Genomic DNA, 72,089 nt, shown 5'->3' with positions numbered 1-72,089 from the left:
CATTCAAGAAGGAACGTGAACTGAAATATTAGACAGTACAATAGTAAGAGGAGATTAGTGTTATATAAACAAATTAAATGTTTTATTAAATTGTTAAAAGTCTTATATAAATTTGAGGAAAAGAAGATTATACGATCGCATAGAAAGGAGAAAATAAATGTATGACTATTGTAAGATGGCTATTGGGTAAAATTTCGCAGAAGAAATTTATTTTAAGGGGGGGAGAATTGTAACACCCCTAAGTTCAGTAGTGCGTTCTACTGTTCCGGTGACCAGTGTTGTCCGGACAGCTAGGATGCCTAGAACTACATTTCGTTATGAGTGAGGAGACATTAAATAATGAAATACAAGAAAAGAAAATACAAGAAAAATAAAGGAAAAATAATAGCAAAGAAATGCAACCAAGTTAAGCGAGCCGAGAACCTTAGCGATGGGTGACCGCACCGGGAAGTCACGACGTGGACAGTTGACTAGCCCTGGACTGCGGGGAACCCTGGAAAATATTTTGAGGACTTAAAGAGACCCCTATTGAAGTATAAATATCATTAGAAATATCAAAGACAAATTAATTAATTAGTACAAAGAAAAGTGAGAAATCGAAAAACGGACAAAACCCAGTGTTACCGAAAAATCGGGAATGTAACCCGAAAGGGGCATTATGGTCATTTGACATCTCGAATTGTCTTTTGACCTAAATTTCCATTAAAAATAAATAATATTACACTTGGAAAATATAATGAAAAATTAAATTGGTGGCACCTAAAGTAAATAGCAAAAATGAAGGGTTTAATGTGGAATAAATGGGAGTTAAACTTATTATATGATTTAAATTGTGTGAGTGGACCACTAGGGATTAAATTAAACACTAAATGGCAGGTGTAAGTCCATAATACAAGCTGAAATATTCATCTTCTCCATTTCCCTCAACCTTTCCGAAATGAAGAAAGATAAAACCTCCATTGCCTTTTGCATGAAGCTCCATTAATCTCCTCATTTCACTTCCAATCATCTAGGTTTCTTCATTAAAAATTGTCCCCACATCACAAGGAAGAGCTTGATACCAATATTAAGAAGTCTTAGTGAAGATTAAACAAGTCTCAACAATAGGTAAGTTTAAGATTTTGAATATTGCTTTGTTAAACTTTGTATACATGTTATGGGTGGGTGCTTTGTGAAGGAATTTTTAAGTTTTGAGAAGTTCTTGATATATCCAGTTTGGACAGCCATGGAGTTGTATAATTGATGATTTATTCTTACATTTATTTGATGGGAAATTATGTTGAGTAGGGTGATTAATGTCCTAGTAAGTTAATTCCATGTATATATGTGGTGATTGTGCAATTGGGATGGAAGTTGACGAATTGTGGGACACTTTGGCATTGTGGAACATTTTGGCAGCCTTGGGACTCTTTAAGGAGTGTTTTAATTCATGAAGATATTGGGTGAATTGTGATATTGAGGATTGATGAATATGTATGTAAATGGGTTGTGTAAAGTGTATGTAAGAATTAGAAATGTTTATGTGTATATGTGGTTGTATTTGGTCTTTGTGAATTAGAGTTTTATTTGGTGTATTGAGGATGTTTGTATTCTGCCCAAAATGATTTTTATGTGAAGTGGTAAATGGTTTTGGTAATGTACCAAAACAGAATGGGGTTGAGAGGTGAATTTGTAGCAAGGTAAATGTGTAATGAATAGATGTTTAAGCAATGTAATTAAGGGCAGTGTGCATTTTAACCTATAAAACTAAATGTGTAACTCCAATTGGTATGAGACCAATTGGAGGTAATACTAGGCATAAAATGTGCCAACTTTCATTGAGAAAGCATACCAAAATTCTGCTTGCAAGGTAGCATGAAAAATGACCAATTCGGATTAACTGCAAATGAGGCCTGAAAATTGACTAATTGGGCAGCAGTTAGTGTTTAGGCCATAACACACTCAAAACAAGTCCAATTGACCTGAAATTTTAACCATTAATAGTTAAGACCCATACCTACAAGTCTTATGAGACACCAAAGCCCAGAAATGACCATAAGCAAGTCAAATAGCTTGCACAAGTTTGGGTCCAAAAACTGGCCGAACCAAAGTTGACCAAATTTGACCTAAAATGACCTAATTTGATGCCATTTTACCAGCAATAGTAAAATGACCATAACTTGGTCTACATAACTCAGAATGACCTGAAATTTTGCCCTGCGTTCCATAAGACATAGATCTACAAGTTTGTAGTTTTGACCGAAACCCAAAAACCGAGGGAACTAGGTCGTCCGGCTAGGTCAAACTAGTATACCGGAATCCAGCAAGTTGCAATAAAATGCACTAAACAAGGAAATGAAATTGGTAACGTGTACCAACCTAAAACACTATCGAATGTGACATATTAGTGACACTAAAACCTAATTTACCTAGAACGCATCGAGGGTCGGTATATTAGGTGATTAAGCAAATAATAGCTTTTAGTGAATTAATTATCAAGCATTATCGTTAGAGACAGTTTAAATGAGTACTGAAACACTTCAAATTGTGTTTCTTAGTTAGCAAAGACTCAGGGAGGGGAAGGAAACACTGAGTCAGAGCCAAGAGACAGTTATTAGAGGTTTGTGCACAATAATTAATTCTTTTGAATTATTCAATTGGAATAAATTATGATTATTTGTATTGTTTTAAATTGTGTTTGTGCACAATAATTAATTCTTTTGAATTTTTCAATTGAAATAAATTATGATTATTTCTATATTATTATCTTAAATTGTGTTAGTGCACAACGGCTATTTCTTTTGAATTTTTCAATTGAAATGAATTATGACTATTGTACATTATTGTTTTAAATTATGTTTGTGCACAATAAGTATTTCTTTTGAAATTTCCAATTGAAGTAAATTATAATTATTTGTATGTTATTGTTTTAAATTGTGTCCGTGCACAATACTTTCATATTCACTGCTTTTACTAGCAAATTTATTTGGAGAAATGAGTTATAACTAATTTTTTATTGTTTTGGTTTTGGGAATATTATTTGGAAATTATTGTGTTGCCAACTTTGCAAATGGAAGTTTTGAGATAAAATGTGAATTGTGGTTTATATGAAATTTTGTGATTTGAAATTTTTTTGATTCACACTTGGCATGATACTGTTACTATGTTCCTCCTCCATTTATGGGGTGAGTGTGATTATTCCTCCCTCTTTGACTTATCAGTCTGGGGTGAGTGTGATTATGTTCCTCCCTCTTTGACTTCCCAGTCTGAGGTGAGTGTGGATGAGTACTCATTATTCAGCTAGCTTCCTCCCTCATTGATTTCGATTATTGGGGTGAGTGTGTCTTGTCGTGGTGTACAACACGGCATGTGTGGAAAAATTGTGTCATGGCCTAAATTGTATTATCGATTGACAACATTGCATTATTCAGTTATTTGATCAAATTGTGTTATTGATTGGCAAAACTGTTTTACTCAGTTATTTGATCAAATTTGTGTTAGATGAATTTTGTAAAGTGTGAAATGGAATTGTGAATCATTTGATTTGTGAACTACCAATAAAAGATTTATATATCGCATTTCAAATTGTTATTGTGCACCACTGAGTAAATTTTACTCAGCGATAGCTTTTCGTTGTCGCCGCAGTAGATCGATCGTGACAGGGCAGCAGACTAGGCTGCTAGTACTACATTGAGAGATCATCGGGTATATTGAGTATACCACATTTTGCATTTTGTACTGTAATATATGTTCACTGTATGTATATATTGTTCTTGGTTTTGAGCAGTTGTAAAATAAAATTGTACATTAAGGTTGTAAAATAAATTATGAATTATTTTGACTTGTAAAAATTGTATTATATTTCTTGTATCTCAGTCTTTGAAAAATTACTATGGATTTGAGTTGAGAAATATGTTGTGTTGAGAAACATGTTGGAGTTGAGATTTGGAAATATATATTGAAGTGCTTTTTACAGGCTTTTCTGAAGAACTGTTTTATCCAAAATACAGATGGCACTCTGCCAAAATTTTTACAGAAATTCCAAATAGTTCAAATGTGTTAGTTCTATCACTTCAGTTCAAAAAGGTTTTTCACACCTGTAAATAGTGCTCACCACTGTAAAAGAAGTAAGAAAAGTTTTTAAAACCCCTTGTAGTGTATTTAATGGGTTATCAGTAGACGGAGTTGGTAATTCATTAGGTATACTACGGGATCATGTTATGCCTTACAGAGGGGTAGGGTGTGACAAAAATATTATCAATGAACACTACTACAAATTGATCCAAATATGGCTTGAAGATAGTGTTCATCAGGCCCATAAAAGCAGCTAGAGCATTAGTCAACTTGAATGGCATCACTAAGAACTCATAATAGCCATACTGAGTCCTAAAGGCAGTTTTAGAAATACTCTGCTCCTGCACCCTCAACTGATAGTAGCCCGATCTCAAGTCAATCTTGGAGAATACAGTTGCATCCTTTAACTGATCAAATAGATCATCAATCCGTGGCAGAGGATATCCGTTCTTTGTGGTCACCTTATTCAACTGTCTGTAGTCTATGCATAGACAGAGAGTACCATCCTTCTTCTTCACAAATAATACTGGAGCTCCCCAAGGTGACATGTTAGGGCAGATGAAACCCTTATCTAGCAATTCCTAAAATTGCACTTCCAACTCTTTCAACTCAGTAGGTGCCATCCTATAAGGAGTGATGGAGATTGGCTCCACACCAGGCATAGTCTCAATTTCAAACTGCACCTCTCTTTCTGGAGGCAATCTCGATAGCTCTTCTAGAAAGACATCTAGAAAATCCCATACTGTAGGAATATCCTTAAGATTTGGACTCCCCACTTAGGTGTTTATCACATGAGCTAGATAAGCTTCACATCCTTTTCTAATCATCTTCCTAGCAAGTGCAGCTGAAATGATGATGGATGGCAATAACTGCCTCTCCCCTTGTATCACTACGTCTGCATACTCGCGAAGACCAAAAGTGACCGTCTTTAGTCTACAGTCAATCATGGCGTGGTGCCTGGCTAACCAATCCATTCCTAAGATGATATCATAATCTTGGAAGGGCATTTCAATTAAGTCTGACAGAAATGTATGTTCTTGGATCACCAAAGGACAATCTTCATACAATTTGTTCACCCTAACCTCTTATCCTAAAGGACTAGTCACTAACATATCATAATCCAATTTCACACAAGGAATAGCAACAGAGCATGCAATACTAGCACTAGCATAAGAATGTGTAGAACCAGGGTCAAATAGCATATATACATCTCTACTAAAGATGAAGAAAGTACCAGCCACAACATCTGATGTCTGAGCTTCATCCCTCTGGCACATGGTGTACACCTTGGCTGGTGCACCACTCTACTCTGGTTGGCTCATTGTGCCCTGGCTACAAGAAGTGTTACCTCTACCCCAGCCTCAGCCTCTACTAACTATCTGTTGTCTTCTAGAAGCAGAACCTTGAACAGACCCTTCAGTAGTGGTAGGTGGCCCAGATTTACAAGCACTAGTGTAATCTCTAGCAAAATGCCCACTTCCACCATAGTTGTAACATGCTCCTATGGCCTTATAACATACTCCTCCATGAGTCCTACCACAAGTTTCATAGGTACAAACAAGAAAGGAACCCCTAGATGTCTGCTGACTGAATCTAAGTGGCCTCTACCCTGAGAATCTTCCCCTACCAGATACTCTGTTACTTGGTCCTCCAAAACTCTTCCTCTTACTCGAACTGCTGCCAGAAGCTTGACCAAAAGTCTTCCCACTCTTGTTTTTTTTCTTCTGTTCCCTTTCTAACGGCCCCTTCTAACTCAATCCTTTTCTAATTCCAGGGCTTGGGATATCAGTTATGAGAAGTTCTCATGTCGGAACCAAACCACTTGCATTCATAAGCTAGGCCTCAATCTGGCTTCAAAGCACTTGCATCTATCTTTGCTAGTGGTGAGTAAACTCCCAGCATAGTGACTTAGGTGAGAGAACTCTCTCTCATACTCTACCACAGCCCTATCTGTAACACCCTCATTTTCGTAGTTCATACGTCCTACTGTTCCGATGGCTGATGTCTACCCTGGAAAGTCGAAATGTCTAGAACTACACTATAATGATAGTGAGGAAGTATAAAATAATAAAATATATGATGAGAAAAATTAAGGAAAAATAAAAGAGATAAAATGTGACTAAGTTAAACGAGCCAAACCTGTAGCGATGAGTGACTGCACTGGAAAGTTACGACGAGGACCATTGACTAGCCCTAGACCGCGGGGAACTCAAGAAAATATTTTCAGGACATAATTAAAAGTCTACTGAGGTGTAATTGACATTGGAAATGTCAAAGAAAAATTAATAACTTAGTATAAAAGAAAAATGAAAATTAAAGAAATCGGCAGTACAAGGAGTAAATCGGTGTTATCGAAAAAGTCTGAATTTGACCCGAAGAGGGGCATTTTGGTCAATTGACACTTAGAGCTGACTTTTGACCTAAATGTCCATAAAAAATAAATAGTATTAAAATTTTAAAATGCCATGAAAAATTAGAAGTCATATATATAGAATAATTAAGGAAAATTAAAGGGGTGTAATTAGAATTAATTAAAGTTAATTATTATAATGTTTAAAGTTAATTAGTGGAGCACTAAGTACGTTTTAATGGGATATGAAAAGGGCCATTAAGGACAGATTTCACCACTTAAAAAGTCATCTTCAACCTTTTTTTTTTTTCTTCAAGCTGAATTGGTTTTCTTCTCCCTAAATCCTCCATGGCCGGCCACATGCAAGAGCTTCATCCACCCATCTTCAAGCCATGATTCCTCAAACTTCCTTCACTAAAGTTGATCTACACATCATGGGCAGCATGTAGGAAGCAAAAAAAGAAGTTTTGGTGAGGTTTAGTAAGCTCCAAATAAAGGTTAGTGCTTAATCTTTCCATTTACCTTCACTAATCCTTGTGTTGAGCATTGGGTAAGTTGAATTGCTAAAAAAAATTGAGGAAATGATGAGTATTGGTGAACCTTAGTTTTGGCAGCCATGAAAATGCATGGTTAGTGACTTATTGTTATATGTATTTGATGGGAATTAAGGTTGATTAACTCAAATAGAAGTGGTAGTAGGTTAATCTCCAAGTGTGTACATGTTAGTGCTTGAATTAAGGGTTTGAAAATGGGACTTTGATAGCTTGGTAAACTGCCATGTTTGGTAGCCTATAATGTTATGAAATTGTATGTGAGTATATGTAATTTATTGATGAGATGTCATAATATTAAATTGTGGGCAGCATGTGTAGTTGATATTGAGGTATGAGTATATGGAAGTGCATGTGTAATATTGATATTGAGGCATGTTGAATTTTGGTGGAAGTGAATGTTGAACTTGAATGGTGTATTGGATGCATTGAGCACTTGAGTGTTCTACCCAAAATGCTTGCTAGAATTGTGTACAATATATATAGAAGTGCCATGATTAAATTTTGAAGTATTGGGAGGAGGAGGATTGTCAAAATTGAAAGTGTAATGTTCAAATGCAGGTTGTATATTTTGGCAGCACAAAAATTAGGTCATAAGTACAAAACTGTGAACCCAATTGGTATGAGGCCAATGGGGGGGTTAAACTAGATACCAAATAGGCCAACTTTCATGTAGAAATGTTGCCAAAATTCTAACTAGAAACTGACCTTAAAAATGACCAAATCCAGAATGGCAACCTTGCAAACCCAGATTTTTGACCATATGAACAGTAGTCATTAGGATGACCATAACTCACTCAAAACAGGTCTAATTAATCTGAAATTTTTACCATGGATAGCTTAGACATAGAGCTACAATTCTTATGAAGACACCAAAGCCCAAAAATGAACAAAACCAAGTCAAATAGCTTGCACAAGTTCGGATACCAAAACTGCCGGAACTAAAAGTGACCTAAAATTGACCAAATTTTGCACTAAAGGTGCAATCTGTCTAGCTTTAGTAAATTGACCATATCTTGGTCTATACAACTCATAATGACCTGAAATTTTGCCCAGAGTGCAATAAGACATAGAGATACAATTCTTATGAGGACACCAAAGCCCATAAATGACCAAACAAAGTCAAATAGCTTGCACAAGTTCGGGTGCCAAAACTGCCAGAACTAAAAGTGACCTAAAATTGACCAAATTTTGCACTAAAGGTGCAATCTGTCCAGCTTTAGTAAATTGACCATATCTTGGTCTATATAACTCAGAATGACCTGAAATTTTGCCCATAGTGCAATAAGACATAGAGCTACAATTCTTATGAAGACACCAAAGCCCAGAAATGACCAGAACCAAGTTAAAAATAGCTTGCACAAGTTCGGGCACCAAAATTGCCAGATCTAAAAGTGACCTAAAATTGACCAAATTTGTTACTAAAGGTGCAATCTATCCAGCTTTAGTAAATTGACCATATCTTGGTCTATACAACTCAGAATGACCTGAAATTTTTCCCAAGGTGTAATAAGACATAGCACTACAATTTTGCATCTTTGACTAGAAGCTAAAAATCAAGAGAAATAGGACTTTAAGCTAGATCAATCTAGCACACAAAAATTGAGAATTGGACATTTATATACAATGATGCTTGAAGCAATTTGGCAATGAATGCCAACTTGTAAAAATGGTAAATTGCGCTATATTGGCAGCATATTGAATTACGAATTGTGACATGTTGATACTAGAATCAACTTATGCTTGATGTATGAAAAGGTCAACATTTTCATTGACCAGTGAATTGTTTAATGACCAGTAAACCCTAAAAATAAATATTTAATCTTGTACTATGCCTTAATTTGCCTAGTTGACTAGTTTGGATAGGTTGGCATGCCAATAGGATTCTGACAGCTATTCTGTAAATGACTTTACGTCATATTGTGTTTTATGGCTTATTATGCCATACTATGATTTTAATAGCCTATGGCTATACATATTGTGTTATTATACTCGACTTAATGCCTGATCGATTAAATGGCTTTTTAGCCACACTGTTTGCACACCGAGAGATACTTTGTGACCGATGGTGTGACGGCCCGAGGTACTAGGTACCCAATGCTAGTATATCCATTTATCCATTCTGGTCAGTGCATAGGCTACATGGGCAGTCAATTAAAACATTATTCAATTCAGGCAACTAAGTTAAGTTAAGTATAATGAAATTTCAGCATAATTAAATTAAGTATTGAATTAATGAGTAAAAGAGATTAGCAAAAGAAACATAACAAAAATATAAATTGCAGAATCGTAGAGATTTAAAATACAATACAGTTAGAATAATTTATATACTGAGTAGTATTACTGAAAAGTTATAATCTAAACACTTCCAAAGAGGAATAAACTAGTATATAAGATCGTTGATATTATAAATACCATACTAAATTAAATTGATTCCTGAGTATCCAAATTATGATTTATTTATTTCTTTATTTGTATATATTATTTCTTGTTATAGTATTACACCACTAAGAAATGCTTAGCGCGATGGAATTGCTTCGTCGCATAAGTACTGAAGGTAAAACCAGTAGACTGTCGACTGAGATTTTTAGAGTCCAGATCTGCAGAAGTGTCAGAAGAGTTCAAGATTGTCACCTCCTCAGCAATGCATGTAGATAGGGCTCATTTTAAGCATGTTTTATAATCTGTACATTATAATTACTGTTATTATTATAATGTGAATTAGTAACTGCAATTTCATTTGTATATCCTGTACTTGATAAATTTATGTACTTAATTGGCAAATTATATAAGTTAATGAAATATAAGAATTCTGATATTTGAATTGATTATCTAATCATAATGATTCTGAATGAGATTGAATTTGAGAAATTTTGAGATTGAATATGAGTTTGAGAAACTGATGAGAATGCTTTGAGATAATCTGAGTTATGAATTTGAGCATGTATTCAAATTGTTTTTGGCAGGTTCAGAAGAACTGTTAGTCCATATTACAGTCGACACTCTGTCAAGTTATTGCTAAAATTTTTGAATTTTCTAAATTAGTTAGATTTTAATAAACAGTAAAAATAGCCTAAACCTCAGAAAAACTTTTGGAACAAATAAATCAAGAACTATAATGAAATCAGATAAGATTAGGTGCTCCATCACTTCGTGTGACATGCCTTGCTTGGCTACATTGTAGACGGGTGAGGGGTGTTACATTTAGTGGTATCAGAGCACAGTTTAGGCGTTCCTAGGCACAGATAAGTTGAAAAAACTAGTGTGCATATATGCATTGCATTCATAAGAGTTGAGGTGACACTATACAGATCTGTTTACTTTTGATTATTCAAAGTTAAGATATGGACTCAGAGTCGCAGAGGGCATTAGAAAAAGAAGTAGAAAATCTAGTTTATGAGGTTATAACGTAGTGACTATATAATGTTCTCGATGTTTGTATTGTAAGCTGTAAATTATAGAACTGACATGAGATTATTGTGTATAGCTACGTTCTTCCTTGTGGTATAATAAACTAAGAATATTTGTAAGTAATCTATAATTTGATACAATTACAGTTGAATATAGTACTATTACGGGAAATAAATGTGAAAATTCTAGTCAATATTTAAAATTTCAAAACTAGCCTATCGAAAGACTGCACTTGTAAGGTAGCTAGAGTCAGTGACTCGGTTACATTAATGTGAACTACCTGTACCATAGTAATTGCTATAAGCTTAGAGATATCAGTACGACTTATCATCCTTAGATGGATGGACAGTCGAAATGAGTAATTTAGGTAAATTCTGAAACTCATTGAGTTCCTGTAAATAATGAAATGAAATGATAATAATAACCTGTAATATGTGATAAGCCCTCGAGAATATACTGAAAACTTGTGTCATTGAATCCAAAGGGAGATGGGACAGATACCTCCAACTAATAGAATTTGTATATAATAATAAGTGTCAAGCTAGCATACAAACGGCACCCTATGAAATACTATAAGGGAAAATGTAACACCCTTATTTGCATAGCCTGGTATATGTTACTGTTCCAGTGACGGGTATTGGTCTGGAAAATTAAGAGGATTAGAATATGTTTAAGACACCTAGAAAAGCCCTGATCGAAAATAAATAGTGATTACCAGATAGAAAAGTAAAAATAGGAAAAACAGAATATAAAAGTTTAAATGAGTAGAGTCACGATGGGTGACCTTCAGGAAGTATTTGCGAGTCGATTTAAACTCAAATTTCGAATCGAAAAATGTGACGCTGCGGTCCTTAGGACTATTGCGAACATAATGGAAAAGAGAAAATCACAGAAAAGAATTGTTAAGTAAGTCAAATAATTAGGTTAGGGATCCAGAAGAATTATTGAATTATATGCAAACCAGGTCGAACCGGTGAGGGGCAATTTGGTCAATTCACCCCTAGAGCTGACTCCAGACCTAACTGTCTAATAAAATTTGACAAATGAAAATTTTGAAATATGGAATTAAATTAAAGAAGTATGGGAAAAACAAAAGGAAAAGAAAATTAAATTAAAAAGACTTATGACATCATCATGGTGATGCAAGCATGACCTCATTAATATTATAATTTTAAAATATGAAAAAGTGAGGATAAATATTATAAAAATAAGACAAAAAATTAAAAAGAAAAAGTGCTCTTCTTCTTCTAGTTTCAGCCACTCTCTCTTTCTCTCTAATTCTCTCACAATTCCACCATTTTTAACCCTTAAAAGCTTCATTTCTGCTCCCTTCCTCACCATAAAAACCCTAACCACCAACATTAATGTAACACCCTCATTGTAGCAATTCCGTACATTTTACTATTCCGATGACCAGTGTCGGTCCGGACAGCTAGAACGTCTGGAAAAATAATTAGACTGGAGTGAGGAGTCATAAATAACTCAAATATTAATAAGTAAAATTTAGGAAAAATTTTAGAAATAAAATACAACCAAGTTAAATGAGCCGATGCCCTAACGATGGGTAACCTAGTGAGAAGTTGCGGTTTTAGCAACTAGGAGCCCTATACCCAGGGGAAAAATTATAAAATAATTTTTGAGACTCCAAAGAAGGGTCATTGAGGTTCTTATGGCATTAGAATGCCAACAAAATGCTTAGAAAAATTTTTCAATTGGTACAGACAATTTTGGCCCGTTAAGCCAAACGGAGAGCATTTTGGTCATTTCGTGTTCAGAGATGAGTTTTGCCCGACTTGTCCAGTTAAGCAAATAATTATTATGATCTAAAATATGAATAAATATTGCTAAAAATTAAATTGGAAATGAGTAGAGAAGAGAAGAAAAGAAAATGAAAGAAAATGCTAAATATGACATCATATGATGTCATTTAAATTTCCTCCACCAATCACAATTTGTTAAACTCATTAAAAGAGATAAAAGAGACCAAAAAAATTGAAAAACCAATCTGCATCTTCAACATTTGGGTAGCCAAAAACGTTGAGAGAGAGAGAGAGAGAAGAGATTCCACCATTTTCAAGCTTAAAAGCTTGAATTTCCTTTCCATTTGTTCACCAAAATTGCCAAGTCCCTTCACAAAAATGTGATCTTTCACCTAGAAAAAGCTATTGGCAGTCAAATAAGAAGAGATTAGGGAGGTTTAATCAAGGTTAAGTGAAGCTCAAAAATTTTAGTCACTAAACAATTTCTTTTCTTTCTTTAATCTTGTAAGCATGCTAAATAAAGTAGAAATTGTGTGAAATTAAAAGAAAAACTTGAGTAAATGAAATCTCTAAATTTGGCATCCATGAGAAAGTTTAAGGATTGTTGGTTTTTGATGAAATTAAGTGGCTTAATTATGTTATTGATGAGTATAGATGATGGATAAAGTGATTTGGTATGAGTTTGGTGTGTGTATGCCATGAATTGGAAATTGGAGTTAGGGTTTGAGTATGAAATTGAGACTTTGATCATGTGATGATGAAAATAGGTTTTAATGGTCAATTAGTGACCATTTAGTTCTATTTATATCAAAAATAAAGTGTGTTGAGTAGTGGAATTTAGGTTTGGTGTGGCTGCCCATGGTGACCTACAAAATTGGACATGAGTCCAGCAGGTTTGGGCAGCAATAACTTGAATTATAGAGGTCTAATTGGTGCAAGGACAATTGGACATGAAACTAGACACATAATGGCACAACTTTGGTGAAGAAACCATGCCCACAAAACCAAACCAAGTGGACCAAAAGCTTGCCCTAATCCGGGTGACCTGCAGTCTGTTTCTGCAGAATGATCAAATGAATAGTGTTTAGTCATTTGGCCATAACTCAGTGTAGAATTGTCCAATTGACCTGAAATTTTACCACCAACAAGCTGAGATATATACAAACAACTTTCATGAAGGAACCTAACCCAAATTATGACCAGAACATATTCAAAAGTGAGTTGCAGTCACTGTTCATTGCACTATAGATATGGTCAGTCCATAAATTTTGGACAGAATTCCAATCCGGCCAGTTGTGGTTTTTGGACCATAACTTGAGCTACAAAACTCCAAATGGAGTGATTAAAAAAAAAAATGCAACTAGACAAAATAAGGAACAACTTTCATGTTGATCAGTTTGTCAAATTCCCACTGCAAAATTGACCAATGGAACAGTAAAAACAAGGCATGAAAACTAAAAATTCTACCCAATTAACATTAAGCTTGGAAATGGTATTGGCAACCAATACCAACAAAATTTTGAATGCAAAATGTGGTATCTTGGAGAACTTAGGTTTAATAAATTTATTATGTATTAAAAAGTCAATAATTTGAGTGAATAGTAATGTGAATAGTAATACAAAGACACAAAGTATAATAACTAAATTGGTAGAGGAAATTAAGGTATAAAATTTGGAATCCATGAAACAGTCATGGATTACTTGGAATAGAAATAGTAATTCACCTAAATGACTTAATGAACATTTAAGTTATGTGAGTATATAGTTAAGATTTATTCCCATTACTAGTAGGACTAATAAAACATAAGTAACACCACTTGAATATGAAATGACAATAACCTAGATGGATTGTTGAGTATAAATGGGATGAGGTTTACATTAGGATTTATGCTTCCATTACAAATAAGATAATAACACCTTGTATGAGTTATGAATTCATATAAATATTGTAATGAATAAATGAATCACATGAAAATATGAATTGAACGTTAGTTTTCTTTATAAGAGAAAGGAAGAATATTTTGAGTACAATGGTACATGAACACCATTGTTGTGAATTGTGATCAATATGAATGATGTAAGGAATATATGAATATTATGATGAATGTATAAATTATGGAATTTGTCATGAAATAATGAAGTCATAAAACACAATATATTAATATTTAATGATATTATGTGCCCTAATAGTGAGTGCACCAGGACTAGCAAGAAAATGTGGCCATTGTAACAAGTGGCATAAAGGTGAATGTAGCGGATTGACTGGAGCCTGTTATAGATGTGGGGCCATAGACCATCGTCTGAAAGATTGTCCTAAGAGGAATTTACCACGGACCCAGACAGAGATCGTGGAAAGACCAAGTATAACAGTAACACCACTTCCAAATGTTACCCAAGCCGGAGAGGAGCAAGAAGCCCCAGATGTGAATTTGAGGTAAAGTATTTCCTTTATGATATGCCTAAGTGTATAATGATAGATTCGAAAAGACTAAATAATACCATATATATAAAAGAAGTAGACAGAGAGAGTAATAGAAAGGTAAAAGAATTATCTTAGATACCTACACCCAGTAAATTTCGAGGACGAAATTTAAATTAGAGGGGAAGAATGGTATCATAAATGTAACACCCCTCACCCGACTATAGTGTAGCCGAGCAAGGCGTGCTACAATCGGTGCCAGAGCACCCTAACTTATCTTTATTTTTTTTAATAATTTTGAATTTGTTTAATTCAATATCAATTATTTTTTGATGGAGAAACCAACGGAGTTTCCCCTATTTTATTATCGTTTGGTATATTTCAATATTCACCTGTTTGAAATTCAATAATATTTTCAAAATAAAATCTTATCCATGCTAATCATAATTATCTCATCAATCATTCTCATAATTTTCTCATATTTCAAATCTCATCCATACATTTCAATTTCATAATCATTTCCATACATTTCCATTCATACTCAATTCATATGTAAACATTCTCAAATTACATAAGCAAAATTTTCAAATTTCCTTAATTTACATAATTTACAAAATAATTACAAAATTTCATAATTTACATAATATATAAATTAATTACATATGAAAAAGCTAATTTATTAATTTACATCGCATTCCTATTAATTACCTGTTCATAATATACATTACAATACAATATCTAAGCATTTTATACAAATTATAAAATATGATCTATATGGGCCCTATCTACATGCATTGCTGAGGAGGTGACAACCTTGAATACTTCAGACACTTCTGCAGATCAGAACTCCCAAAATTCCCAGTCAATCGTCCATTGGGTTCTAGCTTTAGTACCTGCGTGAAGGAAACAATTCCATCGCGCTAAGCATTGCTGCTTAGTGGTGCAATAATATAACAAAAAAATAATATACAAATAAAGATAGAAATAAAATTCAGATAATTAAGATTTATTTATACTTCACATGCGGTTTCCAAAATTTAATATGTTTTATCCTAATTTAGTCTTCTTTGGAAGTGTTTATTTCGCCAATGTACAGTAATAATGTGCAAAGAAAAATGATCTAAAAATAATAAATTTATGCTTATATTATTATATAAGTCACATTTGCAATATTTATTTATGTTATAATTTTCTTTGCTAATCTTTTAGCATTTTCTCAATACTTGCTAGGTTGTCTCAGATTTTCTCATAATAAGTAAATTTTAATATCGATCCAGTTCATTTCGATTCTTTCTAATAAATAACTATTTTAATTTATTTTAGGTCATCTTACTCATTTATTTTATTTAATTTCTAATATTTTGAATTGCCAATATTCTTAACTTATTTCAATAAATTTCACTGCCCAAGTAACCTATGTGGTGACTAAATCGGATAACGGGTCGTTGGCACTGGACACTGCGGTGCCTCGGGCCGTCATACCATGGGACGCGGAACGTCAACCACGTATGCAGTCAATATGGCTAAAAAGCCATGATAACACAATCGGGCATAAAAGCCATGAATGTTGGCATAAAGCCAAGAATACAGGCATAAAGCCATGAATATAGGCATAAAGCCTTTCGCAATACTGCTAAAACAATACCCTATTGGCATGCCAATCTATCTAATCTGACACACATGTCTAGGCAATATAAGGGCACATAATATCATTAAATATTAATATATTGTGTTTTATGACTTCATTATTTCTTGACAAATTCCATAATTTATACATTCATCATAATATTCATATATTCCTTACATCATTCATATTGATCACAATTCACAACAATGGTGTTCATGTACCATTGTACTCAAAACATTCTTCCTTTCTCTTATAAAGAAAACTAACGTTCAATTATTATTTTCATGTGATTCATTTATTCATTATAATATTTATATGAATTCATAACTCATACAAGGTTTTATTATCTTATTTGTAATGGAAACATAAATCCTAATGTAAACCTCATCCCATTTATACTCAACAATCCATCTAGGTTATTGTCATTTCATATTCAAGTGGTATTACTTATGTTTTACTAGACCTACTAGTAATGGGAATAAATCTTAACTATATACTCACATAACTTAAATGTTCATTAAGTCATTTAGGTGAATTACTATTTCTATTCCAAGTAATCCATGAATGTTTCATGGATTCCAAATTTCATACCTTAATTTCCTCTACCAATTTAGTTATTATACTTTGTGTCTTTGTATTACAATTCACATTACTATTCACTCAAATTGTTGACTTTTTAATGCATAATAAATTTATTAAACCTAAGTTCTCCAAGATACCACATTTTGCATTCAAAATTTTGTTGGTATTGGTTGCCAATACCATTTCCAAGCTTAATGTTAATTGTGCAGAATTTTCAATTTTCATGCCTTGTCTTTACTGTTCCATTGGTCAATTTTGCAGTGGGAATTTGGCAAACTGATCAACATGAAAGTTGTTCCTTATTTTGTCTAGTTGCATTTCTTTTTTTGAATCACTCCATTTGGAGTTTTGTAGCTCAAGTGATGGTCCAAAAACCACAACTGGCCGGATTGGAATTCTGTCCAGAATTTATGAACTGACCATATCTACAGTGCAATGAACAGTGACTGCAACTCACCTTTTGAATATGTTCTGGTCATAATTTGGGCTAGGTTTCTTCATGAAAGTTATTTGTATATATCTCAGCTTATTGGTGGTAAACGTTCAGGTCAATTGGACCATTCTACACTGAGTTATGGCCAAATGACCAAACACTATTCATTTGGTCATTCTGCAGAAATAGACTGCAGGTCACCCGGATTAGGGAAAGCTTTTGGTCCACTTGGTTTGGTTTTTTGGGCATGGTTTCTTCACCAAAGTTGTGCCATTATGTGTCTAGTTTCATGTCCAATTGTCCTTGCACCAATTGGACCTCTATAATTCAAGTTATTTCTGCCCAAACCTACTGGACTCATGTCCAATTTTGTAGGTCACCATGGGTAGCCACACCAAACCTAAATTCCACTACTCAACACACTTTATTTTTGATTTAAACAGAACTAAATGGTCACTAACTGACCATTAAAACTTATTTTCATCATCACATCATCAAAGTCTCAATTTCATACTCAAACCCTAACTCCAATTTCCAATTCATGGCATACACACACCAAACTCATACCAAATCACTTTATCCATCATCTATACTCATCAATAACATAATTAAGCCACTTAATTTCATCAAAAACCAACAATCCTTAAACTTTCTCATGGCTGCCAAATTTAGAGATTTCATTTACTCAAGTTTTTCTTTTAATTTCACACAATTTCTACTTTATTTAGCATGCTTACAAGATTAAAGAAAGAAAAGAAATTGTTTAGTGCACTAACCTTTTTGAGCTTCACTTAACCTTGATTAAACCTCCCTAATCTCTTGTTATTTGGCTGCCAATAGCTTTTTCTAGGTGAAAGATCAAATTTTTGTGAAGGGACTTGGCAATTTTGGTGAACAAATGGAGAGGAAATTCAAGCTTTTAAGCTTGAAAGTGGTGGAATCTCTTCTCTCTCTCTCTCTCAACGTTTTTGGCTACCCAAAGGTTGAAGATGCAGATTGGTTTTTCAATTTTTTTGGCCTCTTTTATCTCTTTTAATGAGTTTAACAAATTGTGATTGGTGGAGGAAATTTAAATGACATCATATGATGTCATAATTAGCATTTTCTTTCATTTTCTTTTCTTCTCTTCTCTACTCAATTCCAATTTAATTTTTAGCAATATTTATTCATATTTTAGATCATAATAATTATTTGCTTAACTGGACAAGTCGGCCAAAAATCATCTGTGAAGACGAAATGACCAAAATGCCCTCCGTTTGGCTTAACAGGCCAAAATTGTCTGTACCGATTGAAAAAATTTTCTAAGTATTTCCTTGGCATTCTAATGCCATAAGAACCTCAATGACCTTTCTCTGGAGTCTCAAAAATTATTTTATAATTTTTCCCCCCGGTATAGGGCTCCTAGTTGCGAGAACCGCAACTTCTCACTAGGTTACCCATCGTTAGGGCACCGGCTCATTTAACTTGGTTGTATTTTATTTCTAAAATTTTTCCTAAATTTTCCTTATTAATATTTGAGTTATTTATGACTCCTCACTCTAGTCTAATTATTTTTTCAGACGTTCTAGCTGTCCGGACCGACACTGGTCATTGGAACAGTTAAATGTACGGAATTGCTACAATGAGGGTGTTACAATTAAAGTTTGATTTTAGACTTTGGTGAAGTGATTAGTAACAAAAAGAAGAAGAAAAGAAGGAGACCTGGAGAATTAGAGAATCCATAAATCAAGGTATGTATAAATTGGTTTTAAATCTTTAAATACTACTTGAAATTTAGTTGAGATGCATGAAAATTATGAAGAAAATGAAAATAATCTTCCATGCATGATGAGTAGAAAATTTCAGCAGCCATGGTACCATAGAGTTTGATGGTGTTAAGTTGGGTTAAACATGAAATCTTGGTGAATTAATGTTGTGTAGGTGATTTGTATGTTTAAATTGCATGAATTGAGCTAAGCATGAAAATTAGGGTTTGGCACCTAGGGTTTTCGAAGACAAAAATGTGAGAATGTGTTAAATGGTGTATTTGACCTAGTTTGAGCTGAGAAATGGTCATTTGTGACCAATTGGAGTATGTTAGAAGTGTTGGAACCAAATGCAAATTCGGATTGCTTAGGGTCATGCTGCAGGCAGTAGGATTAAGGTCCCTTTCAAGTCATTTGGCCACCCAAACTTTCATGAAAAACAAAAACCCAAATTATGCCCTTAACCAAGTCATTTGGCCACCCAAACTTGGTGACCTAAAATTGCCAGAACCAGAATTTGCCCAGAAATCTAGGTTAAGCCCAATCTAGCAGCCATGATTCAAATGGCTATAACTTGAGCTAAAAAACTCCAAATTGAGTGATTCAAAAAGGAGAATAAAGTTAAGACAATAGGGAACATTTTCTATGAAGAAAGTGTTGCCAAATTCTAACAGAAAAATGACCAATGGAATAGTGCAACAAAAGGCACCAAAACTGAAAATTTGCAAATTTGCCTAAAAGACTTAGATTTTGAGTAAACAACTAAAACCAACAAATTTAGTAACCAAAATGTGGTATGTGGGTGAAGTTGGAAATCCCAAACCTATTAAGCCTTAGAAAGTCAACAAATTGACTTGAATAGTGTCATGAATAGTAACCCCGAAACACAAATTTTAAAGAACGTCAAGTTTGGCATATTAAAGCTAGGTATAAGTAAATTTGAATTTATTTTTGGAGTTATGATAAATGGTGATACTGAAACACTGTGAAACTGTGTGTTTCAGTAGAAAAGAATACCGGGAAAGAACCCAAGACATCGAGTCAAGGTCAAGAGGCGACTCGTATAACGTTTGTGCACAACTAACTATTTTGTTACTTTTCACTTCTAAATTGATTTGAACAAGTTTATTTTATGATTTATAATTTTGTTGTGTTGAGGATTTTAATTTGTTGAATGAAATTGTATAAATTAAATGTAAATTTTCTTATGCATTTAAGGATTTATTGCATGGTTTTGAGGATTGTAAACTTTAAGTTTGATGTGTTGCCAACCTTTAGCATGAATTTATGATGATTAAATATGTTGATGATTTTTAAACACTTTGTAAATAGAAATTGTTTTGAATATGATTTGAAACCACAGTTGACATGACAAAATATGTTGTGAATTCTCATTAACTTGTCTAGTGAGATATCTCCTCCACTAGATGGGGTGAGTTCCTTCCTCTCTGGCTTGCCAGTTGGGGAAGAGTTTGAATGAGTACTCATATATACTAGCTAGTCTTTGTTCCTCCCTTTTTGCCTCGATTATTGGGAGATGTGAAATGTCGTGGTGTACAACACGGCATCTATTTCAATTTTGGGTCATGGGTTCAACTGTGTGAATTATTGGCAACACCCTTTAACTTATGCATAGTTTGATAAATTGTAGTTGAAATAAATAATTTGTCAGTGACTCAAAATATTTTTGTATTGTTTCGGGATTTAAAAGAAATGTAGATAAATAGTTACTATTTGATCAAAATGTTATTCAAATGAATAATTTGCATGAATGAAAATATTGATTTCTGAATGTTATGAATTTTGAAGAATTTAGAAATTTTAAATTTTTATTTGTTATGAATTGTCAAGCATAACTTGTATTAAGTTTTAAATTATTAGTTTGTGCACCACTGAGTTCACCACTCAGCGATAGCTTTGTATGCTGTCGCAGGTGAAAGAAAATAGGAAGCAGCTGAGCAAGATTACTAAAAGGCATAGTGAGACTATCTTCGGGTATATCATAGATATACCCTTGTACTTTAGATTTTGATGTAATTCTGTAATTGTATGTATGAAATATAATTTGAGCAGTTGTACCAACTCCTTTGTAATATATTTTTGGATTGTAGTTAAATACAAATTATTATAAGGCTATCTTGAGATTTTATGTATTTATAAAGTTTTGCACTACTAAATTTTTAATGATCCCTTGAATGTAAATATTAATTTTGTTACCTTAATGAGAGGTTTTAATGTTTGATTTAATTTAAACTATGTATTGAGTTGCTTATGTTGATTTGTGAAATGAGATTGAATAATGGAGTTGTGATTGAGAAAAATATTGGGAGTATCTTTATTTTCAGGTTTTGAAGAACTGTTTTCTCAAAATAGAGACTTCACTCTGCCGAAATTTTTGTAAAAATTGCGGAGATTTTAAATATCTAAAAATTTGATTTATGTTTGGACTTTAAATAAAGGTTTTTAAAATCTGAAAAAAAAAAAATTTACCCACCAATTTAAAAATAAACGAAAATTGTTTTAAAATCCCTTGTGGTATATTTAATGGGTTACCGGTAGGCGAAGTACGGTAATTCATTAGGTGTACTACAGAAGCATGTTACATCTTACGAGAAGTAGGGTGTGACATGTTTTAGTTGTATCAGAGCAAAGGTTTTAAAGTAAATTTTGAATTGTGAATTTGAAATATTTTTCGATAAGTACAACTACTTGAATGTTTCATACATATAGTATATTTACATCATAAATATGAACTAACGGGGAGAAATCTCCTTGTGTTGGTTGTACAGGAAATAGAAAAAAAAAATTCCTGTGAATAAATATGGACAAGGGGGACAAAACGGTAGAGCAGTCTGATACAGCTAACGTATAAGGAGAGGCCCTAGTTTCGCAGAGCGTTGGAGGTCCAACTACACCAGTCCCTCCTATGCAAATTACTGTACAGACGACCCAGCAGATAGCCATGTTCTTTCAGCAAATAGCTGATAATCTGTCGGCCCAGGCCCAAGTACAAACCTAACCCCCTCAAGAGCAGCATGGAAAAGAGAAAAGTGGGAAACCCATTGGTCAAAGTTTGAGTAGAAATTTGGGAAAGAGAAAAGATTTTGAGAGACCCTGAGCTCCTAAGTATAACAGAGGCGGATCTTCAGAGTGGAAGCAATCAAGAACCATTCATCAAAGAACCAGAAGTTCCTACCCTATCCATATCTGTGACGTTTGTGGAAAATTTCATGGGGGTATTTGCCATAGGTTCATTGGAGCCTGCTTCAATTGTGGTGGAATTGGACATTTCGCCCGAGATTGTACTAGCGCACGTCGATTTATGTCACATACTACACCAGAGGAATCAGTTCAAGATTCTGATTTTAGAGGCTCATTAATAGTTAGTAGGGGCAGAGGTAGAAGTAGAGACAGCACTTCGGGTAATCCTCACAAAATGGACCAACCCGAGCAAAGGAATACATTAGAAAGAGGGAATGCCATGCATCGAGGGGAAGAAGCAGAGACTTCAGATGTAGTTGCCGGTATGTTCTTAACTGGTGAAAGGAATAATTATGTACTATTTGATTCCGGCTCTACTTGTTTATATGCTAATGCTAAAATTATATGTTCTACTTTTATTCCCTTGCATGGAGATAAATTTTAATGTGTTAGTAATTAGTCTTTTAGGATAAGAATTGTGATAATAAGTGTGATTGGAATTAATTTTGGAAAAGTTTCTAGTGAGAGACATCTCCTAGACTACGATAAATTATAAAGTTAATTAGTAAGCCTAATTAGGGAAGGCAAGAGGACCAAAAAGTAATTTGTAGTAATATATCTGCCCTAGATGGAAGTAAAGGTACTACTGTTGATAGATGTCAGTAAGTACCATAATCAAAATAAGTTTAAGATATTAGTGGATTTGAAAGAAATAAGACATAGGGAAGTTTGATATATTGGGATGTATCGTAGTAACTATGCAATATTCTTGATGTTTGTGCTATAAGCTGCAGATTACAGTACTGACTTGAGATTTATTGTGTAGAGCTATGTACTACCCAATAGTACATAAGGATAAGAATAGTTATAAATGACTTTCGCTTTGGTACAAATATACCATAATAGAGTTTTATTACTAAAACTGAGTTTGAAAATCCTAATTCGGGATTTAAAATTCTATAATTAGAATATTAAAAGATCGTGGTTGCAAGGTAGTGAGAGTTAAAGATTCTGTTACCCTAGCATGAATTACAGTACATCAAGAATTGTTATGGGACTAGAGATTTTAGTATGGTTAAAAATTAAAAATAACACTTGTAGGGCTAAGTCATCCAGTCTCCGATATGGGGTTTGTCGTTATTATAGTATTGCAATGGTTCTTTTGCTCAAAGTTTAGTAAGGAACAGTATTCTATTTGTGTAGCAGTAAGACACAAAATATAATTTTGTTCCCCTAGAAGAGACAGGATGCTATGGATGAAAATTATAACTTATAAAACAGTTAAAAAATGATATTCTCACGATACTTGATGAATTCGATAGGAACTAGTTGGCCAGGTATTCTTTAGGAAGAGCACAATTTTATTGTGCAGATCATAAGGATTAGATTAGAATTAAAGCGAAACTTTTGAATAGCATGGGAAATAGGAGAGTCCGGTAGACTTCCTTCTTAAGATTACAAAATTGTTTATGATTAAAAAATAAAGGGTAATGATCGCAAACCAGCGGAAAATAAGCTATAGAATATTGATAGATAAAAGAGTTGTGGAAGTAACAATTAGAATAGATGGTGTGAATGTAATAAACAAATGTTATGAATATTAGTTAAAGTGTTGACAAGAATGGTCAGAGGACCAAATCAAAGTAATATTGAAGCATAGTGGATTTATTAGGGACTATAAGAGGTGTTAAATTACGACTCGACAGTCAAGTTAAGGAAGAAGATTAGATTAAGGAATAATGTCACACCTTATCCCTGGTAAAGCATGACATGTTCCCGTAGCTTACCTAATGAATTACCGAACTGCACCTACCGATAACCCATTAGTTATGCTACAAGGGATTTTAAAACAAATCATAGCTTTTTGTCTTATCAATTCTGTTGTGGAAAATTGCATGAGAATAGTTAAAATTCCATGTAAATATTCATTGGAAATAGTAATAGAATAAATATTGCAAAAGTTACATTTTCATATGTCTCAAAGTGAAATACAAAATAGTTACAAACTCAAAATGTGATAGCAATACAGTGCTTTAAAATACAAACTGCTTAATGTCCGTACATCCATACATATAGGTACAAAATATATCAAAAGGAAATTACAGAGGTATACCTACGTAAATACCCACAAACAATACCAAAATGCTGCTTTCAAGTTTCTCACTCGGCAACCTTCTCCTTTCCCTTACCTGCGACAGCATAAAGAAGTTATCGCTGAGTATATCACTTAGTGGTGCACAATTAATAACTTTAAAACTTAAGGTTAAACACAATTTGTCAAAGCATAATAAATCACATTTTTCTTAAGCATGAAAACTTCACAAGAGTTCTAAGTTCATAAGAGCCATTTATTAGAATAACATTGCAAATGAGAAATCATACTTCATAAATCACAATTCACAAAGCATTAGTGTTGCCAACATCAACACACAGTTTAGGCCATGACACAAAATTTCATGATCAGTGCCGTGTTGTACACCACGACAAAGCAATCTCAACCTCACTAACCGTTATTAATGAGGGAAGGGCTAGCTAGCTAATGAGTACTCATGTAGTCTTACCCCACTAACCATTATTAATGGGAGACATAATCAATATCAATTATAAAACCCCAAGTAGCCGTTACTACTGGGGAGTTCTGAAAGGGACTGTCATGCTAAGTGTGGTTTCAAAACAGTTTTCAAAATTTTCCATTCAACAATCACATTTGTAAATCAATAAGCACATTTAAATGCATCATAATATCCAAATAAAGGTGGCAACACCTAAATTTCTTAAATGCAAGAGAAAAATCATATTTCAGTCAAAGTAAACTTGTTCAAAGCAAACTCATTCAATTGAACACATTCCAAGCAATTTACAAGTTTAAAAATGAAGAAAATGTTGGTTGTGCACAAACCTTCAATAATTCTCCTTCCTTGTTACCTACTTCTCCTTGTCCGTTCCAACTTCTTTTTCTAGTGAAAATACACAAATAGAATACCTCAATACCAATCTCAATTGCTGCCAAGAACTCATTACATGCATGTTTAATGTATCCCAAGTTAGCTTTGAAAATTTTAGAATATTTTGGTTTTGGGACAGCTTGGTGCCCCAATCTTTAAACCCAATTTGTACCTAGTTTCGATCATAATTTGATGAGGTGTTCTTCATGAAAATTGTTCATTTAGGTCTTAACTTTATTTTCCTTTTTGAATCGCCTAATTCAGAGCTGTGTAGCTCAAGTTATGCCCAAAACACCATTACTGTTCACGTCACTGTTCATGCTGCAGATTTTGTTCTGGCAGATTTATCGATCCAACTTCGTTCAGCAATTTGACCAAGTTAAGTCCATAATTTGGTCTAATGTTCTTCATATGAAATGTTCTACTATGTCTTAGGTTTCCATCGGTTTAAGAATCGCCTAAATCGGAGTTTTCTAGAGAGAGTTATAGCCTTGCAAAATTTACTGTTTATTTGGTCAATTTTAGGTGCCCAGATTCTGGCAGATTCGGTAACCCAAATTCGTTTCACAATTTAATTGAGTTAAGCTCATAATTTGGCCTAACATTCTTCATATGAAATATTCTACTATGTATTAGGTTTCCATCGGTTTAAGAATTGCCTAAATTGGAGTTTTCTAGAGAGAGTTATAGCCATTGAAACTTTATTGCTCATATGGCAATTATGCAGTTTTGCAGATTCAGTAACTCAACTTTGCTCAATAATTTCATTGGATTAATGGCATAATTTGGCTTTGTGTTCTTCATGAAAGTTTTAGGTCTATATCTCATCTAACTACTAGTAAAATTTCAGGTCATTTTGACCTGCCTAGCTTGAGTTATGATACAAACACGATTACTGTTCATACTGTAGTTTTTCAAGTTTGGTTAGTTTGTTCACTAGGTTTTGGTCACTTTTTGGGCATGCTTCCTAAATGAAAATTGTGTCATTTAGTGCCTATTTTTAGTCTCAATTGATCCAATACCAATTGGACTTGTAAAATTTCATTTTTGTTTTCTAAACCCTAATTTTTCTCTCCTTTGTCTAAAACCCTAGTTTAGGTTCCATACATGTTTTCTTTCATTTTCTTATGAAATTTCATCATAAATTAACTTCATTCCAAGTTTATACAACTAATCTAACATGAAAAGAAACTTACCTCTTGTTGATTTCTTTCCAACTTCACTTTTCTTCCAATTCTTGTTCTCCTTGCTTTTAATCTCTCAATCAAAGATCTCTTTGATGTTTTCTTTTAGTGGCCTATGGAATTTATGAAAGGAATTAAAACTTGGGAGGGGAAATCAATGAGGGGAAGAAGTGGAAGAAGAAGAGAAAAAGAGAGAGAGAGGAAGAGAGAGGAGAGTGTGGTTGTATCTTATGAAAAAAAAGAAATGAAGAAGACATTTGTCTTCTTATATATATATATATATATATATATATATATATATATATATATATATATCCCCAAAATTAGCTTATTAAAATTATAAATTTTAATTGTGCCATAAGAATAATTAAACTTAAATTTTATTCCTTTTTTTTTTTTACATTTACACTTAATTTTTTCCTTTTAATTAAATAATTAAATTTAACTATCAAAAGCGCATAAGTCTTTCATTTTAATTTTGTCATAATGGAAATGAAAGTTTAAGTTTTCATTTCTTAAATTTTTCCTCACATATTTTTACTTGAATTTTTCTTCAATTTTTACCCCATAATTCAATTCATTAATTTCATTTAATTTAATTGACATTTTGGTCAAAAGTCAACTCTTGAGGTGAATTGACCAAAATGCCCCTCATCGGGTCATAATCCTTCTTTTTATAATACCCGATGAGTCCTCAACCTTTTTGTTCACTAGAATTTTTATTGTGGCTATCTCAATTAATTTTCTATTTATTTTTGGTCCTCGAGGTGTCTTTGAATAGTATTAGTCACAGATAAAAATGATACTATTCATAACTCAGAGGTTCGGGGTGTTACAAATAAAATAATTAAAGTTAAGTTGTGGAATGAAAAAAGGAAACAAATAGAACATTAAGAAATGAGAAAAACACTAGATGAGGAATTGCCACCAAGGCAGACAACCTACTTAAGACGCGTAACGATATCCCGAACTATTTTATCAAGAAGAAAATAAGTTAAACAAAAGCAAATAAGATAGTGCAAAATGGCACATAGGCCTTAGTCATAAATGGAGATGGTAAGATAATGGTTATGGACCTATGGCTAATAAAGAGATAAGCAATTTATATATGACCAATAAGGTCATTTAAAAAAAAAAAAAAGACTACGAAGGAAAATAATTGCTAAAACAATAATAAGAAAAGACTAAAATATTATAAACTAAACTGAAGGTTGCATCAAATGATCAAGAGTTTGATAAGAAAAGAGTAAAACTAATTTTCACCCATAAGATCATATGAGGTCCTAAAAAGAGTGGATCCACTAGCACACAGATTTGCTTACCTCTAAAATTGAAATGAATTTTAATCTAACTTATGACAGAAGCTCATAAGAAACTTGGCACACGAGGTGAGCAATCGATAAGTAAATAGTATTGGTTAAAGTGTTAAGGAACTATCATTCAGGCCAGGAAGCTACTTAGGAGCGTGAATAGGACAAGAGGAGATAGCACTCACAACTATTCAGAGACTAATACCAGGTAAAATTTCGAGGACAAAATTATTTTAAGGGGGGGAAAATTGTAACACCCCTATTTGCATAGCCCGGTATATGTTACTGTTCCGGTGACCCGTATCGGTCCAGACAATTAAGAAGATTAGAACTATATTTAAGACACCTAGAAAAACCCTGATCGAAAATAAATAGGGATTACCAGATAGAAAAGTAAAAATAGGAAAAACAGAATATAAAAGGTTAAATGAGCCGAGAGTCACAGCGATGGGTGACCTTCCCGGAAAGTGACTGCGAGGTCAGTCTAAACTCAAATTTCAAACCGAAAAATGTGACGCTGCGATCCTTAAGACTATTGCGAACACAGTGAAAAAGAGAAAATCACAGAAAAGAATTGTTAAGCAAGTCAAATAATTAGGTTAGGGATCCGGAAGAAATATTGAATTATCTATAAATCGGGTTGAACCGACGAAGGGCAATTTGGTCAATTCACTCCTAGAGCTGACTCCTGACTTAGCTGTCCAATAAAATCTGAGAAATGAAAATTTTGAAATATGGAATTAAATTAAAGAAGTATGGGAAAAACAAAAGGAAAAGAAAATTAAATTAAAAAGACTTATGACATCATCATGGTGATGCAAGCATGACATCATTAATATTATAATTTTAAAATATGAAAAAGTGAGGATAAATATTACAAAAATAAGACAAAAAATTAAAAAGAAAAAGTGGTCTTCTTCTTCTAGTTTCCACCACTCTCTCTTTCTCTCTAATTCTCTCACAATTTCACCATTTTTAACCCTTAAAAGCTTGATTTCTCCTCTCCTCCTCACCATAAAAACCCTAACCACCAACATTAAAGTTTAATTTTAGACCATGGTGGAGTGATTAGTAACAAAAAGAAGAAGAAAAGAAGGAGACCTGGAGAATTAGAGAATCCATAAATCAAGGTATGTATAAATTGGTTTTAAATCTTTAAATACTACTTGAAATTTAGTTGAGATGCTTGGAAATTGTGAAGAAAATGAAAATAATCTTCCATGCATGATGAGTAGAAAATTTCAGCAGTCATGGTACCCTAGAGTTTGATGGTGTTTAGTTAGGTTAAACATGAAATCTTGGTGAATTAATGTTGTATAGGTGATTTGTATGTTTAAATTGCATGAATTGAGCTAAGCATGAAAATTAGGGTTTGGCACCTAGGGTTTTTGAAGACAAAAATGTGGGAATGTGTTAAATGGTGTGTTTGACCTAGTTTGAGCTGAGAAATGGTCATTTGTTACCAGTTGGAGTATGTTAGAAGTGTTGGAACCAAATGCAAATTCGGATTGCTTAGGGTCATGCTGCAGGTAGCAGGACCAAGGTCCTTTTCAAGGACTAAAACTGAAAATTTATAAGTCCAATTGGTATGATGCCAATTGGGAATGAAAATAGACACAAAATGGAACATTTTTTATTTAGGAATCATGCCCAAAAAGTGACCAAAACCTAGTGAACAAATTAACCAAATCCAGAATTGGCAATCTTACCTGTACCAAAAATGACTAAATGATCATTGGCTATAACTTGGGCCAAGCAGGTCTAAATGACCTGAAATTTTACCTGTGGAAAGCTGAGATATAGACCTAAAACTTTCATGAAGAACATAAACCAAATTATGCCCTTAACCAAGTCATTTCGCCACCCAAATTCGGCGACCTAAAACTGCCAAAACTAGAATTTGCCCAGAAATCTGGGTTAAGTTCAATCCGACAGCCATGATTTAAATGGCTATAACTTGAGCTAAAAAAACTCCAAATGGAGTGATTCAAAAAGGAGAATAAAGTTAAGACAATAGGAAACATTTTCTGTGAAGAAAGTTTTGCCAAATTCTAACAGAAAAATGACCAATGGAATAGAGCAACAAAAGGCACAAAAATTGAAAATTTGCAAATTTGCCTAAAAGACTTAGATTTTGAGTAAACAACCAAAACCAACAAATTTAGTAATCAAAATGTAGTATGTGGGTGAAGTTGGAATTTCCATACCTATTAAGCCTTAGAAAGTCAATAAATTGACTTGAATAGTGTCATGAATAGTAACCCCAAAACACAAATTTTAAATAACGTCAAGTTTGACATATTAAAGCTAGGTATAAGTAGATTTGAATTTATTTTTGGAGTTATGATAAATGGTGATACTGAAACACTATGAAACTGTGTGTTTCAGTGGAAAAGAATATCGGGAAATAACCCAAGACATCGAGTCAAGGCCAAGAGGCAACTCGTATAACGTTTGTGCACAACTAACTATTTTGTTACTTTTCACTTCTAAATTGATTAGAAAAAGTTTATTTTATGATTTATAATTTTGTTGTGTTGAGGATTTCAATTTGTTGAATGAAATTGTATAAATTAAATGTAAATTTTCTTATACATTTAAGGATTTATTGCATGGTTTTGAGGATTGTAAATTTTAAGTTTGATGTGTTGCCAACCTTGAGCATGAATTTATGATGATTAAATATGTTGATGATTTGTAAACACTTTGTAAATAGAAATTGTTTTGAATATGATTTGAAGCCACAGTTGACATGGCAAAATATGTTGTGAATTCTCATTAGGTTATCTAATGAGATATCTCCTCCACTAGATGGGGCGAGTTCATTCCTTTCTAGCTTGCCAGTTGAGGAAGAGTTTGAATGAGTACTCATATATACTAGTTAGTCTTTGTTCCTCCATTTTTGCCTCGGTTATTGGGAGAGTGTGAAATGTCGTGGCGTACAACACGGCATCTATTTGAATTTTGGGTCATGGGTTCAACTGTGTGAATTGTTGGCAACGCCCTTTAAATTATGTATAGTTTGATAAATTGTGGTTGAAATAAATAATTTGTCAGTGATTCAAAATATTTTTGTATTATTTTCTTGATTTAAAAGAAATATAGATAAATAGTTACTATTTGATCAAAATGTTAGTCAAATGAATATTTTGAATGAATGAAAATATTGATTTCTGAATGTTATGAATTTTGAAGAATTTAGAAATTTTAAATTTTTATGTGTTATGAATTATCAAGCATAACTTGTATTAAGTTTTAAATTATTAGTTTGTGCACCACTGAGTTCACCACTCAGCGATAGCTTTGTATGCTATCGCAGGTGAAAGAAAATATAAAGTAGCTGAGCAAGATTACTAAAACACATAGTGAGACTATCTTTGGGTATATCATAGATATACCCTTGTACTTTAGATTTTGATGTAATTCTGTAATTGTGTAACACTCCTATTTGCATAGCCTAGTATATTTCATTGTTCCGGTGACCGGAGTCGGTCCGGACAATTAAGTGGATTAGGACCATACTTAAGACAACTAGATAAGTCATAAACACAAATAATTAGTAATTGTCAATTAATTAAGTATAAATAAGAAAAACAGAACACAAGAAGTTAAACAAGTCGAGAGTCATAGCGATGGGTGACCTTCTCGGGAACGACTGTGAAGTCAATTTAAAGTCAAATTTTGAACCATAAAATGTAACACTGTGGTCCTTAGGACCATTATGAACACAGTAGAAAAGAGAAAATCACGGAAAAAGGTTGTTAAGGCAGTCAAATAATTAGGTCAGAGATCCAGAAGAAATATTGAATTATTTACAAACCGGATTGAACCGGCGAGGGGAAATTTAGTCAATTGACCCCGAGAGCTGACTCCTGATCTAACTGTCAAATAAAATCGTAGAAAAAAAATTTTCAAAGTCGGGAATTAAATTAAAGAACTAATAGAAAAATAAAAAAAAAAGAAAGAAAATGAAAAAGGTGTAGGGAGATGACATCATGCATGATGCCATAAATGTTATAATTAATAAATTTAATTATATTGATTTTTGGTCTTCCATAAGATAAAGACATAAAGAAAAGAAAAGGAAAAAAAAAAACTAAAAGTCTTCTTCTTCTTCCCTAGTGCCGCCTTACCCTCTCCCTTAAGACCACCATTACCACAACTCTATTAAAGCTTATTTCAAAGCTTAATATAGCACAACTTGATCAAACAATTTAATAAACATAGTGTTGCCAAACAATAACACAACTTAGGCAATGACACAAAATTTCCGAACATGCCGTGTGTACATCACGACAAGGCAAACACCCCCACTAATCGAAATCAATGAGGGAGGTGGCTAGCTAGCTAATGAGTACTCATCCACACTCACCCCTCAGACTGGGAAGCCAGAGAGGGAGAAAACTGATCAAATATCATACTCACCCCACAAGTGGAGGAGGAACATATTAGTATTGCCATGCCAAGTGTGAATTGAAAATAATTTAAATCAAGTTATTCAAATATTTTATGCAATTCACAAATCATATTTCATTCTAACTTTTCATTTACAAAGTAGGCAACACACTATTTTTCAACTAAGATTTTAAAAGCCATAACTAAATTCAAAACCATATTGTTCAAATATTTCATGCAAATCAATAAATAATTTTCATTCCAAATTTCCATTGTAGAATAGGTAACACAACATTCTCGAAATTCATAATAAACAAAAACATTCACAATGTATAACAAATCAATTTCCATTATTAAAACTGTAATTTAAAAATTTTTGTGCACAAACACAATCAATTTTCAAAATCAAATTTCCATTAACAAGTGGCAACACCATAGTTCTCAAAACCCATAATTAACACAATGCATACAAATCAAGTTTTCAGTGGAAAAACAATAATTTAAAGTTATTGTGCACAAACCTAGACTTAATCGCCTCTAAGCCTTCCGGGTCTTTTTCAGCTGAAACACAAAATTTATAGTGTTTCAGTATCTTATTTCATAGTAAATCCAATAATTAATTTATAAATACTTAATTCTAGCCCAAATATGCTTAAACTAACATTCTTGGAAATTTTCATTTTAGAGTTACTATTCATGGTACTATTTAAGTCAATTTGTTGACTTTCTAAGGCTTAATAGGTATGGAAACTTCAACTTCACCCACACACCACATTTTGGTCACTAAATTTGTTGATTTTGGTTGTTTACTCAAATTCTAAGTCTTTTAGGCAAATTTGCAAATTTTCAGTTTTGGTATCTTAAGTTGCACTGTTCCATTAGTCATTTTACTGTTAGAATTTGGAAAAAATTTCTTCATAGAAAATGTTCCCTATTGTCTTAAGTTTATTCTCCTTTTTGAATTACTCCAATTGGAGTTTTGTAGCTCAAGTTATAGCCATTTGAACCATGGCTGCCGGATTGGACTCAACCCAGAATTCTGGGCAATTTTTGGTTCTGGCAGTTTTGGGTCACCAAATTTGGGTAGCCAAACGACTTGGTTAATGGCATAATTTGGGTTTGTGTTCTTCATGAAAGTTTTAGGTCTATATCTCATCTAACCACTGGTAAACTTTCAGGTCATTTTGACCTGCCCAGCTCAAGTTATGACTAAATGAACAAACACTGTTCATTTGGTCAGTTTGTACAGGGACAGACTGAGATTTTCCAAATTGAGTCAATTTATTCACTAGGTTTTAGTCACTTTTTAGGCATGCTTCCTCAATGAAAATTGTGTCATTTAGTGTCTATTTTCATTCCCAATTAGTCTCATACCAATTAGACTTGTAAAATTTTATTTTGGTCCTTCAAAGTTGACTGCAGCATGACCACATTGAATCCGAATTTGGTTTCAACTCCAACCATTCCAACACACTTCATTTGGTCACCATTGACCATTTCTCACTTCAAATTAGGTCCAAGACATGATTTACAAGTTTCTCACATTTTTGTCTCTAAACCCTAATGTCCAAAATCCTAATTCACAATTTCCTTACAATTAGCCAATTCAAGCCTTTAATCACAACCATTTAACTACCTAAAGTTCATATCACCATCTAAGTTCATCAAATCATGCAATAACACCCCCATATACATGTTGGCCAAAAATTAGTTTGGTTCTCCACACATGTTTTTAATTCATTTCAAGTTTATTTCTAAGTAACTCAAGCTATAAACACAACTACTAAATCTCAAACTTTCAAATTAAGGTGCTTACCTCAACTTTGATATTCAATATTCAATTTTTCTCCCCTTTTCTTCTTTTTTTCTTACTAAATTTCTTTCTCAAGGGAAGGAAATAAGGTTTTATGGAGTGATTGGGGAAGAAATTAGGGTTTAATGGGAGATTTAAAAGCTTGAAACAAGCTTTAATGGAGTTGTGGTAATAATGATCTTAAGGGAGAGGGTGAGGCGGCACTAGGGAAGAAGAAGAAGACTTTTAGTTTTTTTTCTTTTCTTTTCTTTTCTTTTCTTTTCTTTTCTTTATGTCTTTATCTTATGGAAGACCAAAATTCAATATAATTAAATTTATTAATTATAACATTTATGGCATCATGCATGATGTCATGCGTAATGTCATCTCCCTACACCTTTTTCATTTTCTTTCTTTTTTTTTATTTTTCTATTAGTTCTTTAATTTAATTCTCAACTCTGAAATTTTCTTTTCTCCAATTTTATTTGACAGTTAGGTCAGAAGTCAGCTCTCGAGGTCAATTGACCAAATTGCCCCTCGCCGGTTCAACCCAGTTTGCAAATAATTCAATATTTCTTCCAGATCTCTGACCTAATTATTTGACTAGCTTAACAACCTTTTTCCATGATTTTCTCTTTTCCACTGTGTTTGTAATGGTCCTAAGGACCGCAGCGTCATATTTTGCGGTTCGAAATTTGACTTTAAATCGACTTCGCAGTCGTTCCCGAGAAGGTCACCCATCACTGTGACTCTCGGCTCGTTTAACTTCTTGTGTTTTGTTTTACTTATATATACTTAACTAATTGAAAATTACTAATTATTTGTGTTTATGACTTATCTAGTTGTCTTAAGTGTGGTCTTAATCCCCTTAATTGTCCGGACCGACTTCGGTCACCGGAATAGTGAAATATACCAGCCTATGCAAATAGGGGTGTTACAAATTGTATGTATGAAATTTAATTTGAGCAGTTGTACCAATTCCTTTGTAATATATTTTTAGATTGTAATTAAATACAAATTATTATAAGGTTATCTTGAGATTTTATGTATTTATAAAGTTTTGCACTACTAAATTTTTAATGATCCCATGAATGTAAATATTAATTTTGTTACCTTAATGAGAGGTTTTAATGTTTGATTTAATTAAAACTGTGTATTGAGTTGCTTGTGTTGATTTGTAAAATGAGATTGAATAATGGAGTTGTGATTGAGAAAAATATTGAGAGTATTTTTATTTTCAGGTTTTGAAGAACTGTTTTCTCAAAATACAAACGGCAATCTGCCGAAATTTTTGTAAAAATTGCAGAGATTTTAAATATCTAAAAATTTGATTTATGTTTGGACTTTAAATAAAGGTTTTTAAAATCTGAAAAAAAAAAAAATTTTACCCACCAATTTGTAAATGAACGAAAATTATTTTAAAATCCTTTGTAGTAAATTTAATGGGTTGCTGGTAGGAAAAGTACGGTAATTCATTAGGTTTACTACGGGAGCATGTTACATCTTACGAGAAATAGGGTGTGATAGAAAAAGTGCAGAACACAATTACGTTGAACTGAGTTGGGAAAAGATATCCAGACATTGATATAGAGTCTTATAATTATTTTGATATTTTTGTCAGAAAATAATGATTTAGGTATTTGAAAAATATATTTATAAGTTGTAGTGCTATTCCCTCTGGAAGCAAGAATAGATACCTTCCATTGATGGAGTTTGTGTATAGTGATATTTATTAAATAAGCATGAAGATACCAAGGTATAAGGTCTTGTATGAGACAAATGCAGAAAACCTAGACGAAGGGTAATTTAACAGAGTTGGAATTGGTAAAAGAGACTGAAGGACCAGTAAGGATTCGAGTATGAGAAATCAGAGAACTAATGAGTAATAGACTTTCATGAGTAGAGATAATAAAGGCAAAAGAAAAAAATGATGGGAAAGTGAACAGAATTATGAGATAACGATAAAAAGGGCCATTAAGGACAGATTTCACCACTTAAAAAGTCATCTTCAACCTTCTTTTTTTTTTCTTCAAGCCGAATTGGTTTTCTTCTCCCTAAATCCTCCATGGCCAGCCACATGCAAGAGCTTCATCCACCCATCTTCAATCCATGATTCCTCAAACTTCCTTCACTAAAGTTGATCTACACATTATGGGCAGCATGTAGGAAGCAAAAAGAAAAAGTTTTGGTGAGGTTTAGTAAGCTCCAAATAAAGGTTAGTGCTTAATCTTTCCATTTACCTTCACTAATCCTTGTGTTGAGCCTTGGGTAAGTTGAATTGCTAAGAAAAATTGAGGAAATGATGAGTATTGGTGAACCTTAGTTTTGGCAGCCATGAAAATGCATGGTTAGTGACTTATTCTTATATGTATTTGATGGGAATTAAGGTTGATTAACTCAAATAGAAGTGGTAGTAGATTAATGTCCAAGTATGTGCATGTTAGTGCTTGAATTAAGGGGTTGAAAATGGGACTTTGATACCTTGGTAAACTGCCATGTTTGGCAGCTATAATGTTATGAAATTGTATATGAGTATATGTAATTTATTGATGAGATGTCATAATGTTAAATTGTGGGCAGCATGTGTAGTTGATATTGAGGTATGAGTATATGGAAGTGTATGTGTAATATTGATATTGAGGTATGTTGGATTTTGGTGGAAGTGAATGTTAAACTTGAATGGTGTATTGGGTGCATTGAGCACTTGAGTGTTCTACCAAAAATGCTTGCTAAAATTGTGTACAATATATATAGAAGTGCCATGATTAAATGTTGAAGTATTGGGAGGAGCAGGATTATCAAAATTGGAAGTGTAATGTTCAAATGCAGGTTGTGTATTTTGGCAGCACATAAATTAGGTCATAAGTGCAAAACTTTGAGCCCAATTGGTATGAGGCCAATGGGGGGGGGGTGAAACTAGACACCAAATAGGCCAACTTGTATGTAGAAATGTTGCCAAAATTCTGCCTAGAAACTGACTTAAAAATGACCAAATCCGTAATGGCAACCTTGCAAACCTAGATTTTTGACCATATGAACAGTAGTCATTAGGATGACCATAACTTACTCAAAATAGGTCTAATTGACCTAAACGTTTTACCATGGATAGCTTAGACGTAGAGCTACAATTCTTATGAAGACACCAAAGCCCAGAAATGGCCAAAACCAAGTCAAATAGCTTGCACAAATTCAGATACCAAAACCGCCAGAACTAAAAGTGACCAAAAATTGATCAAATTTTGCACTAAAGGTGCAATCTGTCTAGCTTTAGTAAATTGACCATATCTTGGTCTATAAAACTCAGAATGACCTAAAATTTTGCCTAGAGTGCAATAAGACATAGAGCTACAATTCTTATGAAGACACCAAAAACCAGAAATGACAAGAACCAAGTCAAATAGCTTGCACAATTTCGGGCACCAAAACTGATAGAACTAAAAGTGACCTAAAATTGACCAAATTTTGCACTAAAGGTGCAATCTGTCCAGCTTTAGTAAATTGACCATATCTTGGTCTATACAACTCAGAATGACCTGAAATTTTCCCATGAGTGCAATAAGATGTAGAGCTACAATTCTTATGAAGACACCAAAGCCCAAAAGTGACTAGAACTAAGTCAAATAGCTTACACAAGTTCGGGTACCAAAATTGCCAGAACTAAAAGTGACCTAAAATTGACCAAATTTTGCACAAAAGGTGCAATCTATCCAGCTTTAGTAAATTGACCATATCTTAGTCTATACAACTCAGAATGACCTGAAATTTTGCCCAGAGTGCAATAAGACATAGAGCTACAATTCTTATGGAGACACCAAAGCCCAGAAATGACCAGAACCAAGTAAAAAATAGCTTGCACAAGTTCAGGTTTCAAAACTACCCGAACTAAAAGTGACCTAAAATTGATCAAATTTTGCAGTAAAAGTGTAATCTGTCCAGCTTGAGTAAATTGACCATATCTTGGTCTATATAACTCTGAATGACCTAAAATTTTTCCCAGGGTATAATAAGACATAGAGCTACAATTTTGCATCTTTGACCTGAAGCTAAAAACCAAGAGAAATAGGACTTTAAGCTAGACCAATCGAGCACACAAAAATTGAGAATTTGACATTTACATACAATGATGATTGAAGCAATTTGGCAATGAATGCCAACTTGTAAAAATGGTAAATTGCACTATATTGGTAGCATATTGAATTATGAATTGTGACATGTTGATACTAGAATCAACTTATGCATGATATATGAAAAGGCAACATTTTCATTGACCAGTGAATTGTTTAATGACCAGTAAACCCTAAAAATAAATATTTAATCTTGTACTATGCCCTAATTTGCCTAGTTGACTAGTTTGGATAGGTTGGCATGCCAATAGGATTCTGACAGCTGTTCTGTAAATGACTTTACGTCATATTGTGTTTTATGGCTTATTATGCCATACTATGATTTTAATCGCCTATGGCTATACAGATTGTGTTATTATACCCGGCTTAATGCCTGACTGATTATATGGCTTTTTAGCCACACTGTTTACACACCAGGAGATACTTTGTGACCGATGGTGTGATGGCCCGAGTTACTAGGTACCCAGTGCTAGTATACTTTTTTATCCAGCCTGGTCAGTGTATAGGCTACATGGGCAGTTAATTAAAACATTATTCAATTCAAGCAGCTAACTGTATTGTATTTTAAGTCTCTATGGTTCTGCAATTTATATTTTTGTTATATTTCTTTATTACTGAAAAGTTATAAACTAAACACTTCCAAAGCAGAACAATTCTAGTATATAAGATCGTTGATACTATAAAAATCATACAAAATTAAATTGATTCCTGAGTATCCAAATTATGATTTATTTCTTTCTTTATTTGTATATATTATTTCTTGTTATACTATTGTACCACTAAGCAGAAATGCTTAGCGCGATGGAATTGCTTCCTTGCACAGGTACTGAAGGTAAAACCAGTAGACTGTCGACTGAGATTTTTGGAGTCCAGATCTGCAGAAGTGTCAGAAGAGTTCAAGATTGTCACCTCCTCAACAATGCATACAGATAGGGCTCATTTTAAGCATGTTTTATAATCTGTACATTATAATTACTGTTATTATTGTAATGTGAATTAGTAACTGTAATTTCATTTGTATATCCTGTACTTGATAAATTCATGTACTCAATTGGCAAATTATATAAGTTAATGAAATATAAGAATTCTAATATTTGAATTCATTATCTAATCATAATGATTCTGAATGAGATTGAATTTGAGAAATTTTGAGACTGAATCTGAGTTATGAATTTGAGCATATATTGAAATTATTTTTGGCAGGTTCAGAAGAACTGTTAGTCCAAATTACAGTTGACACTCTGCCAGGTTATCGTTAAAATTTATGACTTTTCTAAATTAGTCAGATTTTAATAAATAGTAAAAATAGCCTAAACCTCATGTAAAGTTTTTGAACAAGTAAATCAAGAACTATAATGAAATCAGATAAGATTAGGTGCTTCGGCACTCCGTGTGACACGCCTTGCTCAGCTACAATGTAGACAGGTGAGGAGTGTTACATTTAGTGGTATCAGAGCACAGTTTAGGTGTTCCTAGGCACATTTAAGTAGAAAGAACTAGTGTGCATACATGCATTGCATTCATAAGAGTTGAGGTGACACTATGCAGATCTGTTTACTTTTGATTGTTCAAAGTTAAGATATGGACTCAGAGTCGCAGAGGGCATTAGAAAAAGAAGTAGAAAACCTAGTTCATGAGGTTATACATAGTGACTATGTAATGTTCTCGATGTTTGTATTGTAAGCTACAAATTATAGTACTGATATGGGATTATTGTGTATAGCTACGTGCTTCCTCGTGGTATAATAAACTAAGAATATTTGTAAGTAATCTATAATTTGATACAGTTACGCCCGAATAGAGTACTATTACGGAAAATAAATGTGAAAATTCTAGTCAAAATTTAAAACTTTAGAACTAGCCTATCGAAAGACTACAGTTGTAAGGTAGCTAGAGTCAGTGACTAGGTTACAATAATGTGAACTACCTGTGTAACATCCGGTACTAGGTACCCAGTGCTAGTATATCCGTTTATCCAGTCTAGTCAGTGTATAGGCTATATGGGCAGTCATTTAAAACATTATTCAATTCAGGAAGCTAAGTTAAGTTAAGTATAATGAAATTTCAGTACAATTCAATTAAGTATTGAATAAATGAGTAAAAGAGATTAGCAAAAGAAACATAATAAAAATATAAATTGCAGAACAGTAGAGACTTGAAATACAATACAGTTAGAATAATTTGAATACTGGGTAGTATTACTGAAAAGTTATAAACTAAGCACTTCCAAAGAGGAACAAACTAGTACATAAGATCATTGATACTAGAAATACCATACCAAATTAAATTGATTCCTGAGTATCCGAATTATGAGTTATTTCTTTCTTTATTTGTATATATTATTTCTTGTTATACTATTGCACCACTAAGCAGAAATGCTTAGCGCGATGGAATGGCTTCCTCGCGCAGGAACTGAAGGTAAAACCAGTAGACTGTCGACTGAGATTTTTGGAGTCCAGATCTGCAGAAGTGTCAGAAGAATTGAAGGTTGTCACCTCCTCAACAATGCATGTACATAGGGCTCATATTTGCACATGTTATGTATTTTGTTCATTCTAAGTATAATGTAAATTATTTGTACATCCTGTACTTGACAAATTTATGTAATTAGTTGGCAAATTATGCAAAATAATAAAATGTAAGAATTTTGATATATGAGTTAAGTATCTGATCATGATGATTCTGATTGAGATTGAGTTTAAGAAATTTTGAGAAAATGATGAGATATTATTGAGATAAATTGAGCTATGAATTTGAATATGTTGTGAATTGTCTTTGGCAGGTTCAGAAGAACTGTTAGTCTAAATTACAACCGACATTTTGTCGGATTATCGTTAAAATTTTTTTGAAATTTCCAAATTAGTTAGATTTTGATAAAAGTAAAAATAGCCTAAACCTTAAATAAAGTTTTTGAATAAATAAATCAAGAACTGCAATGAAATCAGATAAGATCAGGTGCTCGGCACGCTGTCTAGCATGCCTCACTCGGCTACACTGTAGACTGGTGAGGGGTGTTACAACCTGTACAATAGTAATTGCTATAAGCTTAGAGATATCAGTACGACTTATCATCCTCAAACGGATGGACAGTCGAAACGAGTAATTTAGGTAAATTCTGAAACTCATTGAGTTCCTGTAAACAATGAAATGAAATGATAATAATAACCTGTAATATGTGATAAGCCCTCGAGAATATACTGAGAACTTGTGTCATTGAATCGGAGGGGAGATGGGATAGATATCTCCCACTAACAGAATTTGTATATAATAATAACTGTCAAGCTAGCATACAAACGGCACCCTATGAAATACTGTAAGGGAAAAAGTGCAGAACACCAGTACGTTGAACTGAGTTGGGAAAAGATATCTAGACATTGATATAGAGTCTTACAATTATTTTGATATTTTTTTCTGAAAAGAATGATTTAGGTATTTGAAAATATATTTAGAAGTTGTAGTGCTATTTCCTCTAGAAGCAAGAATAGATACCTTCCATTGATGGAGTTTGTGTATAGTGATATTTTTTAAATAAGCATGAAGATACCAAGGTATAAGGTCTTGTATGAGATAAATGCAGAATACCTAGATGAAGGGTAATTTAACAGAGTTGGAATTGGTAAAAGAGACTGAAGGACCAATAAGGATTCCAGTATGAGAAATCAGAGAACTAATGAGTAATAGACTTTCATGAGTAGAGATAATAAAGGCAAAAGAAAACAATGATGGGAAAGTGAACAGAATTATGAGATAACGATAAGCTCAGTTGTTTGAATCTGATGAATTTCGAGGACGAAATTCCTTTTTAGAGGGAAAGAGCTGTAACACCCTCATTTTCGTAGTCCGTACGTCCTACTGTTTTGATGGCTGATGTCTGCCCTAGAAAGTCAAAATGTCTGGAACTACACTGTAATGACAGTGAGGAAGCATAAAATAACGAAATATGTGATGATAAAAATTAAGGAAAAATAAAAGAGATAAAATGTGACTAAGTCAAACGAGCCAAACCCGCAGCGATAAGTGACCGCACTGAGAAGTTACGGCGAGGACCGTTGACTAGCCCTGGACCGCAGGAAACTCAGGAAAATATTTTCAGGACATAATTAAAGGTCTACTGAGGTGTAATTGACATTGGAAATATCAAAGAAAAATTAATAAGTTAGTATAAATGAAAAATGAAAATTAAAGAAATTGACTGTACAAGGAGTAAATTGGTGTTACCGAAAAAGTCTGAATTTGACCCAAAGAGGGGCATTTTGGTCAATTGACACTTAGAGTTGACTTTTGACCTAAATGTCCATGAAAATAAATAGTATTAAAATTTGAAAATGCCATAAAAAAATTAGAAGTCATATTTATAGAATAATTAAGGAAAATTAAAGGGGTGTAATTAGAATTAATTAAAGTTAATTATTATAATGTTTAAAGTTAATTAGTGGAGCGTTAAGTAGTATTTAATAGGACATAAAACGGGCCACTAAGGACAGATTTCACCACTTAAAAAGTCAACTTCAACCTTTTTTTTTTTCTTCAAGCCGAATTGTTTTTCTTCTCCCTAAATCCTCCATGGCCGGCCAATTGCAAGAGCTTCATCCAACCATCTTAAAGCCATGATTCCTCAAACTTCCTTCACTAAATTTGATCTACACATCATGGGCAACATGTAGGAAGCAAAAAGAAGAAGTTTTGGTGAGGTTTAGTAAGCTCCAAATAAAGGTTAGTGCTTAATCTATCCATTTACCTTTACAAATCCTTGTGTTGAGCTTTGGGTAAGTTGAATTGCTAAAAAAAATTGAGGAAATGATGAGTATTGTTGAGCCTTAGTTTTGGCAGCCATGAAAATGCATGGTTTGTGACTTATTCTTATATGTATTTGATGGGAATTAAGGTTGATTAACTCAAATAGAAGTGGTAGTAGGTTAATGTCCAAGTATGTGCATGCTAGTGCTTGAATTAAGGGTTTGAAAATGGGACTTTGATACCTTGGTAAACTGCCATGTTTGACAGCCTATAATGTTATGAAATTGTATGTGAGTAATTTATTGATGAGATGTCATAATGTTAAATTGTGGGCAGCATGTGTAGTTGGTATTGAGGTATGAGTATATGGAAGTGCATGTGTAATATTGATATTGAGGTATGTTGAATTTTGGTGGAAGTGAATGTTGAATTTGAATGGTGTATTGGGTGCATTGAGCACTTGAGTGTTTTACCCAAAATGCTTGCTGGAATTGTGTGCAATATATATAGAAGTGCCATGATTAAATGTTGAAGTATTGGGAGGAGGAGAATTGTCAAAATTGGAGGTGTAATATTCAAATGCAGGTTGTGTATTTTGGCAACACCTAAATTAGGTCATAAGTGCAAACTGGGAACCCAATTGGTATGAGGCCAATGGGGGGTGAAACTAGATGCCAAATCCAACGTTCATGTAGAAATGTTGCCAAAATTCTGCCTAGAAACTAACCTTAAAAATGACCAAATCCGGAATGGCAACCTTGCAAACCCAGATTTTTGACCATATGAACAGTAGTTATTAGGATGACCATAACTCACTCAAAACAGGTCCAATTGAGCTAAAATTTTTACCATGGATAGCTTAGACATGGAGCTACAATTCTTATGAAGACACTAAAGCCCAGAAATGGCCAGAACAAAGTCAAATAGATTGCACAAGTTCGGATACCAAAACCGCCAGAACTAAAAGTGACCTAAAATTGACCAAATTTTGCACTAAGGTGCAATCTGTCCAGCTTTAGCAAATTGACCATATCCTGATCTATAGAACTTAGAATGACCTGAAATTTTTCCCATAGTGCAATAAGACATAGAGCTACAATTCTTATGAGGACACCAAAGCCCAAAAATGACCAAAACCAAGTCAAATAGCTTGCACAAGTTCGGGTACAAAAACTGCCAGAACTAAAAGTGACCTAAAATTGACCAAATTTTGCACTAAAGGTGCAATCTGTCCAGCTTTAGTAAATAGACCAGATCTTGGTTTATACAACTCAGAATGACCTGAAATTTTGCCCAGAGTACAATAAGACATGGAGCTACAATTCTTATGAAGACAACAAAGCCCAGAAATGACTAGAACCAAGTCAAATAGCTTGCATAAGTTCAGGTACCAAAACTGCCAGAACTAAAAGTGACCTAAAATTAACCAAATTTTGCACTAAAGGTGTAATCTGTTCAGCTTCAGTAAATTGACCATATCTTGGTCTATACAACTCAAAATGACCTGAAATTTTGCCCAGAGTGCAATAAGACATAGAGCTACAATTCTTATGAAGACACCAAAGCCCAGAAATGATCAGAACCAAGTCAAAAATAGCTTGCACAAGTTCGGGTACCAAAACTACCAAAACTAAAAGTGACCTAAAATTGACCAAATTTTTTCACTAAAGGTGCAATCTGTCCAGCTTTAGTAAATTCACCATATATTGGTCTATACAACTCACAATGATCTGAAATTTTGCCCAGGGAGCAATAAGACATAGAGCTACAATTTTGCATCTTTGACCAGAAGTTAAAAATCAAGAGAAATAGGACTTTAAGCTAGACCAATCTAGCACACAAAAATTGAGAATTTGACATTTACATACAATGATTCTTGAAGCAATTTGGCAATGAATGCTAACTTGTAAAAATGGTAAATTGCACTATATTGGTAGCATATTGAATTACGAATTGTGACATGTTGATACTGGAATCAACTTATGCATGATGTATGAAAAGGTCAGCATTTTCTTTGACCAATGAATTGTTCAATGAACAGTAAACCCTAAAAATAAATATTTAATCTTGTACTATACCCTAATTTGCCTAGTCGACTAGTTTGGATAGGTTGGCATGCCAATAGGATTCTGACAGCTGTTCTGTAAATGACTTTACGTCATATTGTGTTTTATGGCTTATTATGCCATACTATGATTTTAATAGCCTATGGTTATACATATTGTGTTATTATACTCGGTTTAATGCCTGATTGATTATATGGCTTTTTAGCCACACTGTTTGCACACCGGGAGATACTTTGTGACTGATGGTGTGACGGCCCGAGGTGCTAGGTACCCAAGGCTAGTATGTTCGTTTATCCAGCCTGGTCAGTGTATGGGCTACATGGGCAGTCAATTAAAACATTATTCAATTCAGGCAGCTAAGTTAAGTTAAGTATAATGAAATTTCAATACAATTAAATTAAGTATTGAATTAATGAGTAAAAGAGATTAGCAAAAGAAACATAACAAAAATATAAATTGCAGAACTGTAGAGACTTAAAATACAATACAGTTAGAATAATTTATATACTGAGTAGTATTACTGAAAAGTTATAAAGTAAACACTTCCAAAGAGGGACAAACTAGTATATAAGATCATTGATACTATAAATACCATACCAAATTAAATTGATTCCTGAGTATCCGAATTATGATTTATTTATTTTTTTATTTGTATATATTATTTCTTGTTATACTATTGCACCACTAAGCAGAAATGCTTAGTGCAATGGAATTGCTTCCTCACGCAGGTACTGAAGGTAAAACCAGGAGACTGTCGACTGAGATTTTTTAAGTCCAGATCTGCAGAAGTGTCAGAAGAGTTCAAGATTGTTGCCTCCTCAGCAATGCATGTAGATAGGGCTCATTTTAAGCATGTTTTATAATCTGTACATTATAATTACTGTTATTATTGTAATGTGAATTAGTAACTGTAATTTCATTTGTATATCCTGTACTTGATAAATTTATGTACTTAATTAGCAAATTATATAAGTTAATGAAATATAAGAATTCTGATATTTGAATTGATTATCTAATCATAATGATTCTGAATGAGATTGAATTTGAAAAATTTTGAGACTGAATCTGAGTTTGAGAAACTGATGAGAATGCTTTGAGATAATCTGAGTTATGAATTTGAGCATATATTGAAATTGTTTTTGGTAGGTTCAGATGAACTGTTAGTCCAAATTACAGTCGGCACTCTGCCGGGTTATCGTTAAAATTTTTGAATTTTCTAAATTAGTCAAATTCTAATAAACAGTAAAAATAGCCTAAACCTCATATAAAGTTTTTGAACAAGTAAATCAAGAACTATAATGAAATCAAATAAGATTAGGTGCTCCGGCACTCCGTGTGACACGCCTTGCTTGGCTACACTATAGACGGGTGAGGGGTGTTACATTTAGTGGTATCAGAGCACAGTTTAGGCGTTCCTAGGCACAGATAAGTAGAGAGAACTAGTGTGCATACATGCATTGCATTCATAAGAGTTGAGGTGACACTATGCAGATCTGTTTACTTTTGATTATTCAAAGTTAAGATATGGACTCAGAGTCGCAGAGGGCATTAGAAAAAGAAGTAGAAAACCTAGTTCATGAGGTTATAACATAGTGACTATGCAATGTTCTCGATGTTTGTATTGTAAGCTGCAAATTACAGTACTGACATGGGATTATTGTGTATAGCTACGTGCTTCCTCGTGGTATAATAAACTAAGAATATTTGTAAGTAATCTATAATTTGATGCTATTTCGCCCGAATAGAGTACTATTACGGGAAATAAATGTGAAAATTCCAGTCAAAATTTAAAACTTCAGAACTAGCCTATCGAAAGACTACACTTGTAAGGTAGCTAGAGTCAGTGACTTGGTTACATTAATGTGAACTACCTGTATCATAGTAATTGCTATAAGCTTAGACATATCAGTACGACTTATCATCCTCAAACAGATGGACAATTGAAACGAGTAATTTAGGTAATTTCTGAAACTCATTGAATTCTTGTAAACAATGAAATGAAATGATAATAATAACCTGTAATATGTGATAAGCCCTCGAGAATATACTAAGAACTTGTGTTATTGAATTCGAGGGGAGATGGGATAGATATCTCCCACTAACAGAATTTGTATATAATAGTAAGTGTCAAGCTAGCATACAAACGACACCCTATGAAATACTGTAAGGGAAAAAGTGCAGAACACCAGTACGTTGAACTGAGTTGGGAAAAGATATCTAGACATTGATGTAGAGTCTTATAATTATTTTGATATTTTTGTCAGAAAAAAATGATTTAGGTATTTGAAAATATATATAGAAGTTGTAGTGCTATTCCCTCTGGAAGCAAGAATAGATACCTTCCATTGATGGAGTTTGTGTATAGTGATATTTATTAAATAAGCATGAAGATACCAAGGTATAAGGTCTTGTATGAGATAAATGCAGAATACCTAGACAAAGGGTAATTTAACAGAGTTGGAATTGGTAAAAGAGACTGAAAGACCAGTAAGGATTCCAGTATGAGAAATCAGAGAACTAATGAGTAATAGACTTTCATGAGTAGAGATAATAAAGGCAAAAGAAAACAATGATGGGAGAGTGAACAAAATTATGAGATAACGATAAGCTCAGTTGTTTTAATCTAATGAATTTTGAGGACGAAATTCCTTTTTATAGGGAAAGAGTTATAACACCCTCATTTTCGTAGTCTGTACGTCCTACTGTTCCGATTGCTAATGTCTGCCCTGAAAAGTCAAAATGTCTAGAACTATACTGTAATGACAGTGAGAAAGTATAAAATAACGAAATATGTGATGAGAAAAATTAAGGAAAAATAAAAGAGATAAAATGTGACTAAGTCAAACGAGCCAAACCCATAGCGATGAGTGACCGCACTGAGAAGGTATGGCGACGACCGTTGACTAGCCCTGGACCGCGGGAAACTCAGGAAAATATTTTTAGGACATAATTAAAGGTCTACTAAGGTGTAATTGACATTGGAAATATCAAAGAAAAATTAATAAGTTAGTATAAACGAAAAATGAAAATTAAAGAAATTGACGATACAAGGAGTAAATCGGTGTTATCGAAAAAGTCCGAATTTCACCCAAAGAGGGGCATTTTGGTCAATTGACACTTAGAGTTGACTTTTGACTTAAATGTCCATAAAAAATAAATAGTATTAAAATTTGAAAATGCCATGAAAAATTAGAAGATATATATAGAATAATTAAGGAAAATTAAAGGGGTGTAATTAGAATTAATTAAAGTTAATTATTATAATGTTTAAAGTTAATTAGTGGAGCATTAAGTAGGATTTAATGGGATATAAAAAGGGCCATTAAGGATAGATTTCACCACTTAAAAAGTCATCTTCAACCTTTTTTATTTCTTCAAGCCGAACTGGTTTTCTTCTCCCTAAATCCTCCATGGCCGGTCACATGCAAGAGCTTCATCCACCCATCTTCAAGCCATGATTCCTCAAACTTCCTTCACTAAAGTTGATCTACACATCATGGGCAGCATGTAGGAAGCAAAAAGAAAAAGTTTTTGTGAGGTTTAGTAAGCTCCAAATAAAGGTTAGTGCTTAATCTTTCCATTTACCTTCACTAATCCTTGTGTTGAGCTTTGGGTAAGTTGAATTGCTAAGAAAAATTAAGGAAATGATGAGTATTGGTGAACCTTAGTTTTGCCAGCCATGAAAATGCATGGTTAGTGACTTATTCTTATATGTATTTGATGGGAATTAAGGTTGATTAACTCAAATAGAAGTGATAGTAGGTTAATATCCAAGTATGTGCATGTTAGTGCTTGAATTAAGGGTTTGAAAATAAGACTTTGATACCTTGGTAAACTGCCATGTTTGGCAGCCTATAATGTTATGAAATTGTATGTGAGTATATGTAATTTATTGATGAGATGTCATAATGTTAAATTGTGGGCAGCATGTGGAGTTGATATTGAGGTATGAGTATATGGAAGTGTATGTGTAATATTGATATTGAGGTATGTTGAATTTTGATGGAAGTGAATGTTAAACTTGAATGGTGTATTGGGTGCATTAAGCACTTAAGTGTTCTACCCAAAATGCTTGCTGGAATTATGTATAATATATATAGAGTGCCATGATTAAATGTTAAAGTATTGGGAGGAGGAGGATTGTCAAAATTGGAAGTGTAATGTTCAAATACAGGTTATGTATTTTGGCAACACATAAATTAGGTCATAAGTGCAAAATTGTAAACCCAATTAGTATGAGACCAAAGGAGGGTGAAAGTAGACACCAAATAGGCCAACTTTCATGTAGAAATGTAGCCAAAATTCTACCTAGAAACTGACCTTAAAAATGACCAAATCAAGAATGGCAACCTTGCAAACCCTGATTTTTGACCATATGAATAGTAGTCATTAGGATGACCATAACTCACTATAAACAGTTCCAATTGACTTGAAATTTTTACCATGGATAGCTTAGACATAGAGCTACAATTATTTTGAAGACACCAAGGCCCAGAAATGGCAAGAACCAAGTCAAATAGCTTGCACAAGTTCGGATACCAAAACCGCCAGAACTAAAAATGACCTAAAATTGACCAAATTTTGCCCTAAAGGTGCAATTGGTCCAGCTTTAGTAAATTGACCATATCTTGGTCTATAGTACTCCGAATGACCTGAAATTTTGCCTAGAGTGCAATAAGACATAGAGCTACAATTCTTCTGAAGACACCAAAGCCCTGAAATGACCAGAACTAAGTCAAATAGCTTGCACAAGTTCGGGTACCAAAACTACTAGAACTAAAAGCGACCTAAAATTGACTAAATTTTGCACTAAAGGTGCAATCTATCTAGCTTTAGTAAATTAACCATATCTTGGTCTATAGAACTCAGAATGACCTAAAATTTTGCCCAGAGTGCAATAAGACATAGAGCTACAACTCTTATGAAGACACCAAAGCCCAGAAATGACCAGAACCAAGTCGAATATCTTGCACAAGTTCGGGTACAAAAACTGCCAGAACTAAAAGTGACCTAAAATTGACCAAATTTTGCACTAAAGGTGCAATCTGTCCAGCTTTAGTAAATTGACCATATCTTAGTCTATACATCTCAGAATGACCTAAAATTTTTCCCAGAATGCACTAAGACATAGAGCTACGATTCTTATGAAGACACCAAAGCCCAGAAATGACTAGAATCAAGTTAAATAGCTTGCACAAGTTCGGGTACCAAAACTACCAGAACTAAAAGTGACCTAAAATTGATCAAATTTTACACTAAAGGTGCAATCTGTCCGGCTTTAGTAAATTGACCATATCTTGGTCTATACAACTCAGAATGACCTGAAATTTTGCCCAGAGTGCAATAAGACATAGAGCTACAATTCTTATGAAGACACCAAAGCCCAGAAATGACGAGAACCAAGTCAAAAATAGCTTGCACAAGTTCAGGTACCAAAACTGCCAGAACAAAAAGTGACCTAAAATTGATCAAATTTTGCACTAAAGGTGCAATCTGTCCAGCTTTAGTAAATTGACCATATCTTGGTCTATACAGCTCAGAATGACCTGAAATTTTGCCCAGGGTGCAATAAGACATAGAGCTACAATTTTTCATCTTTGACCAGAAGCTAAAAACCAAGAGAAGTAGGACTTTAAGCTAGACCAATCTAGCACACAAAAATTGAGAATTTGACATTTATATACAATGATGCTTGAAGCAATTTGGCAATGAATGCCAACTTGTAAAAATGGTAAATTGCACTATATTGGCAGCATATTGAATTATGAATTGTGACATGTTGATACTAGAATCAACTTATGCATGATGTATGAAAAGGTCAACATTCTCATTGACCAGTGAATTGTTTAATGACTAGTAAACCCTAAAAATAAATATTTAATCTTGTACTATGCCCTAATTTGCCTAGTTGACTAGTTTGGATAGGTTGGCATGCCAATAGGATTCTGACAATTGTTCTGTAAATGACTTTACGTCATATTGTATTTTATGGCTTATTATGCCATACTATGATTTTAATAGCCTATGGCTATACAGATTGTATTATTATACTCGGCTTAATGCCTGATTGATTATATGGCTTTTTAGCCACACTGTTTGCACACCGGGAGATACTTTGTGATCGATGGTGTGACGGTCGTAGGTACTAGGTACCCAGTGCTATTATATCCGTTTATCCAGCCTGGTCAGTGTATAGGCTATATGGGCAGTCAATTAAAACATTATTCAATTCAGGCAGCTAAGTTAAGTTAAGTATAATGAAATTTCAGTACAATTAAATTAAGTATTGAATTAATGAGTAAAAGAGATTAGCAAAAGAAACATAATAAAAATATAAATTGCAAAATCGTAGAGACTTAAAATATAATACAGTTAGAATAATTTGTATACTGAGTAGTATTACTGAAAAGTTATGAGCTAAACACTTCCAAAGAGGAACAAACTAGTATATAAGATCATTGATACTATAAATACCATACCAAATTAAATTGATTCCTGAGTGTCTGAATTATGATTTATTTCTTTCTTTATTTTTATATATTATTTCTTATTATACTATTGCAACACTAAGCAGAAATGCTTAGCGCGATGGAATTGCTTCCTCGCAGTCTTGAAAGGTAAAATCGATGGTATCGATTGAGATTTTTGGAGTTCAGATCTGCAAAAGTGTCAGAAGAGTTCAAGATTGTCACCTCCTCAACAATGCACATAGATAGGGCTCATTTTAAGCATGTTTTATAATCTGTACATTATAATTACTATTATTATTATAATGTGAATTAGTAACTGTAATTTCATTTGTATATCCTGTACTTGATAAATTTATGTACTTAATTAGCAAATTATATAAGTTAATGAAATATAAGAATTATGATATTTGAATTGATTATTTAATCATAATGATTCTGAATGAGATTGAATTTGAAAAATTTTGAGACTGAATCTGAGTTTGAGAAACTGATGAGAATGCTTTGAGATAATCTGAGTTATGATATTGAAATTGTTTTTGGCAGGTTTAGAAGAACTGTTAGTCCAAATTACAGTAGGCACTCTGTCAGGTTATCATTAAAATTTTTGAATTTTCTAAATTAGTCAGATTTTGATAAACAATAAAAATAGCCTAAACCTCAGAAAAAGTTTTTGAACAAGTAAATAGAGAACTATAATGAAATCAGATAAGATTAGGTGCTCTGGCACTCTGTGTAACACGCCTTGCTCGGCTACACTGTAGACGGGTGAGGGGTGTTACACTATCACCCTACTTCAAACTCAAAAACTCTAGTAGCTTCATATCCACATAGGTATCAGGGACATACTTCTGTCTAAACTCCCTCAGAAAATCTTTCCAAGTGAGAACTGGAGGCTCTACCAGGCTGTGGGGAATGGTCTTCCACCATTCATATGTATCTCCATGCTGTAGAGAGACCGAGTATTCAAACTTCAAATTATCGGTGCGATGCAGTTTCTTAAATACCCTCTCCATTTGTTCTAACCATTGCTCAGCTTTCAATGGGTCCACTGTACCCTTGAACTCTATTGCCCATACTTCATTGACTTGTCATATTGTTTGGCTGGGGATGGTGGTTGCACTAGAGGTGCTTGCACAAGAGCTTGGACTGGTATATTGCCAGCCATTTGCTGAAATAGTGCAACCATCTACTGAGCAAAGTGAGCAGGAAACTGCATGGACGGGATGGGTGCAGCTGATCCACTAGTATTCTGAGAAGCTGAGGCCTCCCCCTGTACCTCAGCTGTTACGGATTGCTCTACTGTGTGATCCCCCTTTTCCATACCGAAGCACAAAGAATTCTACTCCCTGAATAACCAACACAAGGAGATTTCCCTCCATTAGTCTCTATTTATGATGTAATGCACTATATGTATCAATTAATGACAATTGAGCAGTTGTACTTATCAAAAATTTTCAAATATGCAATTTCAAAACTTGTATGAAAACCAAAGCTCTGATAACACTAAAACATATCACAACTTATCCCTTGTAAGGCATGACATGTTCCCGTAGTATACCTAATGAATTACCGAGCTATGATACACTTGAATTGTATAGATTTTTTAAGCACATTTGCATACTATTTCATAGCATTTAGGTAAGTATTTTCATGTATAATAGTTGATTTCTATAACACCCCTCACCCGTATACAGTGTAGTCGAGCAAGGTGTGCTACATTCGGTGCCGAAGCACTCTATCCTGTTTTATCGTGTACAATATTCGTTTAATTATATTATTTTATGTGTAGAAATTTTTTTTTATCCCATTTCATTTTTATGTTTAATTATATTATCTTATGTGTAGAAATTTTTTTTTTTATCCCATTTCATTTTTATGGAGATCCATATAGAGTCTCCTCTGTTCTATTAGTGCATGGTGGGATTCATATTACCTATTAAAACAATTCATATCCTTTACATCTATTCATTCATCATATTATTCATCATGCTCATATCAATTTTCAAGAAAATAAAATACTTTATTTCATTCATATGAAGTCAAGTACAATATTTATAATTCATATACAATCCAAAATTATTTACATCATTTAATTACATACAATACCAAAATGCAAAACCTAATATGTACATAAGCCCTACCAAAACAATTGATGAGGTGAGAACTACTCTGTAGCAGATTTGATCAAGGTCCTATCTAAGCTCTACTGCTGCTGCTGCTGTGGCTCTCCTATACCTACGCGTGGTAAGAACCAGCGCGCTAAGCATAATGCTTAGTGGTGCATATATTGAAATAAAAATAAACAAATAACTGAAATAATTATTCTACATGTATTCTTATAAGGAAATATAAAATTTTATAAATTTCTAGGTCTTTTACATGTTTATAGAAGTTTGGACAAAATAAATTTATCAGAATCTTTTTATCATGTATCTCATGTTTAATTCAATGAAGTTCACCTTAACAATCTTCTCATGTATTTATTTCAATTAAAGATTTCTACTCATTTCTATGCCCAAGTAACCTATGACAGACTATAAAGACTAGATACACGGGAGTATACAAGTTGGACATTCATATGTTTATCAAGTATACAACGGTCATGTCAGGCACAAGGCCAGCGGGCAGGCATAAGCCAGTAATAATAATAATAGGCATTATAGCCATCGGGTAGGCATAAAGCCAGTAGAACAATTATATTAGACATATGTTGTCCATTATTGATCATTCCCTATGGGCAGTACTGTAGTTTATAATCCCTAATTGGTATACCAATCGATCCACACTATATAAGTAAGTCTAGGTACACTTTGGGCAAATTTATATTATTAAGTATTTATAGTTTCATATTATGTGCTAGTTGTATTTAATAACATTTTCATATTACTTATGATGGGAACATAAGTCCCTCATGTACATTCATGTCACATTTATGTCTAACAATTGATTTTGATTAACTTTATATCATGTAACAAGTCATTTTTGGAACCTTTCTCAAGGTCTAGGTTTGGGTATCTTAAGTTCATCTAGCAAATTGATTAATATGTGGACACTATTTGGCCATACATTCTTCATGGAAATTGTTCCAATATGTGTTATCTTTGTTTTCCCTTTTTAATCATGTCATTTGGGCTTTTAGAACTCAAGTTATGGTCAAATAACCATAACTGGTTCACTTCCTAATTCTAGTTCCTTGACTAGGTAGATTTTGTAATTGCACTTTACAAATTTTATTGAATAAGTTACAATCACTTTTAGGTCTAGTGTTCTCTATAGGATTTGTTGTCCTATGTCTTATGGTCACTTAAAATTTTAAATCATAATTTTCCTAATTTTGTAGAATTAGTTATAGCCAAATTACTAGCCTAGACTCAGGTACCATGTGTCTTCAGGGTTCCAGTTCAGGTCAGTGATTGCGAGTGGATTTTTAAGATTCTTACATTCATAATTTAAAGAAGGTTTCTGAAACAAAGTTAGATCCCTGTGTCTTTGGTTTCTGAAAAGGTATGGCTCACCCTAAATGGAGTTTTCTAGTGGAAGATATGCTATAAACACTAATCCGGGGTCAGATGAAATTGGGTAAATTTCTAGGTTTGGATGTACTAAGTTCTTTTAAGCATTTGACCTAATTCCTTTGGGTTCTGGGTTTTGGTCAAAAGACCAATATTATAGGCCTATGTCTTATAAAACTTTTTCCATTGGTTCATAGCATTTGGACTTTTATAAACCAAGTTATGGCTTTTTTTCCAAAACTAGTCGAGTGAGCTTTAGTCCAAAAAATTCTGGGCAGAATGGTTCTAGTCAGTTTGGTGACCTTACTTGGGCTAGCAATTTCAATTGGTTAGAGGCATTTCTGGGCCTGGTGTTCTAAATGAAAGTTCCATTTCTATGACATAAATGAAAGTTGGACCTGTCTAGAGAAAGTTATGGCCAAATGAACATGTACTGTTCATTTCATCAATTTTCTGGGTTCAATGTCTAGACATCCGGATTGGGACAGTAAATTGGTCAACTTATAGACAAAATTTGGCCATATTTTCTTCATAAAAAATGGGGCACTTTGTCATAGGTTTCATCTCCAATTGGCCTCACACCAATTGGAGCAACACAACTCTAGTTATAACTCAAACAATACACTAGACTCAAAGATCTAAATTTCTTGCATATGAATCAACACTCCCAAATTCAATTTTCCCAACTCCACAAACTTCATTTGACATACATGACACTTCTAATGGTCATTAAATCATCTCAACATAATCAATTTCAAGAAACACATCAATTTCCCCAAAGTTAGGTCAAAAACCCTAACTCACATTCCTCAATTCATGTAAACACATGCTAATCAATTTGTTCATCACAATTACTCATCAATATCACAAATAAACACAAATAATTTCATCAAAACCATCAATCCACAACTCTTATCATGGCTGTTGAAATTTAGTAATTTCCTATCCCTATGAATTTCTTTTAATTTCATATCAATCTAACTTAATTTAGCAAGCTTGTCAAGCTTAGAAAAGAAATAGAAATGAATTGGTGCACTAACCTCTTTAACCACTTTCTTGGCTTGTTAAAAATTTGAATTTTCTTCACTTTATGACAATCAAAATGTTTCTCTTGATGTGGAGATTAATTTTTATGAAGGGTGTTTAGGGTTTTATAGGAAGAAAAGGGGAGAAATCAAGCTAGGAAAAAGTAAAAATGGTGGGAGCTTGGGATGGTGATGGATCGGCCATGGGAGAAGGAAAAGAAGAAGATGGCTCTTTTTAAGTTAATTTTGTCTCATGAAGTCTTCTTTTATTTTTCTTCTTATCCCTTAATGATAATTTGTTAACATTTTATTGGTTAGGATTTTTAATTAATTTCATTTTATGACATCATAACATCTTATGTCATAATTATATTTAATTTTTTTTTCTTTCATTTATTTTCTTTTTCCTTTCCATTTCTATACATAATTCATGATTTTAATTTATTTTAGGTATTTTAATCTCTCTCATTTTAATTGACACTTAGGTCAAAATTCAACTCTAGAGTTGAAATGACCAAAATATCCTTCGCTATGCTTGTTGGGTTATTTTTGTCTGTACCGATAAATAAATTTTCCTGGATTTTCTTTGACATTTTTAATGTCATTTATACCTCATTAACCCTTAAATTAAGTCCCAAAAATTATCTCTCGGGATTCCTCATGTGTCTGGGGTCAGTAAATGTCCTTACCGATACTTCCCCGTACGGTCACCCATCGCTGTGACCCTGGCTCGTTTAACCGAGTTGCACTTCATTTCTTTTACTTTTCTTTAATTTTAGTTAGTTTATATTCAATCAATTTATGTTTCCTCACTCTAGTTTGAGTGTAGTTCTAGATATTTAGACTGTTCGAACAGAAAATTAGTCGTTAGAACAGTAGGATGCATGGACTACCTAAAGTGAGGGCATTACAATTTCATTAGTTTTTGTAATTTTTATTGTAAAGCCCTTAATTTCATGTTTTTTGCATCATTTCATCTGTTTAAGTGAAGCCCCAAAAGTATAGGAGTGCAAAAGAAAGCTTGGAGGAGTCAAGGGACAGAGAATTGCTGCTGATACAAAGTACACTAGTCATGTAAACCAAGCCCCAGACCCGTGTAACTCTCTGCCAGAAGAAAGCCAAGAGAATCAATGAGAAAGACAAGTACACGGGTCGTGTAAGTAGACCCGTGTAATCTGCAAGGACCCGTGTAAGTCTCTACTGGGCGCAAGCTTGAAGAACCTTATGGGAACAATAGTACACGGCCCGTGTAGTTGGCGCAGACCTGTGTAACTTTCTGTGCCAAAATAAGATTTCGCAATTCTCCTCCAGCAAGTTACACGACCCTACATTACGGGACCCGTGTAGTGACACACGGGCCATGTACTATGCAGCAGCTAGTTTTATAACTCGAATTCCACTCCTATTTTCTAATTCAAAGGAGACTCCTAAAGCCTTTTGGACTCAAAATGACCTAACCCTAGAGCAACCAATATAAATAGGAAAGAAAACATCAGAAAAAGAGTGACTACTGTGGTCGGGAGTGCTGCTGAAGGCTGCTGCTGTCAGGCTCTGCATCAGTACCGAAAGAAGTTTTCCAGCTGAAGCTCCACAAGATCAAAGCTGCAAACTATCTTTAGTTCCTTCATTTCATGTCCCTAGATAGGTTTCTATTGCTTTATTTCTTTTACACGATTTTCTTTTTACTGTCTTCACTTCTTATCATGATGTTTGCTGAACTCACCATGAGTGAGTAGTTTCCTTATTCTGGATTTGGGAGAGTAATGCTTGTAATTATTTTTATGGATGAATATTAAGTTTTATTTACAGGATTTGAGATTCGTTTCGTGATTTAATTTCTTATGATCTTAATGCATGCTATGTGATGGTAGCCACTTAGACATGATTGTAGATGTTGATTGAATGACTGAAATGTGAAGATTAACATTAGAAAATCAAGATCTTGAACCTAGGAATTCTGACCTAGACATAGGCTGATACCTTTGTGAAATCTAAAAATTGGTCAAATGTCTTAAAGGATTTTAATTAATTTGATCACCACGAAAGTAGGGTTTGAGTTAATTAAAATACACCCTAGATACCTTAAGAGAGGATTTAGGATAACTTAGGGCTAATTTCCATCAAGGAAAATGATCCTTAAATTAGTAAATGAACGAGATAACATCCCTAGTAAGGTTCAAGTGTGAAATCCTAATTCCAGAATTGTTCCAAAATAGATTACTTCGTTTTAAGTTTACCATTCTAGTGTTTAAAATTAACAAATTTCATTCCCTAAGTATTCGATAGCCTAAACAGTCAAACTTTCTGTGTAGATTGGTACTTACTAAACAAAATCCTCGTGGAAACGATACTCTACTCATCATTTTATTATTTGTTGCGATCTGTGCACTTGCGGGGTTGTAAAACCAGGCAAACAAGTTTTTGGCACCATTGCCGAGGATTTTTGGTTTTAGTAATATCAAGCGATAGGCGATTTAGCTGATTTAGGCAATTATATTTATTATTTAGTTTTATTTTACTGGTTGTATTTTTCTTCTTTCCTCTCAGTTGCTTAATCTGGTATATGACCAGAACAAGGCCAGAAGAAAAAATTTTGGACTGTGATCCGGAGATAGACAGAACTCTAAAAGCCATCAGGAGAGAAAGGAAACATCAAGAGCATGGTCAAAGAGATCTTGAATTTCCAGCCATGGCCGATAATAATGACAGACCAAGACTCTTGAGAGATTATGGAGCTCCATCTATCTAAGGATTTTAGCCCAGTGTCACTAGACCCACAATGGAAGCCAACAACTTTGAATTAAAACTAACATGGCTCCAAATGATTCAACAAATCCAATTTGTAAGTTCACTAATAGAAGACCCACACTATCACCTCTAGTGCTTTATTGCCCTATGTGACACATTCAAGATGAATGGAGTGTCTGATCAAGCAATAAGACTCAGAGCATTCCCATTCTTCCTTCAAGACAAAGCGAGGAAGTGGTTACACTCTCAACCAGCTGGAACGTTCACAACTTGGGAAAACCTATCTCAATCATTTCTAGCAAGGTATTTTCCACTTGCAAAGACTACAAAACTGAGGCTTAAGCTCAACACCTTCAGACAAAAGGAAGGAGAATCACTCTATAACGCATGGGAAAGATTTAAAGACCTGCAGAGAGAATGTCCACACCATGGCATAGAAGATTGGCTATTAGTGCAAAATTTCTATAATGGATTACTACCCTCTATGAGGAGCATAGTTGATTCAGCTGCAGAAGGTGATCTAATGGAGAAAACAATGCCACAAGCACTTGAACTTTTAGAAAGGGTTGCATACCATAATTATGAGTGGTCGAATGAAAGAGGAAATGCAAGGAAAATTGCAGGGGTCCTGAAAGTAGACGCCCTAAGCATGATAAATGCTGAGTTTGATCAGCTCATAAGGAAACTCAAAAGGATGCAAACCAATGCAGCCGGTATAAATAGTCAACATGAGGACAGCTATGGAGGAGGATACATGAGTTCAGAATACAGCAATTTCAATGAACCCTCCACAGAACAGATGAACTATGTGAATAATGGAGGAAACTTCAACCAGAGGCAGCCCAACAATCCATATTCAAATACTTACAACCCTAGATGGAGGAACCACCCAAATTTCTCATGGTCTAATCAGTAGAACTAGCCAATAAACAAGCAATAAGGGTACAAACCACCAGCACCCCCTGGATTTCAGAACAGAGGTCAAAACTTTGCACAACCACCACTACCTCTCCAACCTTAACAATCTGAACCAAAGATGACCATGGAAACCATGATGGAAGGATTCCTATTAACTCAACAATAACAAACTGAATTGATTAAACAGCTGACTTCCAGAGTAGACCAACTTGCTACTCATAACAAGATGCTAGAGAATCAAATCGCTTAGCAAGCAAGTTCTTCAAGTAAGGTTGCTGGCAAGCTGCCTAGCCAACCAGAAATGAGCCCAAGGGAGCATTATAAGGTAGTTACACTAAGGAGTGGGAGAACTCTAGTACAACCAGAGGTAGAAATGACAAAGGAAACCATAGAAAATTCTGACGGCCAACCAGAGAAAAAAGAGGAAGAAGCTAAGAAAGATCAGGAAGAAGAAGCAAGGAAGACAAAGAAATTACCAAAGCCATACCAGCCTCCCCTACGTTTTCCTCAGAGATTTCAGAAAGCCAAATTAGAAAAGCAGTTTGGGAAGTTTTTGGAAGTTTTACAGAAACTTTACATCAACATCCCCTTCACTGAAGCACTTTCTCAGATGCCATCCTATGCCAAATTTCTTAAGGAAATTCTGTCAAAAAAAAGAAAGCTAGAAGACTATGGAACAGTAGCTCTAACAGAGAAGTGCAGTGCCATACTGCAAAACAAACTGCCTCCAAAGTTGAAAGATCCAGAAAGCTTCTCTATCCCTTGCCTCATTGGTAACAAGAAAATAGATAAGGCCCTCTGTGATCTTGGGGCAAGCGTCAGTTTAATGCCTCCATCAATATGCAAAAAGCTGGAGATCGGAGAACTGAAGCCTATAACAATCTCATTGCAATTGGCTGATCGATCTGTTAAATATCCCATAGGAATACTTGAGAACATTCCTATCAAAGTGGGCAAATTCTTCATTCCAGTGCACTTTGTTGTCCTTGAGATGGAAGAAGATGTTCAAATTCCTATCATCTTGGGATGACCATTTTTGGCAACTGTCGGAGCCATCATAGACGTAAAAAATGGACGACTAACCCTCAAGGTAGGAGAAGAAGAAGTGGAGTTCAACTTGTTTGACACAATGAAACACAAATTTGAACCTGATGAATGCTTCAAGGTTGACATAATTGACGAACAAGTTAAAAAGGAATTTCATGAGACACATCTTAAAGATCCTCTTGAAGCATGTATTGTGCACAGCCACACAGTAGAAGATGAAAATATAGAAATAGCAGCTTGTGCACAATAGTTAGTAGCTCATCTACCACTACCCTTAGTTAAGGCTTCCGAGATGGAGAAGCTGAAGGAGGAACAAACCAAAGGTAAGCTCCAGGAAAATGCCAAACAGGTAGAGCTTAAACCCCTCCCCTCTTCACTAAGGTACGCATTTATGGACTCAAATTCTAAATATCTTGTTGTAATCAATGCTAGCCTATCTAAGTTAAAAGAGGAAAAATTGCTAAGAGAACTTAGGATCCATAGCAAAGCCATAGGGTATAAGATAGAAGACCTAAAGGGAATCAACCCTTCCATTTGCATGCATAGGATACCCATGGAAGAAAACAGTAAACCCACGATCGACATCAAAGAAGACTTAACCCAAACATGAAAGAAGTAATCAAGAAATAAATTTTAAAACTATTAGATGCAGGTATCATATGTAACACCCCTATGTTCGGTAGTGCATTCTACTGTTCTGGTGACCAGTGTCTGTCCGGACAGCTAGAATGCCTAGAACTACACTTAGATATAAATGAGGAGACATAAAATAATGAAATACAAGAAAAGAAAATACAAGAAAAACAAAGGAAAAATAATAGCAATGAAATGTAACCAAGTTAAACGAGCCGAGAACCATAGCGATGGGTGCCTGCACCGAGAAGTCGCGGAGTGGACCGTTGACTAGCCCTGGACCGCAAGAAACCCTAGAAAATATTTTTAAGACATATTTAAAGATCTATTGAAGTATAAATACCATTAGAAATATCAAAGAAAAATTAATTAATTAGTACAAAGAAAAGTAAGAAATCGAAAAAATGATAAAACTCGGTATTACCGAAAAATTGGGAATGCAACCCGAACAAGGGCATTGTGGTCATTTGACACCCCGAGTTGTCTTTTGACCTAAATGTCCATTAAAAATACATGATATTACACTTGGAAAATATCATGAAAAATTAAATTGGTGGTACCTAATGTAAATAGCAAAAGATAGGAGCTTAATGTGGGAATAAGGAAACTTAAGAATAAACAAACATTATATTCTCACTTAGTGCTCCACTCACACCTAAAGTGGACCACTAAACCTTCATTTGGACAACAGATTTTCATCTTCTTCAACCTCCAAAAAAACCAGCCAAAATTGAAGGATGAAAAACCTCTATGGCCGAATTGTCCCAAGCTCCATGCAACCATGAATCCCACCTCCATTCCATTTGATTCCTTCACAAAAGTTGTTCTACACCACTTGGGTAGTAGATAGGCAGCAAGAAGATCAAGTTTAGTCAAGGTTTTGAAGAGTTTCCAAAGTAGTAAGTATGTGTTTTTTATTATTATTTCATTAAACCTTGTGTGGATGTTATGGGTAGTTGAATTATGGAAGGATTTTTGAGGTTTGATGAGTTAAGGGTGTCACACCTTACCCCTCTGTAAGGTATAACATGATCCCGTAGAATACCTAATGAACTACCGAACTTCACCTACCGATAACTCATTAAGTACCCTATAAGGGATTTTAAAACAATTTTCTTATTTTTGATAAGTGGTGAGCATTTTCCAATAGATATTTAAATCATATGATTAAAAGTAAATCTAGTTAATATTTTTGGTCCATTTTGTTTTTATGTAAATTTTATAAAAATTTTGACAAAGTTCCCTCTGTATTTTGAGAAAACAGTTCTTCAAATACCTGTAAAAAGCACTTCTAAAAAATTTTTCTCAACAACTGCTTCAAATTCATACTCAATCTCAACCAATTTCTCAAATTCACAATTTCAATAATTCTCAAAATACTGTCAATCAATATCATCCATATTTCATTAGAAATAAAGCAAATTTAGATACATCATTACAAGAAATTTACATTAAGAAAATTCAAACTAAAATTTATTACAACTTTATACAAACTTTATACAAGCTGCTCAAGACCGATTTTACATGTCCATACAATTACGTGCAATATATACATCAAAATGAATATTTACAGTCAGGGTATAAATTATACCCGATAACTTCTAGCAGGTAGCTCCCCTGTCCTCAGCAGCTCAATCTGCTGCTCCTCTAGTCTCTATATCTACGACAGCATGACAAGCTATCGCTGAGTAGTGAACTCAGTGGTGCACAAACTAATAATTTAAAACTTACTACAATTTATGCTTGACAATTCATAACAAATAAAATTTTAAAATTTATAAATTCTTCAAAATCCATGACCTTCAGAAATCAACATTTTCATTCATGCAAATTATTCATTCGAATAACATTTTGATCAAATAGTAACTATTTATTTGCATTTCTTTTAAATTCCGAGACAATGCACAAATTTTTGAATCATTGATAAATTATTTATTTCAATCACAATTTATCAAATCATGCATAATTTAAAGGGCGTTGCCAACAATACACACAGTCAAACCCATGACCCAAAATTTGAATAGATGCCGTGTTGTACACCACGACATTTCACATACTCCCAATAACCGAGGCTAAAAGGGAGAAACAAAGACTAGCTAGTATATATGAGTACTCATTCACATCATTCCCCAACTGGCAAGCCAGAGAGGAAGAAACTCGCCCCATCAAGTGGAGGAGTTATCTCACTAGACAAGCTAATGAGAATTCACAACATATTTTTTCATGTCAACTGTGGTTTCAAATCATATTCAAAACAATTTCTATTTACAAAGTATTTACAAATCAACATATTTAATCATCATAAATTCATGCTCAAGGTTGGCAACATATCAAACTTAAAATTTACAATCCTCAAAACAATGCAATAGATTCTTAAATGCATAAGAAAATTTATATTCAATAAGTTAAAATTCTCAACACAACAAAATCATAAATCATACAATAAATTTATTTCAAATCAATTTGGAATTGAAAAGTAACAAAAGTGTTAGTTGTGCACAAACCTCAAACGAGTCGCCTGTTGGCCTTGACTCGACTCCTCGGGTTCTGTCCCGGTATTCTTTTCCACTGAAACACACAATTTCGTAGTGTTTCAGTACCATAACTTAGCATAAATCCAATAATAAATTTAACTTCACTTTTACCTAGCTCTAACGTGCTAAATTCGATGTTCTTGAAATTTTGTGTTTTGGGTTACTATTCACTACACTATTCAAGTCAAATTGTTGACTTTTTAAGGCTTAATAGGTATGAGAACTCCAACTTCACCCACATACCATATTTTGGTCATTTTCTCAAAGCTTAGGTCTTTTAGGCAAAATTGCCAATTTTTGGTTTTGGAGTCCTAAGTTGCACTGTTTCATTGGTCCTTTTACTGTTAGAATTTGGCAAACCTTCCTTCATAGAAAATGTTCCTTATTGTCTTAAGTGTATTGTCATTTTCGGATCACCCCAATTGGAGTTTTGTAGCTCAAGTTATGGCCAAAATACGATTCGTTCACGTGCAATCGCTCATACCGCTATTTTGGTTACGCGCATTTTTGATCCAACTTTGTTCAGTAATTTAATCAAGTTAAGTCCATAATTTGGTCTAATTTCCTTCATACGAAATGTTCTACTATGTCTTAGGTTTCCATCGGTTCAACAATCGCCTAAATCGGAGTTTTCTAGAGAGAGTTATAGCCATTAGAACTTTACTGTTCAAATGGAAATCTGCAGTTTTGCAGGTTCAGTAACTCAACTTTGCTCAATAATTTGATTAGGTTAATGGCATAATTTGGGTTGATGTTCTTCATGAAAGTTTTATATCTATATCTTATCTAATTATTGGTAAAATTTCAAGTCATTTTGACCTGCCTAGCTCGAGTTATGACCAAATGAACAATTACTGTTCATTTGGTCAGTTTGTGCAGTGGTAGACTGCTCTTACTCAACTTTGGTCAATTTGTTCACTAGGTTTTGGTAAGTTTTTGGGCATGGTTCCTTAATGAAAATTGTGTCATTTTATGTCTATTTTCATCCCTAATTGGTGGCATATCAATTGGACTTGTAAAATTTCCATTTTGGTCCTTCAAAGTTGGCTTGGTCATGCTGCCAGCAGCATGACCATTTACCCTACGAATTTGACTTCACTTTTAATAATTCAAACACAACTCATTTGGTCACAATTGACCATTTTTCACTTCACAATAGGTCAAACATGCTATTTACTCATTTCTTACATTTTTGGTTCACAAACCCTAAGTCCCAAAACCCTAACTTACTAAATTATTGTATTTAACTACATTTAATGGTTTTAATCCTAATCAGTCAACTAAATAAAGCTTCTAAACTCATTTAACTCCATCAAACCATACAAAATCATACTCCCCTTCAACAGGCTGAAATTCAGTTTAGTCCTTCACCAATTGATTTCTCTTCATTTCCTTAGTTTCTAGGTTCATTTAAGTCACTAAACATGCACTTAAAACAGAAAATTAAGAGTTAGAATACCAACCTTTGTGTCACAATTTCTAACTCCCCTTTTTACCAATTTTCTTTCTTTTTCTTGCTCCTCTATACTCTTCAAGATGCAAGGATGAGGTTTAGTGGAGAATTTTAGGGGAACTTATGGTTAATTTAGGGTGTATAAAGCTTGAGCTAAGAGCTCTAATGGAGGTTTAAGAGTGAGCTTTGAGAGAGGGAAAGAGAGAGTCACGTTTTTTTTTTTTTATGAAAAAGATGACTTTTAATTATTTTTTTCTTTTCTTTTATTTTATAAACTTGGCTTATGGAAGACCACAAATTGTAATTTAATAAATAATTTAATTAATTCTTTTAAGACATCATGCATGAGGTTATGCATGATGTCATCACCCATTTACTTTTCTCATTTTCCCTTCTTTTTTTTTTCATATTTTTCTATTAGTTCTTTAATTTTATTCTCGATTCTGAAATTTTCTTTTCCTCGATTTTATTTGACAGTTAGGTCAGGAGTCAGCTCTCGGAGTCAATTGACCAAATTGCCCCTCGCCGGTTCATCCCGGTTTGCAAATAATCTAATATTTCTTTCGGCTCCCTGACCTAATTATTTGACTGGCTTAACAGTTCTTTTTCGTGATTTTCTCTTTTCCACTGTGTTCATGAGGGTCCTAAGGACCGCAGCGTCACTTTTTACGGTTCGAAATTTGAGTTTAAAATGACTTCATAGTCGTTCCCGAGACGGTCACCCATCATTGTGACTCTCGGCTCGTTTAACTTCTTATGTTCTGTTTTTCTTATTTATACTTAACTAATTGGCAATTACTAATTATTTGTGTTTATGGCTTATTTAGTTGTCTTAAGTATGGTTCTAATCCCCTTAATTGTCCGGACCGACACCGGAATAGTGAAATATACCAGGCTATGCAAATGGGGGTGTTACAATTCTCCCCCCCTTAAAATAATTTCGTCCTCGAAATTTTACCTGGTATCAGTCTCTAAACAGTTGTGGGTGCTATCTCCTCATATCCTATTCATGCTTTCAAATAGCTTCCTGGCCTGAATGATGGTTCCTTAGCACTTTAACCAATACTATTTACTCATCGATTGTTCACCTCGTGTGCCAAATTCCTTATGAGCTTCTATCATAAGTTAGATTCAAATTCATTTCAATTTTAGAGGTAAACAAATCTGTGTGCTAGTGGATCCACTCTTTCTAGGACCTCGTATGATCCTATGGGTGAGAACTTAGTTTTACTCTTTTCTTATCAAATCTCTTGATTATTTGATGCAACCTTCAGTTTAGTTTAGAATATTTTAGTCTCTTCTTGTTGTTGTTTTAATAATTATTTTCCTTTATAGCCTTTTTTCTTAAATGACCTTGTTGGTCATATATGAATTGCTTATCTCTTTCTTGGCCATAGGTCCGTAACCATTATCTTACTATCACCATTTATAACCAAGGCCTATGTGTCATTTTGCACTATCTTGTTTACTTTTGTTTAACTTATTTCCTTCTTGATAAAATAATTCGAGATATCATTACGCGTCTTATATAAGTTGTTTGCCCTGGTGGCAAATTCTCATCTAATCTTTTTCTCATTTCTTACTGTTCTATTTGTTTCTTTTCATTCCACAACTTAACTTTAATTATTTTATTCCTCAATCTTATCTTCTTCCTTAACTTGGCTGTCGAGTCGTAATTTAGTACCTCTTATCGTCCCTAATAAATCCACTATACTTCAATATTACTTGATTTGGTCCTCTGACCATTCTAGTCAACACTTTAACTAATATTCATAATGTTTCTTTATTACATTTGCACTAACTATTCTAATTTTTTACTTCCACAACTCTTTTATCTATCAATATTCTATGGCTTATTTTCCGCTGGTTTGTGATCATTACCTTTTTTTTTTTTAACCATAAACAATTCTTTAATCTTAAGAAGGGAGTCTACCGGACTCTCCTGTTTCCCATGCTATTCAAAAGTTCTGCTTGAATTCTAATCTAATCCTTATGATCCGCACAATAAAATTGTGCTCTTCCTAAAGAATACCTGGCCAACTAGTTCCTATTGAATTACTGTTAGTAGTAGAATATCATTTCTTAATTGTTTTATAAGTTATAATGGTCATCCATAGCATCCTGTCTCTTCTAGGGAAACAAAATTATATTTTGTTTCTTCAGATACAAATAGAATCTTCCTTACTAAACTTTGAGCAGAAGATCCATTGCAATACTAGAACAACTATAAACCCCATATCGGAGACTGGATGACTTAGCCCTATAGGTGTTATTTTTAAATTTTTACCATGCTAAAATCTCTAGTCCCATAATAATTTTTGATGTACTGTAATTCGTGCTAGGGTAACGGAGTCTTTAACTCTCACTACCTTGCAACCATGATATTTTGATATTCTAATTGTAGGGTTTTAAATCCCGAATTAGGATTTTTAAACTTAGTCCTAGTAATAAAACTCTATTCTGGTATATTTGTACCAGAACGAAAATCATTTATAACTATTCTTATTCTTATGCACTATTGGGTAGTACGTAGCTCTACACAATAAATCTCAAGTCAATACTGAAATCTGCAGTTTACAGCACAAACATCAAGTATATTGCATAGTTACTACGATACATTCCAATAGATCAAACTTCCCTATGTCTTATTTCTTTCAAATCCACTAATATCTTACACTTATTTTGATTATGGTACTTACTGACATCTATCAACAATAATACCTTTACTTCCATCTAGGCAGATATATTACTACAACTTACTTTTAGGTCCTCTTGCCTTACCTAATTAGGCTTACTAATTAACTTTATAATTTATCATAGTCTAGGAGATGTCTCTTACTAGAAACTTTTCCAAAATTAATTCCAATCATGCTTATTATCGCAATTCTTATCCTAAAAGACTAATTACTAACACATTAAAATTTATCTCCATGCAAGGGAATAGTAGTAGAACATATAATTTTAGCATTAGCCTATAAACAAGTAGAGCCGGAATCAAGTAGTACATAATTATTCCTTTCACAAGTTAAGAACATACCGACAACTACATCTGAAGTCTCTGCTTCTTCCCCTCGATACATGGCGTTCCCTCTTTCTAGTGTATTCCTCTGCTCGGGTTGGTCCATTGTGCGAGGATTACCTGAAGTGTTGCCTCTACTTCTGCCTCTGCCCCTACTGACTATTAATGAGCCTCTAAAATCAGAACCTTGGACTGATTCCTTTGGTGTAGTATGTGGCATAACTCGACGTGCGCTAGTACAATCTCGAGCGAAATGTCCAATTCCACCACAATTGAAGCAGGCTCCAGTGACCCTATGGCATATACCTCCGTGTAATTTCCCACAAACATCACAAAAAAGAGTAGGGTAGGAACTTCTGGTTCTTTGACGAATGGTTCTTGATTGCTTCCGCCCTGAAGATCCACCTCTATCATACTTAGGAGCTCGGGGTCCCTCAAAATCTTTTCTCTTTCCCAAATTACTACTCGAACTTTGACCGATGGGTTTCCCACTTTTCTCTTTTTCATTATGCTCTTGAGGGGGTTGGGTTTGTACCTGGGCCTGGGCTGACAGATTTTCAGCCATTTGCTGAAAAAACATGGCCATCTGCTAGGCCGTTTGTGCAGTAATTTGTATAAGAGGGACTGGTACAGTTGGACCTCCAACGCTCTGTGAAACTAGGGCTTCTCTTTGTACGTTAGCTATATCAGATTGCTCTACCATTTTATTGCTCTTGTCCTTATCTATTCACAGGATTTTTTTTTCCTGTACACCCAACACAAGGAGATTTCACCCTGTTAGTTCATATTTATGATGTAAATGCACTCTATGTAACAAATAAGGACATTGGGCAGTTGTACTTAACAAAGAAAAGACACAAATTCATAGGTTAAAACATACCTCAAAAATCTTGCTCTGATACCACTAAAACATGTCACACCTTACCCCTCTGTAAGGTATAACATGATCCCGTAGAATACCTAATGAACTACCGAACTTCACCTACCGATAACTCATTAAGTACCCTACAAGGGATTTTAAAACAATTTTCTTATTTTTCATAAGTGGTGAGCATTTTCCAATAGATATTTAAAACATATGATTAAAAGTAAATCTAGTTAATATTTTTGGTCCATTTTGTTTTTACGTAAATTTTATAAAAATTTTGACAGAGTTCCCTCTGTATTTTGAGAAAACAGTTCTTCAAATACCTGTAAAAAACACTTCTAAAAAATTTTTCTCAACAACTGCTTCAAATTCATACTCAATCTCAACCAATTTCTCAAATTCACAAGTACAATAATTCTCAAAATACTGTCAATCAATATCATCCATATTTCATTAGAAATAAAACAATTTAGATACATCATTACAAGAAATTTACATTAAGAAAATTCAAAATAAAATTTATTATAACTTTATACAAACTTTATACAAGCTGCTCAAGATCGATTTTACATGTCCATACAATTACGTGCAATATATACATCAAAATGAATATTTACAGTCAGGGTATAAATTATACCCGATAACTTCTAGCAGGTAGCTCCCCTGTCCTCAGCAGCTCAATCTGCTGCTCCTCTAGTCTCTATATCTGCGACAGCATGACAAGCTATCGCTAAGTAGTGAACTCAGTGGTGCACAAACTAATAATTTAAAACTTACTACAATTTATGCTTGACAATTCATAACAAATAAAATTTATAAATTTATAAATTCTTCAAAATCCATGACCTTCAGAAATCAACATTTTCATTCATGCAAATTATTCATTCGAATAACATTTTGATCAAATAGTAACTATTTATTTGCATTTCTTTTAAATTCCGAGACAATGCACAAATTTTTGAATCATTAACAAATTATTTATTTCAATCACAATTTATCAAATCATGCATAATTTAAAGGGCGTTGCCAACAATACACACAGTCAAACCCATGACCCAAAATTCGAATAGATGCCGTGTTGTACACCACGACATTTCACATACTCCCAATAACCAAGACTAAAAGGGAGAAACAAAGACTAGCTAGTATATATGAGTACTCATTCACATCATTCCCCAACTGGCAAGCCAGAGAGGAAGAAACTCGCCCCATCAAGTGGAGGAGTTATCTCACTAGACAAGCTAATGAGAATTCACAACATATTTTGTCATGTCAACTGTGGTTTCAAATCATATTCAAAACAATTTCTATTTACAAAGTATTTACAAATCAACATATTTAATCATCATAAATTCATGCTCAAGGTTGGCAACATATCAAACTTAAAATTTACAATCCTCAAAACAATGCAATAAATTCTTAAATGCATAAGAAAATTTATATTCAATAAGTTAAAATTCTCAACACAACAAAATCATAAATCATACAATAAATTTATTTCAAATCAATTTGGAATTGAAAAGTAACAAAAGTGTTAGTTGTGCACAAACCTCAAACGAGTCGCCTGTTGGCCTTGACTCGACTCCTCGGGTTCTGTCCCGGTATTCTTTTCCACTGAAACACACAATTTCGCAGTGTTTCAGTACCATAACTTAGCATAAATCCAATAATAAATTTAACTTCACTTTTACCTAGCTCTAACGTGCTAAATTCGATGTTCTTGAAATTTTGTGTTTTGGGTTCCTATTCACTATACTATTCAAGTCAAATTGTTGACTTTTTAAGGCTTAATAGGTATGAGAACTCCAACTTCACCCACATACCATATTTTGGTCATTAACTTTGATGGTTTTGGTCATTTTCTCAAAGCTTAGGTCTTTTAGGCAAAATTGCCAATTTTCGGTTTTGGAGTCCTAAGTTGCACTGTTTCATTGGTCCTTTTACTGTTAGAATTTGGCAAACCTTCCTTCATAGAAAATGTTCCTTATTGTCTTAAGTGTATTCTCATTTTTGGATCACCCCAATTGGAGTTTTGTAGCTCAAGTTATGGCCAAAATACAGTTATAGTTCACGTGCACTGTTCATACTGCTATTTTGGTTCTGGCAGATTTTTGATCCAACTTTGTTTAGTAATTTGATCAAGTTATGTCCATAATTTGGTCTAATTTCCTTCATACGAAATGTTCTACTATGTCTTAGGTTTCCATCGGTTCGAGAATCACCTAAATCGGAGTTTTCTAGAGAGAGTTATAGCCATTGGAACTTTACTGTTCAAATGGAAATCTGTGATTTCTTGAGTTCAGTAACTCAACTTTGCTCAATAATTTGATTAGGTTAATGGCATAATTTGGATTGATGTTCTTCATGAAAGTTTTAGATCTATATCTTATCTAATTACTGGTAAATTTCAGGTCATTTTGACCTGCCTAGCTCGAGTTATGACCAAATGAGCGATTCTTATTCATTTGGTCGGTTTGTGCGATGTGCATCGCTCTTACTCAACTTTGGTCAATTTGTTCACTAGGTTTTTGTCAGTTTTTGGGCAAGGCTCCTTAATGAAAATTGTGTCATTTTATGTCTATTTTCATCTCCAATTGGTGGCATATCAATTGGAATTGTAAAATTTCCATTTTGGTCCTTCAAAGTTGGCTTGTTCATGCTGCCAGCAGCATAACCATTTACCCTACGAATTTGACTTCACTTCTAATAATTCAAACACAACTCATTTGGTCACAATTGACCATTTTTCACTTCACAATAGGTCAAACATGCCATTTACTCAATTCTTACATTTTTGGTTCACAAACCCTAAGTACCAAAACCCTAACTTACTAAATTATTGTATTTAACTACATTTAATGGTTTTAATCCTAATCAATCAACTAAATAAAGATTCTAAACTCATTTAACTCCATTAAACCATACAAAATCATACTCCCCTTCAACAGGCCAAAATTTAGTTTAGTCATTCAACAATTGATTTCTCTTCATTTCCTTAGTTTCTAGGTTCATTTAAGTCACTAAACATGCACTTAAAACAGAAAATTAAGAGTTAGAGTACCAACCTTTGTGTAGCAATTTCTAACTCCCCTTTTTACCAATTTTCTTTCTTTTTCTTGCTCCTCTATACTCTTCAAGATGCAAGGATGAGGTTTAGTGGAGAATTTTAGGGGAACT

The 72,089-nt window shown here is 33.8% G+C and overlaps 1 non-coding gene across 1 annotated transcript; it reads right to left on the bottom strand.

The window, feature by feature from the left end:
• Window positions 1-58,768: 58,768 nt before the first annotated feature.
• Window positions 58,769-58,875, bottom strand: LOC131170834 (small nucleolar RNA R71). The gene has a single exon (XR_009141601.1). It is a non-coding gene; the product is annotated as a small nucleolar RNA R71 (small nucleolar RNA).
• Window positions 58,876-72,089: the final 13,214 nt, after the last annotated feature.

The sequence above is a fragment of the Hevea brasiliensis genome, chromosome 11 (assembly GCF_030052815.1).
Source record: "Hevea brasiliensis isolate MT/VB/25A 57/8 chromosome 11, ASM3005281v1, whole genome shotgun sequence".
NCBI lineage: Eukaryota > Viridiplantae > Streptophyta > Magnoliopsida > Malpighiales > Euphorbiaceae > Hevea > Hevea brasiliensis.
Note: the sequence above shows the minus strand (reverse complement) of the source record. Positions and strands in the feature narration are given on the sequence as shown.